At 36.8% G+C, this 72089-nt stretch overlaps 4 protein-coding genes and 3 pseudogenes across 4 annotated transcripts; 5 read left to right on the top strand and 2 right to left on the bottom strand.

The window, feature by feature from the left end:
• Nucleotides 1-15446: 15446 nt before the first annotated feature.
• On the top strand, nucleotides 15447-16344 carry LOC119538166 (annotated as a pseudogene).
• Nucleotides 16345-17432: 1088 nt separating this feature from the next.
• Nucleotides 17433-20809, top strand: LOC119537125 (annotated as a pseudogene).
• A 13937-nt stretch (nucleotides 20810-34746) lies between these two features.
• Nucleotides 34747-35700, top strand: LOC119537124 (annotated as a pseudogene).
• Nucleotides 35701-46821: 11121 nt separating this feature from the next.
• LOC119537123 (olfactory receptor 52A1-like) lies at nucleotides 46822-47772 on the top strand. The gene has a single exon (XM_037839712.1). It carries the CDS (start codon nucleotides 46822-46824, stop codon nucleotides 47770-47772), a length of 951 nt encoding a protein of 316 aa, XP_037695640.1.
• A 9237-nt stretch (nucleotides 47773-57009) lies between these two features.
• Nucleotides 57010-57954, bottom strand: LOC119535791 (olfactory receptor 52K2-like). Its single transcript, XM_037838180.1, has one exon. It carries the CDS (start codon nucleotides 57952-57954, stop codon nucleotides 57010-57012), a length of 945 nt encoding a protein of 314 aa, XP_037694108.1.
• Nucleotides 57955-63960: 6006 nt separating this feature from the next.
• On the top strand, nucleotides 63961-65581 carry LOC119537520 (ribosome maturation protein SBDS-like). The gene is given in 2 exon segments (XM_037840012.1): nucleotides 63961-64549; nucleotides 64552-65581. Coding segments are annotated over 2 exon segments (750 nt in total). The 3' UTR covers nucleotides 64713-65581.
• Nucleotides 65582-67926: 2345 nt separating this feature from the next.
• Nucleotides 67927-68871, bottom strand: LOC119538125 (olfactory receptor 52M1-like). The gene has a single exon (XM_037840864.1). The coding sequence runs from the start codon at nucleotides 68869-68871 to the stop codon at nucleotides 67927-67929; it is 945 nt and encodes a 314-aa protein (XP_037696792.1).
• Nucleotides 68872-72089: the final 3218 nt, after the last annotated feature.

The following is a 72089-nucleotide window of genomic DNA, read 5'->3' as shown; positions in this document are numbered from 1 at the left end:
GTAGGATCAGTTGTGATCTCACTCAATCCAGTTTCAGTACACTGGCTCACCTAAAGGCAAAATGGACTTTTCTAAAGTGACCCATCTTTCTGCATTAACCCACTCTTTATCACCAGAATGGTACACCCTAATGGGAAAGAATACGGCGACAGGAAAGCCTCTCAGAAAAATAAAAGTGTGTGTGTGTGTGGGGGGGGGTTAAACTGAATGGGTATAAGTTAGGCCAAATTCCAGAACTGAAAAGTGTAAGGAAAATGGGACACTGAGTGAGGGAGAGAATTTAAACAAATCATACAATCTGGGGAGAAAAGTTTACACAAAAACCACACAAAACAGAACAACATTCCAAAAGAAGGAATAGAGGAAAGGAAGCTTTCTCCTTGAGGAGAAAAAATTGCAAAAACGGGGAATCTCAAAAATCGCACTACATATTCAGGAATAGAATCAGATTAAGAAGAACTGAGAAAATCTGAACAGATATACATGGCCTATTCTAAAAGTCTAGAATAAATTAGACCAAGCATCAAAGAAAAGTCTTAACACAAAACCAATCAACATTAAAATGCTAGACAAGAGGCATAAATGGACCTTCAGACCTACCTCATCAAGATAATCAGATGATTAGACATGAGCAAAAAATTGCAAGCCATACTAAGAAACAGTCAAGGGAACAAATTCAAACTTCAGAGGAGACTCAGAAGTTAGAATAACTAATAAACAATATCCAAACAAATCTCCTGAACCAATTCAAAGAGATGAAGGAAAATATAGCTAAAGAGATAAAGGATATTTAGAAGAAAATGTGTGAGCATAAAGAAGAATTTTAAAGTACAAAAAGTAAAAAAACAGAAATTTGGGGGATGCAAAGCACAATAATAGACATTGAAAATACTCTACAGATGAACAACAGCAGCTGTGAACAGGCAAAAGAAAGAATTGGAGAACTAGAAGATAGGAAAATTGAAATTATAGTCAGAAGAACACAGAGAAAAGAACAGAAAAAACTGAGGAGTGTCTCAGGGATTTGAGTGACAGCATGATGTATACAAACATATGTGTCATGGGCATTCTAGAAGGAAAAGAGAAGAGAAAATGGGCAGGAAGTTTACTTGAGGAAACAATGGCCCCAAATTCCCAACTTGTATGAAAAACAAATATACATTCTAGGAAGTGCAATATAATCCAAACAGAATAAATGCCAAAGATATACAACAAGATACAGAGTAATCAGAATGTGAAATGGCAAAGATAAAGAATTCTTAAAGAAGCAAGAAAAACAATTCATCACATACAAGTGGTCCTCAAAAAGATTAAGTGTCAACTTCTCATCAAAAACCATGTAAGTAAGAAGGTAATGATATGATATATTTAGGATAATGAAAGAAAAAAAAAAACTGTGAGCCACAAATTCTTTATCCAGTGACACTTGATGATAGAAATGAGGAGAACTCCGTAACTGAGTTCAAACTCCAGAACTGAGTCCATAACTTCAAAACTGAGGGGAGAAAAAAGGATTCATAGAAACTCGGAGATTTCATCAATAATGAACCTTCCCTATAAGAATTACTGAAGGTATCTCTGTAGGTGGAAAGGAAATGACAGGAGAGAGTGGCTTGTAGTAGTGTGAAGAAATAAAGATCATCATCAGTCTTGGTAATAAAAAGAGTAATGTAAAACCCAAAAGTACTATATCCTCAACAAACAACTCTACTATTTAATTCATATTGGAATATAATTGAACAATAAAAAGGAATATTTCCAGATAATGGATATACAAAATATACAGTGGTAAAGTGGGACAAAAACTACACAAAGCAGGGAAACAGAGGGATATGGATGCAGAGAACATATATGCTATTGAAACTAAGTTGGTATCTTTCCAAATTGCTAGGTTATGGATGTAGGTTTTAATAAACACCCCAGGGTAATCACAAAGAAAGTATTTTTAAAATATATAGAAACAGGAAAAGGAGGTTGCAATCAAGGAAAAGGCCAAAAAAAAAGATATGACGTTTAGAAACCAAAGGACAAAATGGCTGAAGTAAGTATGGTCTTTCAATAATAACACTGAAGGTAATGAATTAAACTCCCCAATCAAAAGCACAGGTTGAGAAAATGGATAAAAAAGCAGGATCCAAATACATGTTCTTTACAAGAGACTCACCATAGGCATAAAGACACTAGAGTGTGAAAGTGAAAGGATGGAAAAAGATATTCCAAGAAAACTGCAACCAAAAAAGAGTTGAGGAACCTATATAATACTGGACAAAGTAAACTTTAAGTCAGAAGTTCTTATAATAGATAAAGAAGGACACTACATATTAATAACAGGGACAATACACTAAGAAGAAATAACAATCATAAATATTTATGCACATAACCATGTGTTCCAGTTTGCTAATGCTGACTTTTCTCAAAACACCAGAAATGGATCAGCTTTTATAAAGGGGGTTTATCTTTGGGACTTGAGAGAATGGGAGTCTAACCTTTCCTAAGGGCCTTTGCAGTGGCCCTTTTCTCTCCAGACACTGGGGTGAGTGCTCCAACATATCCACACATTGGGGAGACCACCTTCTTGGCCACACCCTCCTCAAACATTGGGGCAGCACCCAGATTCTCTTCCAACTCTGGGGCACATGCTCAACCCCTTTGGAACAGTGGGGTGGCAGCCAGGCTTTCCCGAATCCCCTGGGAATGTCCTCCAACCTCTTTGGGGCCTGGGGTGCCAGAACTCTTCCTGAGCATGGAGGCAAAAGGCCCACCCTCAACCTCCGGGGCAAACTCATCCTTTCCGTGCATGTGGGTCACTCCACTCTCCCAGTCTGAGACCTCTTGACTCTAGACCTCAACCTCCATGGCTGTGTCTTTGAAGAAATTTTTCCTTCAATTTGTTTCTTGTCTGTCTTCTCCAGTCCAGACTGGCAGCAACTCCATCTATAAAGATCTCGCAAAAATTCTGTTGGCTTTGCATGAAGCACACAGGAGTCAAAGCCGTCAGACAATAGGACTTTCCACAAATCCTTTCTGGATAACTCCATCTCCAATCCTGGCTTGTACTGAAATGGTGGCTGGGTTCCATCTTTGGTTAAATCCTCACATTGGGCTGTAGCTTCTGGGGTTCCACCCCCTGGAAGCCCGTAATTTTCCAAACCATCAGTTTCTGGTTTCCTTGAACACAAGAGTTCTGTTCTAAGTTTATCTCTCTCTACTCGTATTTTACTATAAGTTGCAATGAGAAGCCATGCTATATCCACAACTTCTAGTTTTGAAATCTCATCAGCCAATTATCCCAGCTTGTCGCTCTCAAATTCTTTCTTCTATCCAACAGCAGGACTCAATTTTGCCAAATTCTCCACCACTTTAAAACAAGGATTGCCTTTCTTCCAGTTTGCAACAACACATTCATATTTCTGCTCAAGGCCTCATCAAAAATATCTTTAGAGTCCATATTTCCACAAATACTCTCTTCAAAGCAGTTTAAGCCTTTTCTATGAAGGTCCTCACTATTCTTCCAGAATCTTTCCCCATCCATTTAAAAAGTCGTTCCAACATGTTTGGTATTTGCAAGCTCAGCAGCACCAGCACCCCACTTCTCTGGTACCAAACTCTGTTCCAGTTTGCTAATGTGCCTTTTTGCAAAACACCAGAAATGGATCAGCTTTTATAAAGGGGGTTTATTTAGTTACAAAGTTACAGTCTGAAGGCCATAAAGTGTCCAAGGTAACTCATCAACAATCGGGGACCTTCACTGGAGGACAGCCAATGGTGTCCGGAAAACCTCTGTTAGCTGGGAAGGCATGTGGCTGGCATCTGCTCCAGAGTTCTGGTTTTGAAATGGCTTTCTCCCAGGACGTTCCTCTCTAGGCTGCAGTTCCCCAAAAATCTCACTCTTAGTTGCTCTTGGGGTGTTTTTACTCTCTTAGCTTCTCTGGAGCAAAAGTCTGCTTTCAACAGCCGCCTTCAAACTCTCTCATCTGCAGTTCCTGTGCATTCTTCAAAGTGTCCCTCTTGGCTGTAGCAAGCTCGGTCCTTCTGTCTGAGCTTAAACAGTGCTCTAGTGAACTAATCAAGGTCCACGCTGAATGGGTGGGGCCACTCCTCCATGGAAATTATCCAGAGTTATCACCTACAGTTGGGGGGGTTGCATCTCCATAGAAACACTCACTCAAAGAATTACAATCTAATCAACATTAAATATGTGTGCCCACTCAAGATTGCATCAAAGATAATGGTGTTCTGGGGGATATAACACAACCAAATTGGCACACCATGGTTCCCCAAAATACAAGAGGCAAACACTGGCAAAACTAAAGGAAGAAATAGACAACTTTACAATATTAATTGTAGACTTCAATACACTGTCATCAATAGATAGAATGTCTAGACAGAAGATCAACAAGGAAACAGAGAACTTGCATAACATAAGTGACCTAGAAGTAACAGACTTATACAGAATACTGCACCACAGAACAGCAGGATATACATTCTTCTCACATGCACATGGGTCACTCTCAAGGATTGACCTCATGCTGGGTCACACAAGTCTCAATAAATTTAAAAAGACTGAAATTATACAAAACATTTTCTCTGACCATAATCGAATGAAGCTGGAAATAAATAACAGGAGGAGAACTGGAAAACCCACAAATAGGTGGAGGCTAAATAACACACTGTTAAACAGTCAGTGGGTCAAAGAAGGTATTGCAAGAGAAATCAGTATACATCTTGGAGCAAATGAAAATGAGAACACAAAATATCGAAATTTATTGAATGCAGCAAAGGTAGTGTTGAGAATCCAATTTATAGCCCTAAATGCTCACATTAAAAAAAGAAGAAATTACTAAAATCAAAGATGTAGCTGAACACCTGGAGGAACTTAAAAAAACAACAGCAAACTAATCCCAAAGCAAGCAGAAGGAACCACACAGCTAACATCATACTGAACGGTGAAAAACAAATCTTTTCCTCTAAGATATGGAACAAGACAAGGATACCCATTGTCACCACTGTTAGTCAACATATTACTGGAATTTCTAGCCAGAGCCATTAGGCAATAAAAGGAAATACAAGACATGCAAATTGGAAAGGAATTATTAAAATTTTCACTATTTGCAGATGACCTAATCCTCTATATAAAATGTCCTGAAAAATCAACTGAAAAGCTACTACAGCTAGTAAACAAACTCAGCAGTTTCATGGTACATAATCAACATGCAAAAATCACTAGTGTTCCTATACAGTAACAATGAGCAAGCTGAGGAGGAAGGAAATCAAGAAAAATAATTCCATTTACAAGAGAAATTAAAAGAATCAAATATCTAGTACTAAATTTAACCAAGGATGTAAAGGACTTATATACATAAAACTACAAAACATTGCTAAAAGAAATCAAAGAAGACCTAAATAAATGGAAGGACATTCTATGTCCATGGGTTGGAAGACTAAATAATATTAAGATATCAATTCAACCAAAAAATGATTTACAGATTCAATGAAAAGCCAATGGTACTTCCTTAAAATTAAAAACTTTGGACATCAAGCAAATTTGTCATGGAAGTGATAAGACAACATACTCTATGGGTGAAAATATTTGGAAACTACATATCTGATAAGAGTTTCATATTCACAATAATGAAATCCTGCAACTCAATGACAAACAACCCAATTAAAAATGGGCAAAAAAGTGGAATAGATATTTCTCAAAAGAGTACATACAAATGGCTAATAAACATATGAAAAGATGCTCAACATCATTAGCCATCAGGGAAATGCAAATCAAAACCATGAGATACCATTTTACACCTAATAGAGTAGATATTAAAAACAACAACAGCAACAACAGAAAATTACGAGTGTTGTAGAGTATGCTGGTTTAAAGCTACAGATGACATAATTCTATTAGTAGAAAAGAAAGAAAAATCTACAGCAAAGCTACTAGAGCTAATAAATGAATACAGAAAACTGGCAGGCTACAAGATCAACAGGCAAAACTCAGCTGTGTTTCTATATACAAGTAATGAGCAACAAGAGCAGGAAATCCAGAAAATATTCCATTTACACTAGCAGCCAAAAGAATCAAGTATTTAAGAATAAACTTAACCAAGGCCACAGAAGCCTATACAGAGAAAACTATAAGAAACTGTTAAAAGAAATCAAACAGGACATACAAAATGGAAGAATATACTGTGTTCATGGATTAGAAGACAAAATATGGCTAAGATGTCAAATCTACCTAACTGATTTATAAATTCAATGCAATACCAATTAAAATCTCAACAACATACTTTGCAGAAATAGAAAAACCAAAAATTAAATTTATTTGGAAGGGCAGGGAGCCCCGAATAGCCAAAAATAGCTTGAGAAAGAGGAACAAAGTGGGAGGTTGCACACTACCTGACTTTGAAGCATACTACAAAGCTACAGTGGTACTGACATAAAGATAGATATTCCAACAAATGGAATCGAACTGAGTGTTCAGAAACAGACCCTCTTAACTATGGACAAAGCAACCAGGACAGAGAGCAGCCTCCTCAATAAATGGTGTTTGTAGAACTGGATATCCATATCCAAAAGAATGAAAGAGAACTCCTCTCTCACACTTCATACAAAAATTAACTCAAAATGAATTGAAGACCTAAACATTAGTGCTAAGACCATAAGACTTTTAGAAAATAATGTAGGTAAGTATCTTAAAGATCTAGTGATAGGAGGTAGTTTCCTAGACCTTACACCCAAAGCTCCAGCAAAGAAAGAAAAAATAGATAAATGGGATCACCTCAAAATTAAATCCATTTGTGTATCAAAGGACCCTGTCAGAAAAGTAAAATGATAGCCTATGCAATGGGAGAAATATGTCAAAACCACATAACAGATAAAGGTTTAGTATCCAGAATGTATGAAGTGATCTTACAGTTCAACAACAGAAAGACAAACAACCCATTTAAGAAATGGGCAAAAGACATGGACAGACACTTTTCTGACAAGGAAATACAAATGACTCCAAAACATATGAAAAGATGCTCAACTTCTTTGGCTATTAGGGAAAAGCAAATCAAAACCACAATGAGATATCATCTCACACCTACTAGAACAGCCATTATCAATAAAACAGAAAATTACAAGTGCTGGAGAGGATGTGAAGAAAGAGGCACATTATTCACTGTTGGTGGGAATGTAGAATGCTGCAGTCACTCTGGAAGGCAGTGTGGCAGTTCCTCAGGAAGCTATCTATCGAATTCCCATATGATACAGCAATTCCATTACTAGCAACTGAAAACTACAACATGAAAGGACATCTGTGAACTGATGTTTATAACAGCATTATTCACGATTGCTAAGAGATGGAAACAGTCCAAATGTCCATCAACGGACAAGTGTATAAACACACTGTGGTACATACACACAATGGATTATGCAGCTGTAAGACAGAACGAAGTCACAGAACATAAAATAACATGGATGAACCTTGAGGACATTATGTTGAGTGTAGTTAGCCAGAAAGAAAAGGACAAATACTGCATGGTGTCACTAATATGAACATTTATGAGCAAACTTTGAGAGTCAAAAGCTGAGAACACAGGTTATCAGCAGATAGAAAGAGGGTAGAGATTGGGCATTTGATGCTGAAGTAGCATAGAATGCTCAAACAGGATTGATTGTATAGATCCAGAAATGGATATCATAATACTGGGTGATGGTAGTACAATACTGTAAGTACACGCTGAACAAAGATGTCTGTGAGTAAAGCTGAAAGAGGAGTACCAGGGGCAAGTATTACATGAGAAGGGAAGATAGACAATACAGATAGGGAATGTACAACTTAGTGAAAGCTAGAGTGGACAATCATGGTGACTAAATATACAAATATAAAAGTGTTGTTATATGTGGGAGAACAAATGAATGTCAGCCTCTCAAGGTGTTGAAAAAGGGTTGGTATTGGGAAAAAAATATAATGAAAGCAAACTGGAATTTATGGTTAACAGTAACACTGTAACAGGCTTCCATTAAATTTAACAAAGGCAATATATCAAAGCTACATGTCTATGATTGGGGGATATAAGAGGGGTATGGAATTCTCAGTAGTGGTAGCACTGTCTGAACATATTATTATGTTGTATTGTATGGTATTTTAATTTTTTTATCTTTTCATTATTCTTAAAAAATTTTTTTGGGGGGAGGTGGGGCAAGATGGTGGAGTGGTAAGGTCTAGGTTGTAGTTACTCCTCTGCGGCAGTTGGTAGAAAGCCAGGAACTGCATAGACTGTACACCATAGAAGAATCTGAGATTGGACAAACTCCATACAACACTCACTAGCATGTGGCTGGTGTCTGCTCCAAAGTTCTGGTTGCAAAATGGCTTTCTCCCAGGACGTTCCTCTCTAGGCTGAAGTTCCTCAAAAATGTCACTCTTAGTTGCACTTGGGGTATTTGTCCTCTCTTCGCTTCTCCGGAGCAAGAGTCTGTTTTCAACGGCCATCTTCAAACTGTCCCTCATCTGCAGCTCCTGTGCTTTCTTCAAAGTGTCCCTCTTGGCTGTAGCTCCTCTTCAAAATTTCACTCACAGCTGCACTTGCACTGAGTTCCTTCTGTTTGTCAGCTCATTTATATGGCTCCACTGATCAAGGCCCACCCTCAATGGGTGGGGCCACACCTCCATGGAAATTATCTCATCAGAGTTATCACCCACAGTTGGGTGGGGCACATTCCATGGAAACACTCAAAGAATTACAATCTAATTAACACTGAGAGGTCTGCCCACACAAGATTACATCAAAGATAATGGCATTCGGGGAACATAATACATTCAAAGGGGCACAAGACCCCAGACTTCAATTAGAGATATGAATAAAGCAGATCTGGTTTAAGACTAGAGCAAATCGGGCCAAAGGGTAAAGGTTGAAACTGACTGTGTTCAAAATCCAACTTCCATGTGAGAGCAAGGGAACACATGTTTATTTGGTGTAGGATCTATATTTTCTAAACAATATAACTTCAACAGTCAGTTTGTTCAAACACTACAATTACATGAAAATTTGAATAGGAAGTGAGCTATGGTAGGTCTGTATAGATTAGAATGAAATAGCAACACATCCTAAAGTAATTTGGGTGGAGAATAAAAATATATATTTGTGGCCCCCCGAAAAGCTGGGGGAGAATGCAGAGGTGTTGTACTTCCTCACCTGGATAGTTGCTGATGTTCTCATAAACATTGGGGACTGACAGCTTGATGTGCTGAGCCCTCTGTTTTGGGGCTTGCCCCTATGAAGCTTGTTGCTGCAAGGAGAGGCTAAACCTGCTTATAATTGTGCCTGAGAGTCTCCCCACTGAGTGCCTCTTTGTAGCTCAGATGTGGCCATCTCTCTCTAACTAAATCTTCTTGGTGGGTGATCTCGCTACCCTCCCCCACTATGTGGGAGCTGACTCCCAGAGGTGTAAATCTCCCTGGCAATTCAGAATATGACTCCCAGGGATGAATCTGGACCCAGCACCATGGGATTGAGAACATCTTCTTGACCAAAAGGAGGATGCGAAATGAAACAAAATAAATCTTCAGTGGTTGAGAGATTTCCAATGGAGTCAACAGGCCACTCGGGTGGACATTCTTATGCACTATATAGATAACACTTTTTAGGTTGCAATATACTGGAATAGCTAGAAGTAAATACCTGGAACTACCAAACTCCAAACCAGTAGCACTGACTCTTGAAGACGACTGTATAACAATGTAGCTTACAAGGGGTGACAGTGTGACTATGAAAACACTGTGGAACACAATCCCTTTATCCAGTGTATGGATGGATGAGTAGAAAAATGGGTACAAAACCTAAATGAAAAATAGGGTGGTATGGGAGGTGATTTGGGTGTTCTATTTTTATATTTATTTTTTATTCTGATTCTGATTCTTTCTGGAGTAAGAAAAATGTTCAAAAATAGATTGGGGTGATGAATACACAACTATAAGATGGTACTGTGAACAGTTGATTGTACACCATGGATGACTGTACGGTATGTGAATATATCTCAATAAAACTGAATTAAAAAATTTTGTTTGAAATAATGAATATGTTTAAGTGCTGACTGTGGTTATGAGTGCACAATTATATGATGATACTGTGAACAACTTTACACTGTGGATCATTGTATGGTATATGAATATATCTTTAAAAAATTGCAGGGAAAATATAAACAGAGGGATACAAGTGCTGGAGAAAACATGGAGAGAGGGATATACCTATTTACTGTTGGTGGGGAAGTAGAATGGAGTAGCCTATCTAGAGGACAGTGTTGTGGTTCTACAAGAAGCTATGCATGTGGGTGCCATAAGGTCCTGCAACCTCATTATGGGGTATATACTTGGAAGATCTGAAAGCAGGGATGTGCATGGACATTTGCACACTGGTGTTTATGGAACCAGTATTTACGATTTGCAATGGATAGACGTGGTCTAAGGGTACATTGACTGATAAACAGAATGGTAAACTGTGGTGTATACATACAATAGAATATTGAGCAGCTGCAAGAAGGAATGAAGCTGTGAGACACACAACTAGGTGAATGGATGTTGAGGACAGCATTTTGAGTGAAGTACACCAGAAAAGAAAAGACAAACATTATAATGCCTCACTGATATGGACTAATTAAACTCTGAGAACTGAATCTTAGAGCACAGCTTATCAGGGGAATGCTTATTGTAATGGTCCATAAATTGTAAGCTCTTATAGCAGTCACACCTATTCCTGAGTTGTAATGGTTATCTCCAAATTCTGAGGTGCTGAGCTCTTTGTGTACAACCTGGTTGGTCTCTGGAACTTTGGGTTATCTGTGTGATACCTGAAACTTACAGCTAGAGATTGGCAGCTGTGAATGTCAGGACTACCTCACACAGCAACTGTTAAAAAAAGCTGAAAAAGAGTTCAGACCTCAATTAGAGATATGAATGAAGTGGATCTGGTTAGGACTAAGGCAAATCGGGCAAAAGGGTAAAGAACGATATTGACTGTTTTAAAACTTCAACTTCTGTGTGAGACCAAGGGAAGAGATATTTATTTGGTGAAGGATTTATATTTTCTGCAAAATACTAAATAATTTAACTTGTACACTCAGTTTATTAAAACAACATAATTACATGGAACTTTGAATAAGGGCATGACTTCTGGTACGTTTGTACAGGTTAGTATGAAATCCCAATACATCCAAAAGTAATTTGAGCACAGAATGAGGATATATTTGTAGGGCCCCCTGGAGAACTAAAGAAGAATGTATAAATGTTGGACTTCCCAACCTGGGTTTTTACCTGTGTTCTTACAAACATTGAGGACTGACAGTTTGGTAGGATGAGCCCTCGATCTTGGGGTATACACTTGTGAAGGCTGTTGCTGCAAAGGAGAAGCTGAGACTATTTATGATTGTGCCTAAGAGTCTCCCCTAGAGAACCTCTTTGTTGCTCAGCTGTGGCCCTCTTACTCTCTCTAAGCCCACTGGCAGGTGAACTCACCACCCTCCCCTTCTGGGCTCTTAGAGAAAACTCTAATTCTGACAGAGGGAAGACAGGGAGCTTAAGTGGGGTTCCCACAAAGAATTAATTCTTAACAAAATTCATAGGGACTGGATGACTCCCCTTGGCTCCAGTCCCTTTACACTTTCACTTACAGGACATTTCCTTTTCCTCTGAGTACAGCCTGCTGAAATGGAATCCCCAGAGTTTCTTAGGCCATTGGGAAAGCTTTGAGGAGGCAAGATTAGACACTGCGGGTCAGGATAAATTGGTGGGCTCACACATCAGTGAAGCTCTGTGACTGCATGTCACCTCAATAGCTCTTCACTCTGATATATGGGATAACAACCTTCTGACTGGTTGGTAAGTCACCTGATGTTCTCAGTTTCCACTTGCCTTTCTATCCTCTCAAGCACACATTCTCATAATTTTTTTTGACAGTGATCAACTAGCACTTTGAATAGATATCAGCAGCCCCGCCGTCTAAAAAGCTCAGTACTGCCTGTGAATGCAGGGGTCCCAAGCCATGGAGAGCAATCAGATGCAAGCCCACAATCAGACCAAGCACCAAAAGAAATCCACAGCCAGAAACCTGGACCTGGATCCTGGGTGATAAGACTTGCCAAGTGCTCACTGCCATACCTGATAGTTAAAATTCTTTCTGGGTGTTCATGTGCAAACCACTGACTTTCCTGTGGGCCTTGTTGAGAAAACAATGGCAACAACTGGTAGTTTTTGTCTGTATAATCTGTCCTAATTCAGCATGCTACTGTTGAGGTTTAAATCTTTGCTTACAGTATTCCAATTTTGATAAAAAACAAAGCAAGCTTATGATTCTAACAAAATTTTATTTATGAGTTCAGCTTTTAAGATATCTTATAGGGTGGATATTGTATGAATTGTATTTAATTTAAATATAAATGTCACCTGGATTAGGTTATGCCCTTTTATTCCTTAGGTGTATGACACTGTATGTCAAAATAATAAGTGCTTGCATGGGTTACTATAAAGCTGGAATGAGGAAGCAAAGCAGCAATATTATCAATATGAGGACAATATTCACAGTTACTGTTAAACTGTGATCAGGATTTGTTTTCACTAAATATCAGGGTAAAAAATAAACAAAATATGGCTTTGAAATCAGCAGTAAATCAACAGTTGTTGCTCGAATTTGGTAATATTAGAGTCAATCTTAAAGGAAAATGGTTTACAATGATTTTCATAATGATTTATCCTTGAAAAATACAATCAAACAACAATTATAAAAAAACCTACTTATTTCTATTGAGTACCACGCCCTTCATTTCAGATTATCTTCTGAAGCAATAGCATGGAAGCAAGAAGCTTATGGAATGTGTTTAGGGGCTAATAGACCTGCCTGGTGGAAATGAAGGAATATATGGGAGAGTAAGGGTTTTCAAGGGCCTGGAAGTGTGTATGGCCTGACAGGGAAGAGGAGAGGGCTTTGTATATCCATCACAGTGCTTGACAGATGTGTCTTCTTCTGAGCTTTATTGAGAAAACACAGAATGATTAAACTAGCATTATTGGAACACAAACCCGGAAACTGTTATGGAGGGATTTTGTAATAACTTTGTAACATAGCTTCCTTTGATATTAGTGATGATTGCCTTCCAAATGTGAATATAACAGCCATTCATTCAATTGCTTGTAATGTTTTTATTTTCTTCCACTTTTTCAAATTGCATCTTGTTTGCATCTGCTAGTATTTTGATTATTTCCTGGCCCATCTAGTTCAAAACTTCATTTTGCTGTAGATAAGTTTATCACTAAACTCCATACAGGCAACCTAGAAAGGGAAATCAAGTGGAACAAAGAATTCAGTCCAGGGAGGTGGAGTTCAACTGTTCAACCCAGAGACAGCAATGCAAATGCCCAAGAGAAGTGGTTTCTGGAATAGCAGTTCAAAAACACCTTATGCATATACTGCAGTTTAGAGATAAGTGAAATGATACAGGGGAAAGAAAGCCGCACATCAAAATTAAATGTGTGGGAAAAAATAGCAGAAAGTAAAAGGGTATTTTAAGAGAATAAGAATATTTAGAAAAAAGGATCAACAGTAGAAAAGCTGTGCATTGATTATATCCAAAAGGAATCTATAAGACCTTTGCAGCATATACATGAACAAGAGATCAAGAGAAGAAAACAAGGCAGTATAGTGAAAAGAAGTGACCTGGTTGTCACACTACAGGAGAATGACAGTTCTCTGGTATTCATAGATTGATAGGAAAAGAAAACCTGAATATGAAATATATATTTATATGTAATGTTGCCTTTAACGCTTAGGAATACTAATGGTTTGTTTCAATAATGTGAACAAGTTACCTTCAATAAAATTGCTTTTATACCAGCAAAAAATAACATCCAGACCATGGTTACGTAAAATGTATCTCGCTTAATTTAAATGGTTTCTTTATCCCCTTTCCTTCCTTTGTTTATTCCACTTATAAACTATTATTGACTCTGGGATTTATGATTCTCTCACAGACACAGATCTAGTTGAACCTAGGATTTGGAATTCAAAATCTGTGACAGAATTAATTAATTAATTAAAATGTAGTGGAATAATCCAACATTTGCTGTTTTGTACCAGGCCTCTTTTATTTAGCATAATGTTATCAAGGTTCATCAATGTTGTAGCACGTACAGCAAATCATTCATTTTCTTTACCAAACAATATTTCATTCTATGAATATATCAGAGTTTATCAATTCATTAGTTGACGGGCATTTGTGCAATTTCAATTTTTTTAACCATTATCAATAACACTTATATGAACAATTGGGTATAAGTTGTTTGTGAACAAATGCATCCATATCGCTTGGTCATATGGTAACTCTATGTTTAACATTTTGATAAATGACTACCCTCTTTTCCAAAGTGGCTGCACCATTCCAAAAACCCATCAGATATAAGAATTCAATTTTCTGCACAGCATTGCTAATACGGGTTATTGTTGCATAGTTTTTAACTGTTAAAATTGTATGGGTATATTGCCCTGTGGTTTGATTTGCATTATCCTAAAAATTAATGAGTTAAGGATATTTTCATACTTATTTTTAGGTTTTAAGCGATCTTTAAATATTCTGGAGACAAGTCTATATATATAACTTGCAAATATTTTCTCTCATTTACTTGGTTGCCTTTTAACTCCTTTCATGATGGTATCATTAGAGCACAAAAGATTTTTTTTTTAATTTTTTAATGTTTATTTTTTAAAAACTCCTTATTTTCTTTTTTTTTTTTCCTTTCCCTGTTTGTACTTTTGGGATTTTATCTAAAATCCATTCTCTAATCCAGGTGGCAAAGATTTACAGCTATGTTTCCTTTAAAGGGTTTTACTGTTTTAGTTCTTAAATTTAGATCTTATATTTTCTTATAATATTCATTTATGATGTGTGATATGGGTCCAAATTCAATCTTTTGCATATGGAAATCCAGTTGTCCAAGCAACATCTTTTAAAAGTTTGGAGTTTTGTGAAGGCTAATTTTCTCCAATAATTGCAATTTAAATTGTATTAAGTGATGATCCTAATTTGGTCCTACACTTTGCTAATCCATGGAATTTCAAAGTTTATAGAGCATTGCTATCCTCAGACAATATCCTTTACAAAATAGAGGTGGGGAAATTTGTTGCTTGCTTTCTGTATGCAGACGCCAGGGAAAATATTTGGAATATTTGTACTTGCTGATGACGACACAGGGAGATTAAAACATTTCCATTTTTTATTTGTTATCCTATTAATATGGATCATGAGATTACTTCTAGATATCTTGTATTAGTCCTAAGAATTATTATGGGAAAATGGCTGCACTCTCAAGCTTTCTATTTACCAAATGACAAAAATACACTAATTTAACACAATTTTTTTTTTATGGCACCGAAGGAAGGTTCTGTTGATTCTCACATCCTGATTCCCTCATATTTGCTATGTCAGACTTCAACACCTCAGAAGTGGAAATTTCTACCTTCTTCCTGATTGGGATTCCAGAGATGAAGACAGCTCACAGTTGGTTGTCTCTCCCCATTTGCCTCATGTACCTCCTTGCCATCCTGGGGAACTGCACCATCTTCTTTTTCATAAAAACAGAGAGCTCTCTGCATGAGCCTATGTATTATTTCCTCTCCATGCTGGCAGTTTCTGACCTGGGACTGTCCATCTCCTCCCTACCAACCATGCTGAGAATCTTCTTATTTCAATGACGCAGGAATTTCCCCCAATGCCTGCTTTGCACAAACATTTTTCATTCATGGATTCTCAGCTATGGAGTCATCACTACTTCTCATCATGTCCATTGATCGCTTTATAGCCATCTATACCCCTTTGCGATATACATCTATTCTTACCAGTGCCAGTGTCATTAAAGTCGTCCTTGTATTTGCTGGGTTAAGTTTTTTCTTCATCCTTCCTTTCCCCTTTATTCTAAGGAGGCTGAAATTTTGTAAGAAAAGCCTTTTATCCCACTCCTACTGCCTCCACCAGGATGTCATGAAGCTGGTCTGTTCTGACAACAGGGTCAATATCATCTATGGATTTTTTTGTGGCTCTTACACCTATGACAGAATTGGTGTGCATTTCTGTATCTTACATGGTGATATTGAAAATTGTTCTGGGCATTGCCTCAAACAAAAGCTGCCTCAAGGTCCTCAACACTTGCACCTCCCACTTCTGTGCTGTACTCATCTTCTATATACCTATTGTTACCTTGTCTGTCCTCCATCGGTTTGCCAAAACTGCCTCTCCTGTTATTAGAATCGTTATTGCTGTTATCTTCTTTTTGTTTCCACCCCAATGAATCCCATTGTGTACTCAGTGAAGAGCCAGTAGATTAGGAAGCTGCTCTGGGTGAAGTTATGTGAGAAACAGCATTGATGGGAAATTTCAGCTGCAAAGAAAAACCAGCTCAGCTGGCACTTTCTGAACAAACATAGGGTTCCAAGAATGAGAATGGAAGAATAGAGATTGAACACAATGATACACTGCTTTTTGCCAGCAGGCCAGTATAATTTCAAGATACTGACATAATTAATCAGTACTAACATTCTAGATTAGATGCCTTGAGAATTAGTGTGGTATCATAATTGCTTTTAACTATTTTTGCCACCTTTTCCATTTTTACTTGTCTCCACAACCAAGTATATAACTATCAAAAACAACCACAGCAACACAATGCAAATAACTTGAGAAATTTTTAAATTTATTACTCTAAAAGATAAAAAAAAGTGTTCAATTAGGAAAAAGCAACCAAAAGAGTAGTTAACTCTGGCAGATCAGCAGTGACTGAAGTGTGCAGAAAGAATAAACACACACACACACACACACACACAGGGTCAGCATCTCCTAAACAAGTGTGTGTATATGTGCATGTTTAAGTGTGTATGCGATCAGCAATTCAAATAAACAATTAAAAATGCCTCTGTCCTCAAGTCCTCTGAAACATCTGGTGATTTGAGGTTCCCAGACATAAAGATAGCTCGTTAATTGTATTTTCAATTGTTTGCAATACATTCAGAATGTAAAGATATATGGGAGGGTATGGGAAGATGGAAGTGTAGGGGCTGCAGGACTCAGTCCTTCCATCAAAATGACTATTACATTGGCAGCAACAGTGTGATGCAACTATTTTGAAACTCTAGAAGCCAGAAGAAGACTGTACAGCATCCAAGGAAGAGCACAAGGAAGAGGTTAATAAACTATGGTACAGAACAGTAAATTACTCTCTCTTCTCAGTGGCCACTGACACCTATCCCCCACTCTCACAGCAGGCCACTGTGGGGTCCAGCCCCTAGCTAGCTTGCTGATGTCAGAAAGGCACTTAAAAACATCTTCTTCTTCCACAACACTGGTGTGGGCAGGGCAGACCATCGATCTTGGTGTTTGATCAGTGGATTCAGTTCCCCCAAGACCTGGTTCTGATGGTGGCCACTGTTTCAGCCCACCCTGTCAAAGGCCTCCATGGAGGAGACTTAAAGACTCTACCGTTCCTCAGGGCTGTGGGACAGTTAACTGAAGGTACATGAGAGACAGTTAGTTGAAGGGCTGCATTTGCTACACAGGCCAACAATGCTCAGGTTTGGAGAGCAGTGGAGGAGGATCTTGGCACCTCCCGAAGGCACTCTGGGGCCTGTCAGTTCCCCCTTCTTGGGTCCCTGGCCCTGTCACCACTGTGGGACAGAAACCTTAGAAATTCCTCTCTGGTATGACCCTCCTCCCAGAATTTGTCCTTCAGGCAAAAGCAGTTTGAGATGAGCAAAGGAAGGTAAGAAACTGTAGAGGCAGACAGCCTGCAGCAAATGCTTGTCTTCTTAAATATGTTATTTGTATCTCTCAGAAGGGAAAAAAAGACAATGCAAAACAGAGAATAGAACTACAGACATGGGCATTATAAGTCAGGCATTATTTATAAAGCAGCTTCATGATTCAAACCAGAGTTAACCAGTCATAGTACAGTGTGGTGTATAGCGTCATGGCATGGTATCAAGTTATTAAAAGAGAAAGTGGATCCCCATTATGCAAATCGGAAGACGTGTATCCTTAAGCAGAGTCCAAGGAGTCTAGAGAGCTTTAAACACTGGAAAAAAAATTAACAAAATCTTGCTAATCCAGATGCAGGTTATGTGCAACATAACCAGATTCTTCTGCTTTACATTATAACCTATCATATTTTAACTTCCCATTTTTTCTTAAATTCTCTTCTGTAGCTTCCCTCTCCCTCTCCCTCTCTCTTTAAATCACCTAATCCTCTGTGAAATCAATGTCTATATTCCACCTTCCTATTCTACAAAATTAATCCACCCTAAACATCAATGGGCCTTAATTCATTTATTGAACCATCAGCCTCTGGCTGTCTCTGAAAGCAACCCATACTCTTCAGATCTCCTCCGAGGGCCACAGTCACAGGGCACAACAGTGACTTGCTGAATATTTTAGTGAAGGAATGAGTGAATGTAAGAGAGCTAAACTCTAGCCTACCAATTAAGAACCAATGCCAAAGACTCAGAGATAACTGCATAACCCACTATCTGGGACCAAGAGCAGTGTAACTCAGAATGAGGACTCTCATACAGCTATGCACTAACACTAACACACAGGACTAGAGAAACAGAATGTGTGGGAATTTTAAATTGCAGTGAAATCAGGCTGGCATCTAGAAGCTGGCAAAGAAATAAAGCCCAATGTGGTTTTTCAGGCAGCTCATGGAAGTCACAAAAGATTAGTACTCTGAGGGTCATGGTTTCTATTTCCAAAAGAGCTAAGTGAGAAATGCTGAAATTTTCCCGTCTCTCACCATCATATATGATTCTACTGAAGCTTTGCAGGGTTGCTTGCTTCTGCTATCCTAACCTATGGTGTAGAAACTCAGGATCATCTGGCTAAATTTCCATCTGAAGCACTTGTTCAATGCTCAGTTTGTCTGAATGGTAGTGGGCTGCAGCCTTTTCATTTCCCATTCATGTTCTCTTTCTGCATGTACCAGAATCAGTGGTGAGAAGAGACATCACTAACTTCTATGGCATCCATCAACAAGTCAAATCTGGACCCCGGAACAGTAATTGAACACTAATTGAGATTCTTGGACTAGGGAATATTCAGTTTTTGGATTTTCTCTTCTTTGCAGTGTGCCTGGTGGCTCTACTGGGAAAGATCATTTTATAATCATCATCTCTGCAGAAAGCAATTTGTATTTCTTCATGGCAGTTCCAGCAGACACTGATATAGGGATCTGCATATCCACTGCTCCCAAGATGCTGGTCATCTTCTGGTTCAGCTCTTGTTCCATGGCCTTTAATTGATCCTAAACCTAAATGGGCCTTAACTCATTTAGTGAACAGTTATCCCTGGCTGTCTCTGAAAGCAACCCATACTCTTCAAAACTCCTCAGAGGACCACAATCACAGGGGACAACAGTGACTTGCTGAATATTTTAATGAAGGAATGAGTGAATATAAGAGAGCTAAACTCTACCCTATCAATTAAAAAACCAACACCAAAGACTCAGAGATAATTGCATAACCCAGACTTTGGGACCGAGAACAGGATGCATAGGCACTTTAAATTGCAGTGAAATTGGGCTGGTATCTAGAAACTGGCAAAGAAAAAATGCCCAGTGTGGTATTTCAGGCAGCCCAGCCTGGAACTCATGAAATTCACGGAAACTAGTGTTCTGAAGATCATGGTTTTCATTTCCACAAGAGCTAAGTGAGAAATGCTGAAACTTTCCCATTTCTCACCATAATATATGGTTCTACTGAAGCTTTGCATGGTTGCTTCTGTTTTTCTAATATGTGCATGAAACTCAGGATAATCTGGCTTAATTTTCATCTAAAACACTGAACTTATTTGTTCAATGCTCAATGTGTCTGAATGGTAATTTCTCATTCATGTTCTCCTTCTGCAGGTAAAAGAATCAGTAGTAAGAAGAGAGATCACTAACTTCTGTGGCATCCATCAACAAGTCAAATCTGGACCCCAGAACAGTAACCCTAATTGGAATTCTTGGACTAGAGAATATTCAGTTTTGGATTGGTTTTCCCTTCTTTGCAGTATACCTAGTGGCTCTACTTGGAAAGATCAAATCATCATCTCTGAAGAACACCATTTGCACCAGCTCAAGCAGCCACTGATGTAGGAATCTGCACAGCCACTGCTTCCAAGGTGTTGGCCATCTTCTAGTTCAGCTCCTGTTCCATGGCCTTTGATAAAGCCTGCCTAGCCCAGCTCTTTTATGTCCATGCTTTGCGGTGCATGAAATCTGGCATCCTGTTGGCCATGGTCTTTGTCCAATATGTTATTCTTTGAGGTACATCTCCTTCCTCACACCTTTCATCTTGTGTTGCCTGATGGTGGTGGTAGCAATCATAGCCACCATGCTGGTAAGCCAGCTACCCATTTTAGTCAAAAGACTGCACATTTTCCACTCCACTGATACTGCCCATTCTTACTGTGAACACATGGCTGCAGTAAAGCTGGCTGCCAAAGGCAAATGAGTCAATAAAATATGTTGTCTCTTTGTGGGTTTTACAATTCTGGGAATTGACATGATTTTTATCCTTGTCTCCTACATCCTGACTTTCCAGGTTGTTTTCATCTACAACAAAACGAGGCATGATTCAAAGCATTTAACATGTGCACAGCTCAAATTTTCATGTTCCTTGAGTTTTACATTCTAGTCTTCTCCTTTTTCAGCCACAATTTGGACATCTGCCAACATTCTTTGGTCTACTATGTAATTCCTTGTGCCACCTGTACTCAACCGTATTGCCTATGCTGTAATAAACAAGGTAATCCATAAGCAGGTGGCACAGATTTTTTTTTTTTCTGAATTATGGATCCCAACAGTAATCTTTCCAAGGTATAATCAAGGAAAGAAAACATTTTCTTCCTAGAGATGGAAACAGGTTGAACTCTTGTGTGCTCCATGTTTGGGGATTCACATCATCATGCTCAATCTTAAAGACATTTATTTCACAGACCACAGCTATAGGATGGCGTGAAGTGTATTTGGGTTAAGACTGATATCTCTCATGTTATTTTATTTCTAAGTTTTTCTTTATCATTTCTTTCCTTTTATTATTTCTTCATATTTAGTCTGTAGCTCTTTTGTTTCATGATAAGGAAGCTTATGCTACTGATTATAAAACTTTCTTCTTTTGGAATACACGTATTTATACTAAGAATTCCCTTTAACCATTGTTTCTGTTGCATCCCACAGTTTTTGATATCCTCTATTTTCATTCTCATTTGGTCTACAATATGTTAAGTTTCATTATGTCTTCTTCCCTAACTAAAGAAATCTTGACACGTGTATTGCTTAATTTCCAAATATTTGAGAATTTTCTGATAACTTTTTTGTTATTGAATTCTGGTTTAATTCCACCGTTGTATATTCTGTGTTACCTCAAAACAAATAAATACACACATGTAAAAACATATGTCCTAAAATGTGAAGAATGAGAAAGAGAAGAGAAAAATTTACTAAATGTAAGTAAAAATATGGAAATAATAAAGTAGCAACAGGGATTAATGAAAATAAAATAAAGGATGCATTTAAAGAGGCAAAAAGCCAAAAACAAGGCAAAAACAACAAAAAAAGGAAAAACGGACTATAAATTGCTCTTATGAGAAAAGAAAAAATGGATAGATCCACATGCTAAAGACATAACAATAATGGTATATCATGAATTAATTACTGACATTGCATTCAACAACATAAATAATATACACAAATTCCTTGAGAGACACAGATTAAAAACACTGACAAGAAATACATATAAGATGTGAATAACCCTAAACCTATAAAAGGAAATAATTCCTCATCAAAACCTTTCATTTAAAAATCCATAAATTTATCAAACATACATAGCTGTTATGAAAAAAGAAAAATGGATATTTCCACATACTAAAGACATTAAAACAATAATTGCATATCATGAATAAATTATTGACATTGCATTCAACAACTTAAATAATATACAAACATTTCTTGAGAGATACAGATTAAAAACACTGGCAAAAAATACATAAAAGATGTGAATAACCTTAAACCTATATGAGGAAATCATTCTTCATCAAAACCTTTTATATAAAAACTTTTTTAAAAGCCACCATTGAGAGGAAGCTTCACTCATGAGTTTTATTAAACATTTTTAATCAATAAATTCTACCAATATCAAAACAAACATTTCAGTAAATACAGGAGAAAAGAGTAGTCTCCAGTCTAATTTACTAGGCCTGCAGAACCCTGATTCCAAAAGCTGGTACCAATGATATTATAAGAACAATATCCATCATGAAAACAGACCTAAAAATACTTATCACAAAATTAGCAAAACAAATTCATAAATAAATAAAATTATAAATCATAATCAAGTATACCAAGGCAAAATTGCTTCGACATTGTACAATTGACAATGTAATAAACTATAAGCATGTATTTAAAAATGAAACAGAAAACTATATAACGAATCTCAGAATATTCAGGAAAAAAAAGTGATGACATTCCTGACAGTTTCAATGAAATTTGAGAGGTAGTCTACTACAACTCTATGGCTGACTTCAAGATCAGAAAGAAAATTCAAGGATGTCTGCTTCCTTATTTATTCCATGTGGCACTGAAGGTCTTAGTGAAATAAGTCAAGTGAAATAAATAAAATATGTAAATATGCTCAGAAGTTTGCCTGAAATGTGTATTCATCTTCATATTTGAAAGATATTTTCATTACTATACAACCTTAGATTATTTCCCCATTGGCATTTTTAAAATATCATTCCACTGTCCCTCTATTTTTGTTGAAGAGCTACCTACCAGTCTTCCAATGTTTCCTTGAAGAGAATTAATCTTTAACTTTGCCTGCTCTCAAGGTTTTACACATTCAGTCTTATCGAAAAGTCTCTGCAGTTTCATAATTTTTCTTGTATATTTAAATTTTGCTTTTTTTAGCTCATTCTAGGTAATCTAAAATAATAATTCACCTGTGATTATATTTTACTATTCTATTAGCTTTCTTTACTTTTTGGTCAGTTATCTTTAATAAGCCTTAAAACTATTGGTTAGATGGTGATAATTTATTAATACAACATTATGAATATTCTGGATGATATCATCTTTCTCCTAAAGGTGTTGAATTTTCTGTAATAGGAAGAAAGACATTTAGCTCCTCAAGTTGATATTATTGAGAACTGTTTTCAGGCTTACTTAAATCTTGTATTTAAATTTTGCCCTTAATCTTGGGAATTAGCCCTTATTCCTAGCATGTGATCCTCACTGACAGAGTGAGCATTTCCCAGACTTTTAATTGTGAGCATGATCCCAGGTCTTAACAGAGAGCTCACGGTGTTTACCAAGGCTCCTCAGGGTTTAAAATCCATATACTAGTTTCTAGCAAGCATTGTTTGTTGAAATATTGGCTCAGTTCCTTAGCCTTTCCACTTCTGTTTTCTGCTAGATTTCATGTGTGTCACCCTGTGCTTGCACCACTTAGGAATTAATCAACAACTTCAAGGGGAGGTGATTAGAGATGTTGGTGCTCACTTTTCTCTGGTTTTCTTTTCTCTGGAGCTTTCACCTCAATATTTTCACTACTTTTTCAACCCTTGATTCTGATCTCTCCCTCTCAGTCCAGGAAGAATACCATTATCTGTTGAGTTTCATTTCCACTTACTTATAATTGGAATCATGTGGTGGGAAGAGTTCAGGGACACTCAGGGCTCCTTTACGTTCCTCCCTTCTCAATAATCAGAACCCCTCAATTATTATTGCCTGTCTTGATTCCTTTCTAATACCTTCAAACATTTTTTCTGTAGATTTTGTCAATTTTATAATAAATTTCAATGTCTAAGTACTAGAGCTTTAGGGTCAAGGGAAGTTTGGGAAAAAAAGAATGCTGGAAGACATGCACTACTAGATAACAAGATTTGTTATAAACATGACACAGACACTGCCCTAGTTCCAAAGAGCTCTCTGAACTATAGTGCTTTTTAATTGTTTGTTAGAAAGGCAAAGGATTGAGTGGATCAGAGTTCTGATGATGCGAGTGTTTCTCCTCAGACATTTCACTTTTCTTCCCAACTTTAAATTCTGCTTTCCCTGAGCTTATGAAGCAGAATTTGCTTGGGGATAAAGAACACCCTGAATTCCCCAGTTTAGTTTTATCAACTCTCTATTGTATATAAATTGTTATAAATTATATGCTGCTATGAGATTTTTTTGTAAACATGATTCACTTTGAGCAAGCACTCTGCATTCTTCTTATTAATATTTTTTTATCCTTGCTCAGCTGTACACATGAGCAGTTGATTAGCTCTTTGTCTACAGATCAAAGAGCTGTCTTCAGTATGATCAAATCAGACTCCTCTTCTCCTAGTAGACCTCACTATGCTTTACCATTTCACCCCATGGTTCTGATCTGTGTACTGTTATTTTATGTATTTGTAGCTCAGGATATTTATCAAGGATTATCTAATGCCATAACAAATAATAACCAAATGGTATATACCGCTAGTGATTTATTTGTAATAAACTTCCTCAATATAACCATCTCTCCCAAACAAGTTTGTGGAAGTTATACTGAGTTTCATAAATCATTCCACCCTGCAACACTTTGTACTATATGATTAAAATCAATGACTTTCTAAGCACAGAATGTACAGAAATGTTCAGTTTCTCAATTCTTATAAGTGACCCACAGTTGTTGATTTTTAACTACTCAATTCATAACACCTTTCAATTTTTTATTCAACAATGCAATAACATGAGAATATCGGTTAATGATAAAGATAGTAAGTGCAAAGTATACCAAACATTTCATTATGAAAACCTGAACATCCCTGAAGTATATAGTAAAATGTCATAAAATAGCATCATACTCTGCTAGTTATATTTGGTATTACATACAGAGTGGGATGATATTTCAAACAAGAGGAATTTAGAAGTTGACAGATTTTCTTTATTAGCAAATAAAGTAGCAATAACTTGAAACTGACTTCATCTATTGATGAGGTTTAAAATATTATGTAAAGATCCAACATAGCCATTACAGATCTATTACATTATCCACTGCCCTCTCTTTCAACACTGCAATTTGTCTCTGTAGCAGTCTGAATGCAAACATGAGAGAGAAACCACTCAATACTTTGAATAGGGAAAATTTAATATAAACAATTACTAACTAAAACAGGGGATTGGAGTAATGAAGGACAGGCTAGTAGGAAGTAAAGAGACTCTAATGAATATAGGAATAATCACTACCCTTAGGTTTGAGATAGAATGCCCAAGAAAAAATGACCCTCTCCCTGGTCCTTAAACCCAGACCTCATTAGCAAAGGTACAATCTTGGATCACTGAATGACAGACAAGTCACTGTGTTGCTGCTCCAGTCACACTACCTGGAAAGACCCTGCCTGGAGAAAGGAACCCGAGCTGATGGAGTCTGCTGAGTGAGCACATTGGAATTCAGCAAGCAAAACTCTCGTCCTGCAAGGTCTCTCCAGTGCCCTCTCTTACAAAATATAGCATGTACCACCTGACAAAGAAGAAACACTTTAAGGGCCAAGACCCATTTTTATAGCATAGGCAAAAAGGTGAATTTGAAGCTGAGAGGCAACCAATTGGGAACGAATGCAGTTTATATGTAAATTTGAATATGTGACTAATCTGACAAATAAAGTATTATGGTATTGCCTTTTCCCCACTCTTTATTTCTCTCATGGATCCTTTAAATAGATATATACTATGTATTTCTTTGAATATATATCATATATCTACTAGATATAAAGATATATACATAGGTGTATCAGTAAGGATATAGACACGGATATATCATTAAGGTGTCAAGACCTCCCCCACCACCACACTTCACTTTAACCCCATCCATTGCCTTTTCAAGTCAATATTTTACCACTTAGGTCATTCCTCTGTATAGATGGACCTAGTGTCCTCCATTTATTCATCAAGTATCCCACTTTATGATACATTCAGAGGAGTGCATTTGCTGGGTTGGTAAACTGACCTGATGATGTCCTAGATACTGATTATTCACTAAATTTAACCCCATCCATTGCCTTCTCAAGTCAATATTTTGCCACTTAGGTCATTTCTCTGTATAGATGGATCTATTGTTCTGCATTTATTCATTGAGTACCCCATTTTACGATACATTCAGAGGAGTACATTTACTGGATTTGTAAATTGACCTAATGATGTCCTAGATACTGATTATTCACTAGCGCAGATTCCCTTATACTTCAACCCATAATTTCAAAAGCAAGTAAAGGCTTCATGGAAGAGAATCCCAAGGGTAAAGTGGATGAGTGCAGAGACAGAGGATTAGAGGGTTAAGGAAGAGAAGACTCTTAAGTCACTGCAAATTCTTTGGAAGTAAAGAAGGACTTGATTACCAGTTTTCTGTTTTCTCCCATCTTCTGTCAAGATTGTGATCTTGGGTAATGCTGCCATCAGTTTTGAGGAGAAACGGTTTTTCTTTTGTCTAAAACAAATCCTTATAATTATAATATGCACTCATAAGAATTCTCACAGTTTCATGCCTTCATGTGCTTTCCAGAACCCTTTAAACATAGGTATACTCTCCAAATATCATTAAACATGGAAATTATTGTCTAGGCTTCTACATTTATTATACCCTGGGCTTTGCCATACTGAAAAACCTTTGAACAGTGAAGATCCGGCTTTTATCATGACATTATTTCTAAAACACATGCTAAACTAAATAATTTGTTTATAAGAGAAGAAATTATCATAGTGACAGGGCATAAATTCCAGAGAAATAATAGCAGGTGACCAAATTGAGTTTAATGAGGGAAAGTTTTTGAGTATTTGGCTCTTAGACTAGGATCTGAATAATATACAACTTTAGGTCATATACTCAGAGGAAAAGAGCACAAAGTTCAATCAGGATGAGCAATCATGACACAATGAATTAAATCTAGTGTAACTAGGACTCAAAGAATGAAAAAGAGATGGGATTCTATGCATAAACAAGAGTCCACACACATACACAACCAATTACATAACTCATAGTCATTTTTACAACCCAGAATTTAGACCAGTAACTGTCATGCATTAGGGGCTCAATAAGTATATGCTGAGTGCATAAATACAACACAGACTATTTCAAGAGCACATTGGAAATATGCATACATACTGGTTTCCAAAACGTGTTTCTATGAGCACACATGACATACTCTTGGTGATGTCATATCCTGGAAATACCAACTTACAAACAAATCCAGAGATTATAAGGTATCCACAGTTTGTTCTTCTAATAAATTCATATAATATAAAATATCATCCGAAAGAAAGACAGCCCTCACTTCTATGATATCTTTAAAAAAGGCCTTTGGCTCCTAAAATCTATTTGTTTCATAATTTCATCCATGAAGAATGAGATACTTTGATCCTCTTGGCTCAAAAGTTTTTATCTCCTCCCTTGAATTTAAGAGATTGGGAAAATAGGAAGGTGTCTTTTGAAGGAGCCAACACTCTCATGTCCTTTTAAGTATATTCAGATCACTCAGGCTCACCTCTATATTTCCATACCTCTCTATTTTCATAACAGTCCTAATAACCTCATACAAGAAAATAATTCTGAGCCAAGAAGCAACCCACACATGTAGCTTTTATATGTAGGAGCTTCATCATGGTAATCTCAGAGGATAAACAGAAGTGACACCTGATACATATAGGTCCCTAAAGGATCATTGAGAGAAGGGGGAGTATTTTATATACTTGGTGATGATTGATAATCCACATAATTTCAGCACTAGTAATTTTTCTGATCATTTCCTCAGAGGTATACCTGCAAGGGTAGACATCCCTGAGTAGTCTGATATAATTTAATTTCCAACTACTTAAAGAAGTCAGTTATGAAAGGGACCAGAAACACACATAACTTAGTGTTTTTTATTCAATAATCAAGTTAATTCCAACCTGACACAAATAGTAAGTTCATTTACCATTATCAAGATTAAGTGCAGACACAGGGAAAGAGGAGTGCAGGGAAAGAGCTAGGACAAGAGGATGCTGGATATATGAAGATGGTTTCACTTGCTCATTTAATAAATGTTTACTGAGTATCTGATCTGTTGTTAGATGAGGGGTGCATATGGCATACATGGTTCCTAAAATATTATTTTAAAAACCTTAATTGAGATATAATTGTATACCATAAATTGAAATACAGTTGTATACCATAAATTCACCAGTTTTAAGTTTTTACTATATTTAAGAGTTTAGCAACCATCACCAAAATTTAATTTCAGAATATTTTCATCTCCACAAAAAGAAGCCTTATACTTTAGCACTCATTTCCCATTTTCTATGATTATCACCATTCTAAACATACCAGCTAATGCCTCATCCCAGCATATCCCAGCAGACTGGAACTTTGTTTGGTCAACAAATTCACATATGGGTTTTATCTTCAACTATTATTTCTTTATTTTCTCTTTACTTCTTTTTATAGTTTACCCAATGTTAACCGAATAAATACTTTGACAACATATAATGTCCTTTATTTTTTTTTTTTTGCTGTTATCACATGGTAATTTATTCGCTATACTCAAGATTTGCAGATGTTGTGTTCTTTTTTCTTTCAGATTTACATTTAGAATTTATTGCTACCCAGCAAGTATCTAAAGAATTTTCATTCTTGCCCTAACCTGAAGTTTTAAAAATAATAATTTATTGAAACTTTCTCTAGTATTTGGCCTTCACTAGTTTTGTTTGTTTGTTTGTTTGTTTTCAAACAAGTTTTATTCACACATCATACAATTCACCCTAAGTGTACAATCACAGGCTCCTGGTATAATCACATAGTTACGCATTCACCACCACAATCTATCTGAGAACATTCCCATTTCTTCTATAATGTTTTTTTAAACAATTTTATTTATAACAACTGGTTTCCATGTCAGACTGCTCTAGATTTTCATTCCTTCTCTCTTTTGTTCTTTTTGGGCTTACCCTTAAAATACAATTTCCACAGTATTGCATCTAACATTCTTTAAATGCTCTCTGGGAGATCATACTTATTCTTACTCTCTAAATATAAACTGTATCTTAATGGCACTTATGATTTCTTCAACTCCAGTCCTATCACAACACTTGACTTTATAATTCTCTTTATTAATTCCCATCATTACAGAATATGGTCCAAGCACCTTCATAACATGTACAGACCCTGTATAATCAGGCCTCTCCTTACTACTCCAGATGCATCTCTCACCATTAACATTCAAACTTTTTGCCTCAGTCATATTGAGTTTTTTAGTTCATTCCCAGCCAATCTTACATAGGCTGTTCCTATATCTGAAATATGCCATCTTCTTTTACTCTTCACCCAACTGCCACATATTCACTTTTACAGTTTTACCATAGATCTCCTCTCTCCAAAAGTCAATGATTAACATCTCTCCCCAAACATATAACTGCCTATATCACCTTTTAATTTACCATCATAGATCTCATTAAACATTTGTATTTGCATATTTTCAAGGGTAATCATCAAGAATCATCCACACTATCTCATTGACTGTCCAATCATGAATTTCTAATATATTGCCTGGCATACGGCAGGTACTCAACAAATATTTGATAAATGAATGAAATACATTAGTTAATGGATATAAATACATTGGAGTTCAAATAATCTCATTTCTCACAGTTTTTGTAAGTTTTCTTTCAATGCAATTTTATTGAGATATATTCACATACCATACAATAATCCAAAGTGTACAATCAGTTGTTCACAGTATCATCATATAGTTGTGCATTCAACCCCACAATCAATTTTTGAACATTTTCATTACTCCGAAAAAGAAAAAAGAAAAAAGAAAAATAATAGTAAAAAAGAACACCCAATCTCATACTCCTTCCCTCCCCCCTTATTGATTTACTTTTTGCCCCCCTTTTTTCTACTCATCTGTCCATACTCTGGATAGAGGAAGTGTGAGCCATGAGGTTTTCACAATCACAGTCATACCGTATAAACTATACAGTTATACGATCATCCTCAAGCACCAAGGCTACTGGATTGCAGTTCAACAGTTTCAGGTATTTCCTTTGAGCTACTATATTCGGATACACTAAAAGCTAAAGAGGGATATCTATATAATACATAAGGATAACCTCCAGAATGACCTCTCAACTCCATTTGAAATCTCTCAGCCACTGAAACTTTATTTCATTTCATTTCTCTTCACCCATTTGTCTAAGAAGGCTTTCTTAATCCCATGATGCCAGAGCCAAGCTCATCCCCATGAGTCATGTCCCAAAATGCCAGGGAAATTTATACCCCTGGGAGTCATGTCCCATGTAGGGGGGAGGGCAGTAAGTTTATCTGCAGTTGGCTTAGGGAGAGGCAACATCTGAGCAACAAAAGAGGTATTCTGGGGGTGAGACTTAGGCACAGTTTTAAGTAGGCTTAGCCTCTCCTCTGCAGTAACAAATGTCACAAGGGCAAGCCCCAAGATTGAGGGCTCGGTCTTCTAAATTGGTAGCCCCCAATGCTTGTGAGAATATCATTAATTCCCCAGGTGGGAAAATTTAATATTTTCACATTTTCCCCTAGTCCTTCAAGAGGGCTTTGCAAATACATTTTTATTCTCTGCTGAAATTACTCTGGGACGTATTGGGGCTTCACACTAACCTATACAATACTCCCTATTCAACATTCCATGTAATTTTATTGTTTGAATAAACTGACCATATAAGTTAAGTTATATAGTGTGTTACAAAAAATATAGATTTTGCACTCAATAAACTTCTCTTCCTTTAGTAGCACACAGAAGTTGAAATTTTAAAAACACCATCAATATCGTCCTTTACTCTTTAGTCTGATTTACCTTAGTCCTAACCAAGTCCATTTCATTCATATCTCTAACTGAAGTCTGATCTCTTTTTTCAGACTCCTTAGCATTTGCTGTATGAGGTAATGCTGACATTCATAGCTGCTGGACTCTAGCTCTGAGTCTCCATTGTCACACAGATACCCAAAATTCTAGGGATTGACCAGGTTATACACCAAGAGCTCAGCATCTCAGAATTTAGAAATAACCATTACAACTCAGGAATAGATGTAACTGCTGTAAGAGCTTACAATCTAGGAACCTTTACAATAAGCCTTTCTCTGATAACCTATGCTTTCAGATTCAATTCTCAGAGTTTGCACATTATAGTTAGTCCATATTAGTGAGACATTATGTTTGCCTTTTAATTTCTGGTTTATTTTACTCAACATACTGTCCTCGATGTCCATTCACTTTGTTGCATACTGCACAACTTCATTCCTTCTTGTAGCAGCTCAATATTCCATTGTAAGTATATGCCACAGTTCACCATTCCATTCATTAGTCAATGTACCCTTAGGCTACCTCCATTCACTGTGAATCATAAATACTGCTACCATAAACCCCACTGTTCAAATATCCATTGTGTCCCTCTTTACAATTCTTCCAAGTATATACCCAATAACAGGGTTGCAGGACAATATGGCAACCCCATGCTTAGCTTCCTGTGGAACCACCACACTACCCTGCAGATAGGCTGCACCATTCTACTTCCCCACAAACGGTGATTAGTTACATCCTATCTCCACATTTTCTCCAGCATTTGCATCCCTCTCTTTACTTTCTAGTTTTATTCACACACCATAGATTCTCTCCTAAGCAAATGATCAATAGTTCCCTGAATAACCACAAAGTTATGCATTCACTACCCCTATCTATATATGAGAACACACCCATTTCTTCCACAAAGAAAAGGAAGAGGCTAAAAAAAAGAAAGAAAAGAAAACAGGAAAAGAGAAAAAAAATGAGGACTAAAATTAAAAAAATAAAATTAAAAAAAAATAAACTATAATTAAAAGGTCAGACAACACCAACACCAAGAATCCCATACCCCTCCCTTATATCCCCCTTCTATAGACATTTAACTTTGGTATATTGCCTTTGTTACAATTAATGGAAGCGTAATTACATCTTACTGTTAACTATAGACTCCAGTTTGCATTGACTGCATTTTTCCCCAATACCATCCAATTTTCAACACCTTGCAAAGTTGACATTCAAGACTTTTCAGTCATGTTAACAGATCATTATTGACTGTATCAGTGCAAAGGGCACCCAAACTACATTTTACTCCCTTTGACTCTTTTGGAGATTCACCTTTACTTCCTCTTCCACTCAGTATCAAGGAATGAGACAATCTCTCTGATAGCAGATGGATTATTTTTAAATGCTAAGGGTTATCAAACTCATACTCTTTTTGCCTCATGCAGAAACTGGATTTGATGTAATTTAGATGCATTGCATTCTCCCTGTTCTATTCTTGCTTAATCACAAAACCTATCTTTTTTAACTGCAGTAAACTCTGCAAACTAGTCAGGATATCACCTTCTTATACCCAATGTGAACTTTTGATCCTTGCTTGGGGAAATGGGCAATCTTATATACAAGAAGATGGAGGAAAACACTTTGTCTCTGAAATTTTAATCTTCTTATGGAGTTTCCTTCATTTCTGTCATCAAAAAGTTTTCACTACTCTGTGTTTTTGTTTTCTCTCTGTTCAACATCCCATAACCTGTTTCTGTCAAGTCAAAATAACAAAGTTTTTCATAAGCTACCGTGTCATGAGTATTTGAACTGTTCCAGCCACCAATCTGTTTTACATATGATTTCTTTTAATATTAATGTTTGTGAGGTTAATGACCTTTATTTACATGTGAGTAGGCTGCAGGTAATAGGTATAGAACTTTGGCAAGACCCCATAAATGGTACATGGGGGATCTAGGATTAGTAGCCAGATCATATTTCTGATTTTCAATTCCTTTATTTTATCCATTTTCCGATTATGAAAGTAGTAACATGATAAAAAGCATTGTTATCAGGTGAACAAGGCAAAGTAAAATATTGATTTTTTTCATTAGGCTACCAGACAATTATAGATTGATTATTCATGACATACTGATATATTTAGCTTATGAAATCTCTTTCTCCTTCAGCTTCTATCATTACCACTACTGACAACTTACATTCATAACTGTACACTTTCCCAATTCCCCTAACACATATCAGCAAATACTACATATAGACATCAAAGGAAACTTTTTTTCACAAGGATGCTGATTGTTTTAATCCGTATCTATTGATTCTTCTGACCACAGTTCAAACATTGTTATTGTAACAGTATCACAAGCACAGAGATTTCAGTGTCTTTTCATTAATTTTTTTTCACTTAAGAAATATTGCACTGAAATTTCCTTTTATAGCTCCACACAAGTAGTTCATAGGATGATGATATAATCACTTATCTTACAATTTTTAATCTTACCCTTTTATAAATCACTCCTCAGACAAAACTAGAAAAAGAGACTTCTACTACTATTCACACAGTTTCCTAACAGGGTGTTTGGATGTGACCAGAAAAAGAAAATCTCTTTTGGGGACTGATTGTGCTCACAGTTTAGACAGAAGCAGGTTGGCCAAAAGATGTGAAATGCTTCAAATATTGCAGAGTGATTAATGAAACAGAGATTAAGGGAGATAAATCTGAGCTTCGGGTTTCTCAAAAGGAAACATGAGTTGCTTTTCCTAAGGATGAATAATTAGGGAATTATTAGGAAGTGGGCCTTAAATTCAAAGGAGATTGATGATTCATATCAAAGCTAATTAGTCAGAGTATAGAGCTATAATAGAGTCAATAAAAGAGAAAGTAGATCCCCATTTTGTATAAAAGAGGATATGCAGCCTTAACCAGACTTCAAGGAGTCTAGAGACCTTTAAACTCTGGAATAAAATAACAAAAACTTGCTAATCCAGCTGCAGGGTTGTCTAAATTAGCCAGGTTCTGCTTTGGACTACAATATATCCAATTTTTAATTGTACCTTATTCTGGAAATCTGTACTTCAGTATTATCATTTTTGCATATCTAATCACCTGTAAAAACAGAGCCTCCATCCCATTAATCTACCATTAATTGACCATAAACGTAAACATAAATTCAGTGAATCAACCTCCCTGCCTGTCTCTGAAAGCAGACTACCTGCTTCAAATACACTCTAAAGGCCATACTTAGTCCCTGTATAAGAGTGAGGATGTTCAATATTTTGAGGAAGAAATGAGTGAATGTAAGAAAGGTAAATTTGCTCCTACAAAACCTCATTTGATAACCAATGCCAAAGACCCAGGAATGAATAACCCACAACTTAGGATAATCAACAATGGACCTTGAGTAAAGGCTTTCATAAGAGTATGTTCTAATGAACACAGAACAGCAGAAATGGGATCTTCTGGGAGACCACAAGAGTCCTAGGTGATTTTCTAATTGCAGAGAAATCAGGCTGGTATCTAGATGTTGGTAAAGAAATAAAATCCAATGGTGACTTTTCAGAAAGCATACCCTAGATGTACACCAAGGAAGACACAAAATATGGTTTCCATTTCTGCAAGAGATGTGAGAAATTCTGAAACTTCTCATTTCTCACCCTCCAATAAAACTGTAATGAAATTTTTGCAGGTTTCTTTGCTTCTGTGGCCCAATATAGAGCATAGAACCTCAGGATAATCAAGCCAAATTTCCAACTAAAGCATGCAACTTATTTTGTTCAATGCTCAATATGTCTGAATGATAGTGATAGCTGTGGCCTTTTCATTTCTTATTGATGTTCTCCTTCGGCAGGTTTCAGAATCAGTGCTGAGATGAGAGATCACTAAATTCCATGGCAACTATCAACATGTCATATCTGGACCCCAGAACAGTAATACTGATTGTGATTCTGGGACTAGAGCAGATGCAGTTGTGGATTGGCTTTCCCTTCTTTGCAGTGTGCCTGGTGGCATTACTAGGAAACCGCATTTTACTGATCATAAGCCCTGCAGAATGCAGTTTGCACCAACCCATGTACATCTTCCTAGCAGTACTTGCAGCCACTGATGTAGGTCTCAGTGCAGCCATTGCTCCCAAGATGTTGGCCATCTTCTGGTTCAGCTCTCGTTCCATGGCCTTTGATGCCTGCCTAGCCCAGCTCTTCTGCATCCATGCCTTGCAGGGCATGGAATCTGGTATTCTGTTGGCTATGGCCTTTGACCGATACGTTGCCATCGGTGATCCTTTGAGGCACACATCCATCCTTACACCTTATGTCTTGGTTTGGATGGTCCTAGTGGTGGCAATCCGGGCAACAGTGCTGGTTGGGCTATTACCCATTCTAATCAAAAGACTGCACCTTTTCCACTCTATTGTTATTGCTCATTCTTATTGTGAGCACATGGCTGTGGTCAAGCTGGCTGCAGAAGATACCCACATCAATAAAATATGTGGTCTCTTTCTGGGTTTTACAATTCTGGGATTTGATATGATTTTTATCCTTGTCTCTTATATCCTGATTTCCCAGGCTCTTTTTCATCTACAACAAAAGGAGACATGACTCAAAGCATTTAACACATGCACGGCTCACATTTTTGTGTTCCTTGAGTTTTATATTCTTGCCTTTTTCTCCTTCTTCAGCCACTGTTTTGGACATGTTACCCCCTCTACACACATTCTTCTACCTACCATCTACCTCCTTGTTCCACCTGCACTCAACCCTATCGTCTATGGTGTAAAAAATAAGGTAATCTGTAAGAGGGTGGCACAGATTTTTCTTCTGAATCATGAATCCAGTCAATAATATAACAAATAGTTATAGTCATGGAGAGAATACATTTACTTTCTAGAGATTAAGATGGGTTGGAGACTTACGTACTCATTGCTGAGGTCATCATCATGCTCATCATTAAAGGCATTTTTTCACAATCTACAGCTAGGATGGCCTAAAATATATTCTGGTTCACAAATTGATCTTATCTCTCTATCTCTTCATTCATTTGATTTCTAATTTTATCTTTATCATTTCCTTAACTTTAATTTCTTTGTTTTTGCTTTGCAGTTCTTTAACTTCTAAATAAAAACACTTAGGTTATCCATTTGCAAACCTTCTTCTTATGGAATAAGATGTCTTTAAGCACTGATTTTCTGCATGAAACAGATTTTGAAATTCTGTATGTTTTTTATTATTCAGTTCAAATATGTTTAATTTTCACTGTGATTCCTTACCTAAATCATAGGATATTGAAATGTGGGTTGCTTAATATCCAAATATTTGAGGATTTTTAGATAGTTATTTTGATATTTACTTCTAGCTTAATTCTGTTTCTCTCAGAAAACATACTCTTTTAAATTTCAAATCCCTTAAATGTGGTAAGACTTGGTTTGGGCTCAGTGTAAGGACTAATTTTTATGTCATTGAAATTACAATGCTTTATGATATGGTTGGTTGTACATCATTTTACATGTAATAAATAAAGCAATGGGCTATGTTTCTACCTTGAAAATGAGGAAAAGAAGAGCAAATTAAACAAAATAAGTAGAACAGTGGAAATAATTAAAGTAGTTAGAATAACTTATGGAACAGAAAACAAATGATAGCTAAAGAAAATTATAAGACAAAAAATAAAGCAAGACAGGAAGGAAGGGAGGGAAGGTGGGAGGGTCAGAGAAAGGAGAGGAGAGGAGAAGAAAACACCAAATCACAAATAACTGATACAAAGGAAGAAAGAGAAAATATTGCTACAGAATAAAAACATTAAAACAATGATAATGGGATATCATGAATAAACTCTTGCCAATAATGTCAACAATGAAAATTACTTAAAGTAAACAAATTCTTGCAACACACAAATTATGAAACTTGAAGAAAGGAAATGTAAATTTGAAAACCCTACATATTCTAATGGAAATGAATCCTTCAAAAGACTGACATTAAAAAAATAAGAAGTAAAAACAAAACAACCAGCCAAAAAAAAAAAAAAACACTCCATTTCAATGAGGTTTCACCCATGAATTGCATCACATATTTAAGCAATAAATAATACCAATCTCAAAACAAACATTTTTAGAAAACCTGAGGGGAAGAACAGTTTCCAGTCTACTTTATTTGGCCAGTATAACCTTGATCCCCAAAGTGGAGTATGTCCTTATAAGAACAATCATGAAAACAGACACAAAAAAATATTTAACACAAAGTTGACAAATCAAATTCAGAAATAAATAAAATGATAATAAATCATAAGGGAGTGCAGTTTATACCTGAATGTAAAATCACTTTAACATTTTACAATTAACAATATAAAAACTATATTAAATAAATAAAGCAGATAATCACATAACCAGCCTCAGATATATGGGAAAAGATGTGATAAACTCCTCACAGTTTCAAAGAAATTTGAGAGGTATTCTACTAAAAACCTATGGCTGACTTCATGCTTAATAGTGAAACAATGAACACTATTCCCTAACATCAGAAACAACTGAAGAAATCTCTGCCTCCACACTTTCTATACGACAGTGTACTGAAGGTTTTACTTAGTGAAATAAGGCAGGAGAAGTAATTAAAATAGGTAAATATGCCCAGATGAAAATGTCCTAATTTTATCTTCATTTTTGAAAGACATTTTCATGAGTATAAAATTTTAGGTTGACAGCTTTTCCCCCTTTTGGCATTTTCAAAATTTTGTTCCATTATTGTTACTTCCATTTATTTTCATTAAAAAGCTACCTAATAGTCTTGCCATTGTTCCCATGAAGATAATCTCTTTCTTTGCCTCCTTCCACGGTTTGTGTATTTAAGATCTGGGCTGAAATTCCCCATGTTTTCCTCTATTTCCTTGAATATTTTAATCTTGGTTATTTTTGCCTCTCATTTTATGTAATCTAATAATACAGTTCACCTGCAAGTATATTTCCTTATTCCTATGATGCATCCTCTTAACCCTGGGCGTGTCCCTGCTTAGGTCTCAACATAAAGTTCAGTGTGTTTAACTATGTTGTCAGGGTTTGAAATCCATACATTATCACCTAGCAACAATTGGTTGCTGAAATTATTTCTCAAGTCTTTAACCTAACACCAACCTATGCTTTCTGCTGGATTTTTTGGGTATAATCCTGCACTTCCACAGCTTAGCCAACGACTTGAGGGGTGGCTAAAGAGATGCTGAGTTCACTGCTCTGCTGTTTTCTTCTCTCTAGGGCTTTGTACCTCAATATTTTCACTAGTTTTTAACCCTTCATATAAGTGATATAGGATGGTATCATAATTCCAAAGATCTATCTGAATTACAATGCTTTCTGTTTGTTTGGAAGGCAAAGAATTGAGTAGATCAGATCCCTGGTGATGCAAGAGGTTCTCTTCAACAGATTTCACTTTTCTTCCCAGCTTTAAATACCACTTTCCCTGAGCTTTTGAAGAAACAGTTGCTCTGGAGTAGAGAACACCCTGAATATGCCAGCTGAAATTTTTCTCAATTCTCAAGTGCAGGGCAAACTATTATAAATCATGGCATATTCCTGTGATGATTTTTATCTAACCATGATTCCCTCTGAGCAAGCACTCTGCATTCTCATTACATAATATTTTTATCATTGCCCAGGTGCACACAAAAGTTGTAGCATAGCTCTTTGTCTTCAGACGACTTGTAAAGGCAGACTTTTCTACTTCTCGTAGGGTTCATTATTTTTCCCATTATTTCATGAATTTTTCATTTGCAGTATTTATCAAGAAGTTTCTAATGGCATAATGAATAATAATCTGCATAAATAAAGACCAGAAAGTGCATGCTTATAGCAATTCTAATGGTAATCAAATTCCCCAGTATAACCTTCTCTTCCCAAGCAATCTTGTGGAAGCTATTAGTTTTCATGAATCATTCAATTCTATTTCACTATTTGCTATGTGACTAAAATTTTTAGATCGTTTCTAAGCAAAATATGTGCTGACGTTGAAAATTAACTCAATTCTAATAATTGGTCCACAGTTGTTTATTATTAATTACACTATTTATAACATCTTCAAATGTTTTATTCAGCAATGAAATTGCATGAGAAATATGGGCTAATGATACAGATAATCAGCACAATATATACTGAGCATTTCATTGCAAAAACTGAAATATCCCAGAATTCAAATTAGTAAGATAATATTAGGTGGGACGCTGGTATAGGAAACTCTAAGAATCAGTCCCTACATGAAAAAGCAACTGATGAATTGGCAGAAACTGTCTGAATCAACTATCTTGAAGTTCTGGAGTCTAGTGGAACACTGTGCATGTCCAGGGAGGAGCAGGAGGAAGAAGCAGGTAAATGGCCACAAATACTGGTCAGTTTCACCCTCCCTGCAGTAGCTACCATCCCCCTTCTCTGAGCCTCCTGACAGGGAGCAGCGGGGACTAGAGATCCTGCTGCTCACACAGCTTATTGCCATTATGGTGGGACATAAAGTCCTAGTCCTCCAAACACTAAGTGTGTAGGGTCTGATCACAGATCTCTACTTTTGATCAGCTAATGCAGAGTGCTGGGGGCCAAAGCCTGTCAGTCAAAGATGGCAAAGGAATTTTAAAGACAGTACTCTTACTCAAAACTATGGAAAATAAAGGGCTGCATTAAATGGGCAAGAGCTGAAATCAAGAAAACACAGCTTCAAAAGCCACAGAAGAAGTTCCTGGCACCATTGTTATCCCCACTTCATCCCCTGAATCCACTCCCAAGCCCTCTACAATGTGGAATTGAGCCAGCTTGTGCTACTGAGGTACATGTATGACAGTGCCAATCTATCAGGTGGAAGCCTAAGAGATTGAGCTGGGGAACCTGTCTCAGACTCACCCTCCCAAAGTTTGTTATAAGGGCAAAGAAGCAGCTTTCAGACAGCTGGGACTGTATAAGAAACAATTAAATTGAGAGGGGCTGGGGCAAAGGACTACCTGCATTAAGTCACTTGAGAGAGCACCAAGGAGGCGGTAAAGAAAGTGATGACTAGAATTCCTATACTCTATAAATGGGGAATTCCTGAGGCATCTACTAAGCTCAAACCCAGTAACAGAAGCAGGCTCCAAGGCTTGGGCTTCACCTAAGCTCAGATAAGACAGACAAGATACTGTACTTCCCATTTGTCTTTGACTGATATTCTTGTTAGGAAGGTAAAGCTCTGAAGGAAACCACCAGCTGAAGCAATGAAAGACAATGAAATGTGTTTTTTGCTTTGGTTTGCTTGTTTTGATTAAATCTTGGCATTCAAGAAAATTTCAGTCGTATCACTAGCTGGATACAAACTTAAGGAACAGTAAGCTTAGGGACTATATCCCAGAGTTAATACTTTAAAACATTAAAGTGTACAGTGTGCAACAAAAGATTATGAGGCAAACAAAGAAACAGGAAATGCATGTTCCATACAAAGGGTAAAGATGAAAATCTGAAGCTATTAACAAAGAAGACCAGGCTTTGTACACATGAGACAATGAATATAAAAAAACAACTGCAACATACTTAAGGACATAAAAGAAAACACAGAAACAGTACTAAAGGACATGAGAAAAACAATGAAAGAACAAATGTGAGAATCTCCATAAAGAGATGGAACTTTGAAAAGGAACCAAACAGAAACATTGGGGTTGAAGAAAAGAATAATTGAAATGAAAAATTCCCTAGAAGTTTTCAACAGAAGATTTGATCTGGCAGAAGAAACATTGACGTCAAGAATGAGACAACTGAAAGGATGAAGAACAGACCAAAAAAAATTTTTTTTTAAGTGAACAGAGCCTAAAAGACTTGTGGCCCACCATCAAGCATACCAATATACACCTATGTGGTGTCAAGAGAAGGAGAGAGAGAGAAAGGGACATAAGGAATATTCAAAAAATTAATAGTAGAAACTTCCAAAATTTAATGAAAAAAAATGAATATACAAAATCAAGAAGCCAATGAATCAAAGAGAAACACACCCAGACACACAGTAATTAAGCTGTCCAATGCCAAGGGCAAGAGAAGGGTTCTGAAAGCTGCAAGAGAAAAGTGACAGCTGTGTACCTGGGAATCCCAGTAAGATTAACTACTGATTCCTCATCAGAAATCATGGATGAAAATAAAAAGTGATACAAAATCTTTAAAGTGCTGAAAGAAAACATTTGCCAACCAATAATTTTATATGTGCAAAGACTTTCTTTCAAAAATGAAGGAGAGATTAAGATAGTCCCAGGTAAGCAAAAGTAGAGGGAGTTCATTTCCACAACACCTGCCCTACAAGCAATGCTAAAGGGAGTTCTTGATACTGAAAGGAAACAAAACAAGACTTTGGATCAAAGTTGCATAAAGAAATAACTCTGGTAAAGGTAATTATACAGGTAAGTATAAAGGCCAGTATTATTGCATTACATATATATTTTTTGGTATATAACTCTGTTTCTTACTTCCTACAGGTGCTAAAATGCAAATGCATAAAAAGTAATGATAAATACATGGGTGTGTAAATACAGTACCCAAAGTTATAATTTGTAACAACCACAAAAAAAAAAAAAAAAAGGTAAGGGATGAAGGGGTATAGGAACAGCGTATGGGTATGCTATTGAAGATAAATTGGTATTAAATCAAATATGATTGAAATGGGAGGGGTATATTTTAACCCCATGATTATCACAAAGAAAATACATGAAAAATATACTCAGAAAGAAATGAGAAGGAACTAAAAATGGTACAATAAAACAAAAAAATAAACATACAAGTGGGCATTAATGGAATAACTGAATGTCAAAAAGTATATTTACACAAGGTAGCAAAATAGTAGAAGACATTTCAGAATTTTCAGTAATTACTTTAAATGTAAATGGATTAAACTCTCCAATCAAAAGGCTGAAATTGGCAGAAGTGATTTCAAAAAAGCATTCCTAACAGCTCTTTACAAGAAGGTGGAGTAAGGAGTCCTAGGATTCAATCTGTCCTCCAGGGAAACTAGTAAATATCCAGAAACTGTCTGAAACAACTGTTTGAGGGGTTCCAGAGACCAGAAGCACATTTTATACCAGCCAGGGATGACTGGAGGAAAGAGTCTGATAAATTGCAGTGAAATGCTATGAGTAGATCACTCTACACTGAGAAGACTGGTGTCCACCCCACCCAACCCCCAGCATGGCAGGCTGCCTCAGGAGCCAATCCTTGGCTGGAAATAGAAGCCCTCTCTCCTAGGATCAGGGAGAGGGGGACTCAGCCAGACACTGATTGTGGCTTTTGATTAGTGAATCTGGATTGCTGGATACCACCTCTGAGCACAACTAAATTTACCACTCATCCAGGAGAGAAAGAACCCAGCAGGTTCTGTTTCAACCCAAGTCCCAGCAGGGGAGGAAGCAGGGTGGACAGAGAAGACATAGTGGGTTCTCAGGGTGGCAGAGATCAGTCTGTGGAAGGATGGTTCTTACCCCAAGTAAAGGGAGAGAGAGGGATGATGGTGATGGTAACACAGCATTGTGAATGTAATTAACACCACTGAACTGTGCATACATACACACATCCTATTGGTTTAGTTTCTCTGGTAAACTCTAACTGACACAAAAGGAAACATTAGTGATACATTTTACAGCCCCTTCATGGAGAAATTTACTTGATTATAGCTATAGTAGGAAAAAAAAAAAAGAAGAGAAAACACATGTAAACATTGTAATCATACATTTTCAATCTATTAAGTATTGAGTGTGGAATATACAACTTCTTCTGGGATGGATAGTGATGGACTGCTTTCAATCCCCAAAGTCATACCATCAAACATACAAATCAGAGTTGACTCAAACCTAGTTAAAGTATCTTAACTGTAACATACCCTAGACTACTGAACATCAGATTTTGAATAGAATCACAAGGCCTGCATCTAGAAATAAAGGAAAAAGAGAAAGAAAAAAAAAAAGAAGAAGAGTTATCCAGCTTAAAATTGCATGTAATTAGTGGTGTCCTATGTTAAAGAAACGTATTATGATAAATTTGTGGCCAGAATACTAAGCTCATATTTGAAATATTCTCCAAAATTCTATGAAAGTAATAACCTGGACTAACTACTCTGATATTAGAGTCATATAAGTAGTCATTGAACATTGGCAATGAAGGCAGTGCAAATTGGTGTCATGGAACAAAGAAGAAAATGATGAATTCTCAAATCAATTCAGTTAATATCTTGCCATTATGGAGATAAAAATGTTAAGTTTTGGAGGAAACTTCAAAGTGCTACAAGGGTTTCAAAGAATGTAGTAGTGGTTGTAATACTAGTTGAAGCTATAGGGATTGTAACTGTAGTAATATTTTATTTATAAAGAAAAACAATGCCAACTTTTAAAAAATTTTTAGCTACAAACCTGGCCATATGCCAGAAAGTTGACTAAATGACTATCTTCCATTTTTCTAGTTTAAGAATTCTCCATTTCTCAGATTTTCCTTCCCCACACCTCATCCATCATTTTCTGAAAGTGGCCCGTGACTTGATATTTGCTGGTTCTAATCCTCAGAGACAACTTCTCATTAGGTGAAGGTGGTAAGACTCCTGGGTAATGGCTACCTCTCTTTTGCAAAAGAGAACTGGATCTAAAAATGGTAATGACATCTCTCGAGACCAGATCTGTAGCATCACCCTTTGATCAGCTTAGACATTAAGAAATGTCAGGAAAAACAAAAGCTAAAGGCAGACTATGAAAGAAGTTTAGCTATTAATACTTTCACAAAATCCAAAGTCTGACCTAAAATAATCAATCCATCCATTGCCCTTACATTCCAGCCTGCTATCTATCTGGGTAAGTTTATTCCCCATGAATTGCAACCTGTATATGGTTGAGACACTGTAATTGAATTAAAGCTTAAGCAGAAGTGGAAAGGACGGAGAATCAAAGATCTCAGTGACAAACTGTCCTTTGGTGTGTCATCTACTTTCTCTTGAACAAAGATTCTTTATGGGCCAAATGTGAGATGGATTTGATACATATCATTTAGAATTAGAAGAGATGAACAGGTAATCTGATAATTGCCTATGAAGGAAATCTGAATGGATTCATTCCAAAATGAGTAGCAAGGGTAAGGTAAGAATAAAGTTTTCAGGCCCCTCTTCCCATTTTTACCAAACAACGTAGTTCTAATGTTGCCAGTTTGTCAAACATGAGAAGTAATGCTCTGCAGTTTGGGAAGTTCTTTGTGTGTGGGTGTTTGTATGTGTGTGCTGTCTGAGCAGGAGGCCTTGGAAGGTAAAGAGAGCAGGTCAAGAAGGAGTGAGTGCCCCACTGCTTTGAATAGTTCTGGTATCTGGACTCATTGTAGTGGATACCACAGCTCCTATGCCATCCTCTGAAATCCAGTCTTCTCTGTGCCAGGGGCATTAAAATCATGTATTTCTTTCTGTATTTACCCTGTCTCCACTCAAGAGCTCCTCCTATTCCTTTCTCCTTCTATTCAACTTAGACCAGGAATGATAGTTTTCTGATCCAAGTACCACAGAAAGCTCTAGGTTGCATAAAATATATGCTTTTGCTATCACAGAAGAATTTTTTTATAACAAACTCTATTAGAAAAAGTTTTCCCATTTATGCTTTTCCATCTACCCAAATAAGCCTTTAAAGCTGGGCATAATTATTTCTCAGTTGAAGAGACAAAATTGATTTAAAGAAGTAAAATTTGTTGACTCCAACAGGGTCTGCACATGATTGTGGAGTTACTTTTCTATTATGAATAGGAATTATTTGTTCCTTCTCACACAGGTACACAATCTTATGGATCAGATGGAGGAAAGACACGCAGCTCCAGAAAATTCATCTTTTCATGGAGTTTTTAATCATTTCTTACTTTATGAATTTTCATCATTTCTATCTTTTAAATTTCTGCTTGCTTAAGAAGGCAGTAGCATTCTCCATGGCCCTGGTATGCATTAGCTACTATAACAGGTACATACTCTCTTCCATACCTTGTGCCAAGTTCTCCATACATAACCTTATTTAGTACTACCAATAATCCAATGAGGTAAGTGATATGCTTGTCTCTGATTTTTAGCTTAGTCAGTTTAAGGAACTTGGACAACGTTCCACATGAAGTAAATAGTAGTGCCAGCATTAGATTATATGTATATTATATTTCAAAATCTATATCCCATGATTTTGCCTACTATAGTATATAGAAGAAAAGTAGTCTGATTAATGCATTATTTGCCTAATGTAATGGGAATGGAGATATCATTTAATTTTATCCTTAGATTTTTCAGAAAACATACATAATTATCTAGGATATATTGACATTTGCAGTTCCTTTAGATTCTGGCTTTGACAGTTTATGCCATTTTTGATAAGATATATTCACATTTGTTAGCAACCACTTTCATTGATTTTAGCACTTCCCTAACCTAACTTTATTATCAAAGGGAATTTTTTTTTACAAATTTTCTAATTGCTGTAAAATACATCTTTGTATTTTCTTGGTCACAGACTACTCATGTTTGTGGCTACAGAAGATCATATAGCAAGATCTCCCACTGTCCAATAATTGAAACCTTCTAAATTTTACTACACTGGGGACTTTCTAGCTACATCCATTTAAATATTCTTGAAGACTTTGGGCCTGTTTATTTTTCAATACTTTTATAGAAGTAGACCCCTGTTGCTTCATTCAAAGGGGAAAATACACATATACGTATAAAGTCTCATGCAGAGTGATGCTCCCCATTCAATGTGTCAGGCTGTGATAAAATAATAATGAACTAATATATAAGAGAAGAAATCAAAGTATTGGATTATTTTACATGTATAGAATAGTTAATGAAAGAAAAAAAATAGAGTATATAAGATTGTCTTGTCTTACAACTGGTTTGCCAAAAGGAATAGAACAAGAAGTTTTTAAAAGATCAGAAATTTGCAGTTAGTGTGAAGAAGTGGGACAATATGAGAAGTATGTCCAAGGTATGAGAAGTTATTTTTACTGCCAAGGAACCTAAGGAATGTTGACCTCCATTATGAACAGCAGAATGGCCTGCAGACAAACCAGACCTCTTGCATTTGAAACAATGTCATTAACTATTTAAGCAAGCTACTGGGAATATACAGGCCAAGTTTTGCATCTTACTCCCTACTGTTCTAATTTATAATCCCTTTTTATTCAATTGACCATTTATCTCTCTTCTCAACTTTTCTGTCACCTGTAAGATTTATAAATACTTACATCATCAACCATTCCATTCTGTCCTGACATCTTCTTCAAAAGCTCATGAAACAGAATTAACTCCATCAGTCAAACATTCTCAGCCATTACTGATGAAAGAGTGACTCCTCCCCTCACCTTCAAGAATCTGGATAATTGGCCTGCACATGGGTAACTCAACCAGTATTTATTGAAGGAGCAGATCCCCTCACTCTATCATCTGAGAGCCAATTCCTATGACATGAGGGGAGGTATGTACTCTTTTATTCATGAATCCAGAGAAAATGGGACTGGGAGAGTCTGTCACTGTCTGAAGATTCTGAACTTTGAGATAATTCAGAAGTATCATGTGACTGAGGATCTCTACCATGGCCCCAAGTGTCACAAGAAAACATCACCTACTCTAAAATGGGTCAGAAATTTGAAGGTGGATGTGGAGAGAAGTGAACGTTGCCACCTGAGAACACTGAGAAGACTAGCAGGATCACTGCTGGAATCACAGTTTCAGTTTCTATAATGTCTAATGATAACCACTGAACCATCTTCCTCTTCCATAAAGGCATAAGTTGACTTGGCAAAAATACATTACAACAGCTCTATTCTGATATTATTCTAAAATGATGCCCGAAGATTCATGTTCATGTGATCGCATTTCCATTCATGTTGTGCATGCTCTGATATGAATGATGAGAGGAGTGCCCTTCTCCGTTCCATCCATGTTCTCTTTCTGAAAAGGTACTGGAATCTGTAGTGAGGAAAGAATTAACCAATTTCCATGGAATTCACCAACATTTCATATATGAATCCCAAGACAGTTATCCTGATTGGAATCCCTGGACTAGAACATGTGCAGTTTTGGATTGGGTTTCCTTTCTTTTGTGTGTGCCTAGTGGCTCTGCTGGGGAACATCTTCTTGCTAATCATCATCCCTGCAGAACGTAGTCTGCACCAACCTATGTATATCTTACTGGCAGTACTTGCAGCCACTGACCTAGGTCTCTGTGTAGCCATTGCTCCCAAGATGTTGGCCATCTTCTGGTTTGAATCTTGCTCCATGGCCTTTGATGCATGCCTTGTCCAACTCTTCTTCATTCATGCCTTGCAGGGAATGGAATCTGGCATTCTGTTGGCCATGGCCTTTGACCGCTATGTTGCTATCTGTGATCCTCTGAGATACAGATCTATCCTTACACCTTTCATTCTGGTATGGATGGTGCTAGTGGTGGCAATACGGACAACAGTGCTCATTGGCATTCTACCCATTCTACTCAAACAACTGCAACTTTTCCACTCTGTGGTTATTGTTCATGCTTACTGTGAGCATATGGCTGTAGTCAAGCTGGCTGCACGAGATGTCCATATTAACAAATCATATGGTCTCTTCGTGGCTTTTGCAATTCTAGGTTTTGACATGATACTTGTCTTCACCTCCTACATTCTGATTTTCCAGGCTGTCTTTAATCTTCCCCAGAAGGAGGCACGGCTGAAAGCATTCAACACGTGTAGTGCTCATATTTTTGTCTTCTTGGAGTTTTATATCCTTGCCTTTTTTTCCTTCTTCAGCCACCGTTTTGGTCATGTGTTACCCTATGCCCACATCCTCTTGTCTACCATCTATCTGCTTCTGCCTCCTGCCCTTAACCCCATTGTCTATGGTCTAAATACCAAGGAGATCCGCAGGCAGGTAACTCAGATTTTTATTCTGAAGTTTCACACCCAGAAGTGATCCAACACTTAATATATCATGGGAAAAATTATACTTACCTGTTTAAGATCCTTGAATCATGTGTGGCCATTTTGTTGAGATTTTCACTTGATCTCCCTATAGGGTTTATATTCCCAAAGCTAGAGCAGTGAAAGCATGAGATATACTTGGGTAAAAAGTACCTCATAAATTCCTATTCTCCCTACAACCATCCCTTCCATTCTTCCTTCCTTCATTTTTTCTTCTTTCCTTCTTTCCATCTGTCCTATTTTTTGTTCCATCTTTATTCACATCTCTATTGCATCTTTCCACAATATCAAGAGGTAGTTTATGATTTGAATGAACCACAATGAAAAAGACACATTCCATGACGTCAAAAGGCTCACATTGTAGCAATGTTACAAAAATACTGGCAAATCTAATTTAATGTTATTTAAGCCAAGATAATATAGAAACAAAGGATATAATTTCACAGATGAGGAGCAACTAATATAGATATTATAAGAATCATGGAAGACCTCTTAGAGGAAGTTATGGCAAATATGAGATTAGAATATTGTATTTGATGTCAGAGGATGAAATTTTTTCACCATAATTTCAATTCAAGTTTTTAAAACACTCTGAGCAGACTTGTGTCAATGTGTAGACGTGTGTGATATTAAACATCAGAATATCATTTTTTAAGTGAGATAAGTGTTTTCATCCAAATTCTCTATAACAAGCCAATAAAGCAATACAAGGTTAACATATATTCATGAAAGGAAAAAAGTCCCCAAATCCCAAAGCCAAAGACTATTTAATACGGGGAGAGACCTGTGGCCAAAGACAAACATTTTTTTGTGAAATTGGTTGGTCACAGTCCTCTGATGCAATAGGAATGTTCCACTTTGTACTCATGGTCTCATGGAAGTTTGATTTAGGCAGTTGTGTGAGAATCTGACTTCTGTGACCAGTTTACAAAAAGCAGGCTCATTCTGTCTTCATCAGTGATGAAAATATACAATTCATTCTGCAGTAGGGGAGGTATATTAATACTCCAATCATCTGCCATTTGGCTTCATTAAAACTGCACAGATATAGTTCTTTTATTGTATACATAGACATTTCAAATTTACAGAGCTTCGCTGACTGCTTATGTGCTCCTTATGATGGCCTTGAAAGGAGTCCATTCTCTGTATACAAAGTATTACAATTCACTATGCACCTATTTTTCCCTAAAATGTCATTGAGAGATACCATGGAATGTTTTGAGATCTAATCCATTTAACAGAGATAAGTACTCTAATGAGGGCCATGTAGAACCTCTTTCCTTCTCCCTTCTTGTTCTCACAACTCAATGAGACTTTCAAGGTAGTGAAGAAAAGCCATGGCATTGAATTGCAGCCACATTCCCTGGGTCTTTTTTCCATGGCATATCACCCCTTCCACGGCCTCTGTGACTCAAGAGCCTGTACACCACCACCACCAAATGAACATCATAATCTCAAATCAGCTAGTCTCCCCACTTCCTACGGTGGTTTCATTCCCTCCCCTTGATGGTCAAGCTAATGCCTTAACAGTAAAGGAAGAGCAAAGTTTACCTTTTGGTGGTCTCAATCTGTAAACAGGTGATAACGATATCTTACACAGATCTTTATCAAAAGCAAAGCAAGACAATTATTTTACTGTATGTGGATTATCTGAGAGTTGATCCCAGAAGAAACTCGTGAGGGAATTGGAGCAATAATATGGTGAAGGGAAGAAAGCTAATACAGTATGCATGAATGAGAAAGTTACGATTGGGGGTTACTAGAGCTATCTCCTGCTGGGAAGCCTGGAAAATCTGTGAGAAATACACCTCCAAATTGACCCAATAATGGGCTAGAAATCTGAAGTGTCCCTTATTGTCCTTTCATATCCCCTGGAATATCAGCTACCAAACACTTCTTACCATGTTCCACCAACAGACAGAGCCTGCTCCCCAAACCAGAAGAGCCCTCTGACAAAGATACATGGGAAGACATAGGCATGAACAGTAACTGAGGCAGGCTTTAGAATTGCAGCTAAAAAGAAAAAATTATATTGGGGAAACATGCAAAAATTGAATAGTTAAGAAGGGGCATATTTTTTCCAAATCCCTTCATAATCTCATAGTTAGATAGGGTCTAGAGCATTGCTGAACACATCATGGGCTATATTCCAGGGAAATAATATTCATTCCCTGTAAAAGTAGCTTTGTGAAAGAATAAAATATTAGCACCAGATACCAAGCAGTCTATAAGTTTTGTGGCAAGCATTCTAAACGTAAGCTCCAGGAGTGTAGAAGAGCAGTGGGAAACAACAGTTTTCCATATATGGGGGGCTTGGAGGTCACTGGGCCCCATGGAAAGTTGAGTTTCATAATAGCTCTTTCTACTGAGAGGTAGGGTGAGTCCTGTGAGTCCTTGTTTTCCAGGTACACAAGGTAAGGAGCAGGATCATTTTTCTTTGTACAATGCTACCTTTCTTCACCAAAAATACTGAGACAAATCGGATCAAATTCTAATCCCAGCCTAAAAGAACTTTTTGAAATAATATTCTATGTATGTTGGTGAGATTTTAATTCCATTCAGAGCCTTCTAAGAGAAAGATACACAAAGAATATACCAAATGAGACACATTTTCAAATAAATTCAAATAACTGTCCTCAAACAAAAGAATGGAATATCCTAGTGGAGACATCAAAACAATAGGGGCACTTTAAATTCTCCTGTAACTACCTGATTACTTAGATCAATAGAAATTAATGATATCCATTCATGCATTTATCTTATTATCTATTTATTTGCTTCCTTTTAAATTACTAGGGAAATAATATTGTGAAAAGATTAAGATGATAGATATTGTGTTCAGAGAGATCTAGGCTTGAATTTCAATAATACTATCTATTACATGCATCCTATAAGTAGATAACTTAAAATATTTGAATTCCCTGACTCTAGTTTTCCTCATATTTAAAATGGGGATAATAGCAAATATCCAAAATGACTTCCATGTGTTACTGGAGCCTGGTTGGCACCCGAGGTGAGCTCCAGTGCAGGCTCGTTTTTCTTGTCTCAAGAAAGAATTCGGGGACAAGAGGAATAGTAGCAAGCAGTAAAGTTTATTTGAAAAAGCCAGCACACATGTAGAAACAGCAAAGGTTGGTAAGAAGGAATACACACTGGAGAGGTCAGTGTGGGTGGGCCCCAAGAGGGCGGCAACCTCAGGTTGAGTTATGTCCAGGTTTTATATGTTAGCCTGTTGCTAGGTTTCAAGCTAGGGTTGGGGGTAGAAATTCCCATTCTCCCCCCACCCTGGCTTAAACTCTCCTTTCCTTCATCTGGCTATCTCAGCTGATTCTGAGAATTATGGATTCTCCTTTCACCCAGCCCCTCCTTTTTCTCTCCACCTGTCTCTTCACCTGTCAGCTGGATCTGGTAGGGTTTGGTCCCCCTTTGGCTTGGCCCTTCCTTCTTGCTCTCCGTCTGGCTATCTATGGCTTGATGCTGACTCTCCATCTGAACTGACCAACACCCCTGGCCTGTGCAGAGTGCCCTATTCTAGCCTGCCTCATATGGACATGACATCTAAATGCATTTTGAGCACACCTTATAATAAAAATGTTTAAAGAGTAGTTATTATCATTAGTAAAATTGTTATCAATAATAATGAGAACAGGCATAAAAATAAGTGATATAAAATTCAATGTGGTAATTGTTATGATAGCTGCTTGAAGAGGAGGAGGTGGGTAGCATTAACTGTGCATTCCTGGTTGCTTCCATTGTTAACAAATGTAGCGTGTTAAAGATTGATTCTCCCTTTTCACGTCTCTTAATACATGGCCTCTCTTTGAAATAAAATGCCTATTTAAAAGAAGTAATAAATGTAAAACAAATCATAAATTTTCAATGAACACCATTCATTGCTTCTAGTTTAATTTTAAGGAAAACACCGAAGTTAAAATTTATAGACAATTCAAATGAATGCCTATGCCTTTAGAATGTTAGAGTTTCACATACCAATGCCAGAGTAAAACCAATCAAAGAGAAAATCCATTTACTCTGTATTTAATCTGGCTCAAACAAGGGCTTCAACACCAAAAAAAAAAAAAAAAAAAGGTCATTTAGTCCTGTATTATCAATTCAAGTGTACACTTACAAGTTTTAAATTACAATACAAAAGTTTTACAATTTTCCCAAGGATTGATACATTTTAAAAATTTTAGCACATAATCTCATGTTAGTGGTGTCACGTTATACATATTTTGATAGTTTCTCTTCTATTTCTTTTTAAACTGTTTAATAGTAAAATTTTAAGTTTATCAGATGCTTAAATATTAAAACAGCATTGTGCTTGATTGATGGCATTATTCTGATCAAGGGAATTTACAAATCAGTGGTACTAAGTCCCAGGCACACCACAGCTAAATGATAATGTGGGTAGGATTCTCACGTGCTAAAGCCAAAGGGTCAAGGCCTCCAGAACATATCCTGGGTACAATCAGATCTCTACCACGTATTATATGCAAACTTGGGAAGTTGTTTTAAGCTTTATGCTAAATTTCCTCTTCTCACAAAAAGGGAACAATACAAATGTTTCAAGTTTTATGTGAGAATTAAATGGCATAATTTAGTCTTGTGCAAAAAAGGCGCTAAAAATGTGCCAATATTCTTCATTCCCTATGGGGTGGAAAACTTTGTGAATTATCTACAAATCAAATATATTTTTGTTTCCTAAACTGAAAGTGACTAAGATACTAAAGAGCTTAGAATTCACATCATTTGGGAAAAAATGTTTGAAGGCCCTTGTAAATTTTCTTCAAATATAAGAAGACTTACAAGGCATGTGTGTGTCTGTCTGTGTGTGTGTGTGTGTGTGTGTGTGTGTGTGTGTGTGTGTATCTCCACCAGAATTCAGAATTGTGTGCCAGAGAATAAGGGGCTCTATGCTTTGTGTTAGAACAACTGGCAACATCATCATCTTTGTTAAGGTAGAAACTAGAGACTATGTCTAATGAACTGATGGATTTCACATAGGAGATTTCTAGGGAGCATACTGAAAGTGACACGTGATGTTTTGCATATAGAGAGATGAGGTGAAAAAGGCATTTAATTCTCAAGCTGAATCCATAGAAACTATAAAGTATTCAGATATTTCTGAGTTTGAACACAAAACTGCTTGCCATTCACTTTTTCTCTAGACAGTAAAAATTCTTATAGTAAGAGATGTGCTCTGGATAAAAGCAACTGTGCAATTTTAAGAGCCCTTGGTTAATCAGATACCACCATGTTGGACAGAAAAGGACAGAGCAGCTCAAAAAGAAAAGAATACTAGGGGTCCCTGAACTTCTTTAGGCTCAGAAATGAGATTTGAAAACTTGAGCTACATCTTACAGTAAATGAAGGATGACCCAGAGTACAAAGAACCAAGCAGATAAAGCCAAGAACCATAGAGAAATAGAGAATCATCTCAACAGAGCAAGAGGGGGCTCAAATTGAAAAGCTGGAAGCATGTGCCTGCCTAGATTTAGAATGCTATGAACCAGCAACTGCCATATCCCACTCATTTGCAACAGGGGTGGTTTTTTTGCAGTTATATTATCTCAGTATTTCCATTTCCACCATACATTTACAATGAGGAGGCCAAACAAACTTGCTTTTTTAGTTAACAGATGTTCAGAGAAAGAGGAACTATACTTAAAGAATCGTACCGTAGAAACCACACCCAAGAAGGGTCATCTACATCTGGATCTGATTTAGATCATGAAATTCTGGACCAATAACACAAAGGGTTGAGACAATGGAAGTTTGAGGAAGCCATGGGTGTTATGTTACATATGAAAGGGATGTGAATTGTTATAGCCAGAGGAGGAACTATACGAACTGAATTTTTCAAAGAAGCCCGTAACAGTAGATACCAAACTATGTGTTATTTTGTAATTTGATCTTCAAAGGTGGGGTCCATTTCCCAATTCCTTGAATTTGGACAGATTCTTGCCTCATTTGAGCAATAGAATACTTTGACGGTGAAGCTGTACCAGTATTGGATATGAACTATATCTGGCCTAGCAACTTCTGCTTCCTTCTACTTGAAGACCTAAAACATTAAGTAACAAATGCAGGCTAATCTGATGGAGAGACTGCCTACCTGCAGGAGCCCTGAGGCACCAGGCTTGTCAGTGAAGCCTCCTTGGATGTCCATCCTTGTTCAAACTTCAGATGACTCCAGCTCCAGCCAAGTTTTCTCATGCAATCATACGACAGACCTCAACTGAGTACCATTAAGCTGAGCCCAGTTAACCCACAAAACTGTGGGAGATAGTAACAAATTCTTTTCTCAATCTCTAAATTTTGGGGTTGTTTGTTATTCAGCAAAAGATAACCAGAATAATTGAGAAGAGGGCATATATATAAGGAAGCCATTTGCCCAATGAAGATTAAAGAATAAGGCCTAAATAATATTAAGAAATGGAGTTAAAGAGATATCAGTATGATAGGATCCTAGATGGGGAGGAATATTTGCTGGGGAAACTGATTTCTTTTCTTCCCCTTCTTTCCTTCCACTTCTTTTATCTTTCTTCCATTTTCTTCCTTCCTTCCTTCCATTTCTTTCACATACCTGCCTGCCATTTTTCCTTCCTTCCTTCCTTCCTCCCTCCTTCCTTCCTCCCTTCTCTCTCTACCCCTCTTCCTCTCTCTCTCCCTCTCTCCCTCCCTTCCTCCCTCTCTTCCTCTCTCCCTCTCTCCCTTCCTCTTCTTCTCTTGCCTTCCTGCCTTCATTCTTTATTTTTAGTTGAATGGTTTGAATGTGTAAGACTATGCATTGTTAAATAACATAGTGCCTTCACCCTAGGACCTATTTGAAAAAAGACTTATTAATTCTACATATATTTCTTAAACTCATATTATATCCCATGGAAATACTAGATACTATGAAAATGAAGTGGCAAAATAATCATTTTAGTTTAGAGAAAGATCATATAAGGACACAGTTATAATATTGTGTGATATGTGTTATGGTTGAGGAAGGAATGGCTAACATGGGAGATCAATGAAAAGGAACCTAATATAGAGTAGAGGAATGGAAGTGTGCTGAGTTCAGGGAAGGCTTACAGAAGGAAGTACCACACAAAACGAGTCCTAAATGTTGAATAAGAGCATGTGAGGGAAGCATTCTATGATAAGTCATTAATTTATTTCAGCAAATTTGTGACACTGAAAACTGGAGCAGGCAAATTGTGAAGAGGTTAATAATGGTTTGCACATTTACTGTGTATCAGGTACATGTGCACATACATTTTCTTGTGAATGTATGCATATTTCTTCTGAGATGTATGAATCTGCATTAATGTTAGTAAGGTATCAGGATAAAGAAGGAGGGAGAGAAAGAGAGAGGAAGGGAGGGAGGAAGGGGGAAACAGACAGGTTTATAGTTAAATAAGATTATTGGAAATGTGCATAAGAAAGAAAATTTGCATTATATATCTGTGGATATATATGATCTGTGTATATTTGTATCTGAGGTAAATGTGCGGCTATCTAAAGTATAAACTTCAAGGGATGGGAGGAAGGATATGATTTAAAAATATCTAGATCCTTTGTGTTATTCATTAGTGTATCAAAACTTTTTTTAAGACATGGGTTTTTAGCCTGCTCATGTACAGTACAAAATCTGATTTCTGTGCAGGGACATGGCCCTTAAAGAAATGACAGTGTGAGAGCAATGACAAGGCATGTAGACAAATAATGGATGTATAGAACAAACCACAGGCAAACGAATCTTAGAGAAAATGGAAATGTTCTGAGGGTACAGAAATGGAGTGAATGATATTGAGAGCAGACATTAAGAGAAACAAACGGAGGGGATATCTCATGAAGTGGGAAGGAACTTGACTGAAAGAGATAATGCCTTCAAAGTAGCAGGAAGAATATGTCAAAGGAGCAAGGAATGTATAGTTTCTTTACCAAAAATATGGTCAGTTTGCCTGGATTGATGTCTAACTCTGTGGTTTAATGAGATGTTTTACTCTGTGGTTCAGTGAGAATAAAGCATCCGGCAAGGCAGTTGGAGTGAGGTCATGCAATAACTTGAATGTCATATTATGGAGTTAAAACTTCATCTTGAGGAACAAGCTGTTCAAGATTTTAAGTGGACGAAATGATATCTTTGGTTGGGAAGGGCCACTTGGAAAGTTATAGAAGTCTGAGGTAAGAAAAATACAGGACAAATGGAGAGAAGGGTGTTCAGTAGGCTGATATTGCAGATAAAACATAGTGATAATTTGGATGACAGAAAGGAAATAACAATAATTAAGGCACGTGAAGATATTTAACTGAATTTGTTAGCATAAGTCAAATGAAAACATTGGGGAATGCACAGGGATGATCCTTTTGGCAAATTGATTAAGAGTTTAGTTTGGAGCACCATGAGTTTTAGGTGTATATGAGAAGTGGTCATAAAATAAGTATAATTTTTGGAATTCACATATAATTCATGGTCTAAGACACAGATTTGGGTGTTTCAGGTGAGGTCGGTGTGGCGAAGCAGAAACAGTAAAGCTAAAGAAAAGAAAGTCAGCCTCTTTAGTTTCTTTTGTGTTCATTTATAAAATGCTTACCAGTCAGGTCCAATCTACTATATAGCAGGTGCCATATTCTGACACTAATAGTAATTCCCCTAAGATAATCTTTCCCTAGTAAAATCCTTCAGACATAGAGAGATATTACTCATTGATATGCTTATGGATATTTACATATGTTTATTTCTATTAAGATTACTCATTGCTCTGCTTGTGAATATTTATGTTTATTCCTATTAAGAATTTTCCATGATACATAATTCTGTCTTGTTGAAATGTCCAAAACAATATTTAATAAGAGAGATAAAATATTAAATCACTAAGATTCTTGGAAAAATTATTTTTGCCCATGAGTCTTGAATATGTATACCTAAATTGCATTTTTGCCTCATTTGAAATGTGTGTTTACAAGTTCAGTGATGTGGTACAATCAGATAAACAATAAATGTAATAACAATGTAGTCTACTATCTTATACTTGCATAAGCATTTGACAAGGGTTCTGAGTATAAGGGCTTCATAACAATTGCAACCTGATGGAAAGAACATGCCCCTGTTACATTCCAATACTAAGAAATTTCTTCTCTTGCCTTGGTTATTCTTTTTCCCATAAATCCCCAAGCCTTCACATGATTTCCAGCTCCACCTTCCTAGCAATCCTGTCCATTTAAGGTATCAACCTCAGTCTCCAAGACAGTGAAGGATCTGCAGCACCCGCTCCCTCATTTGCTTGGTCCGGACCCCATAAATCAAAGGGTTGACCATGGGAGGCACCAGGAAGTAGAGGTTGTCAATGATGATCTGTAGATGGGGAGCCATATGGTAGCCTAAACTCTGAGCCAGGACAGAGAAAACAACAGGAGAATAAAAGAGAGCAATGACACAGAGATGAGAGTCACAGGTGCTGATAGCTTTGCCCCGTGCCTCCCAAGATGGTATCAGAAAGACAGTAAGAAGTATCAATCCATATGAGAGAACGATAAAAAACAGATCAAATCCCTCAGATGCTACAATAACCATGAGGCCATAGACAATGAGGTTAGGGATGTCTCCACAGGCTATCTGTACCACAGCCATGTAGGCACAGTAGGAATAAGCAATGGTGTGGCTTTGGAAGCTTTCCAGGCTTTTTGCCAGGATAGGTGCTGGGGTCAGCACTACCACAGCCCTTGCCAGGATAGCCAGTGCCATCTTCATAAGCATGTTGTTAGCAAGGATGGTTGTATATCTCAGAAGTTTCCAGATGGCCATGAATCTGTCAAAAGCCATAGCCAGGAGGATCCCAGACTCCATGACATAAAAGAAAGGGATGAAAAACATCTGCATGAGACAGGCATTGAAGCTGATTTCCTTGGCATTCATCCAGAACATGCCCAGCATGTGGGGCACAATGGCACTGACCAGAGACAGATCAACAACTGACAGCATTGCCAGGAAGAGAAACATGGGCCCATGAAGACTCTTCTCTACCTGGATGATATATAAGATGGTGAGGTTTCCAGTGACTGTAATCACAAATACCAAGAAAAAAGGCACAGAGAACCAGCCATTGGAAGATTCCAGGCTGGGAATTCCAGCCAAGACAAATATCAAGGGCTGAGGAACTGAGTTGTTGCAAAAGGACATACCCCACCTGAGTCTCTCAAGGTCTGATTCCTAGGGAGAAACAAACAAGGTATATTTTGAAACCATTGCATCATTTGTACATACAAAATGCTGGACAGTATAGTAGTTTATGGTGATAATTATGATTATATTTCACAAACCAATGATCAAGAGAATTAGTGTGTAAAATAATGATCAAAAACCATTTCAGCTACTTCGGGTGGGGAGAAGCTGTTCCTAGAAGGCTTCCTCTGCCAGAAGGTGAAGTAGTCTCAATGATGAAATCTCAGTGAAGTCATATCAACTCCATAGCTTAGATTATCCTGCAGTGATAGTGATAATATTGTTTAATATTCAATTTGTGCATTCATATGGCTTTTATCATAGACAGTAGAATCTGGCATTAGATCCAACATTCTCAGCATCACAGGAGAAGGCATGGACAAGCCAGGAATCATGATTTTCACTCAAGAAAAGGGAACTGAACTTAATCATCCAAGGGAGCTCAAACTCTGGGATTGACTTTGGTGCTCTGGATCATTCTCTCGAGTGCTTAGCTACATACTATTAAAAGGACCCAAAAATCTGCTGTTCCTCCTCCTGGATGATATGATGGCATTCTGAAGGAATAACACATTTTGGATGCCAGAACTGGAATCCAAAAATGCCTCAACAGACAATAGTTTGGGATTAAAAGTCACAGATTATTCAATAAACCTGGCTGGGGAAATGGACAAGTAAAGGTAAGTTAATGGTCTTTAGCATATGTGTGTATTTATGTTTGTTTTTTAGTAGACAGTGTAGTTTGAGTTTAATGTTAATAAATTTTTCCATAGAAAAAAGTATTTGTTGAATATTTTAACATAACTGTTTTGAGTAGAAATACATGATAGAATTTCCAAATTATCTGATGAAGGCCATGGATTAAAGAGTATTCTTGATCAGTTCAATACAAGTAGGAAACAAACACATTTATAAGAAATGAAAAGTAAGATTACAGAAATTGTACCAATTTTACAAGTAATATTATTGCAACATAATATGTCTGTTATGATTTAGATTCCAGACTTTGTAAGAAAGAGACAAATATATAATGTTTAAGAAGGCCATCACACAAACAACAAAGAATTTTCCATACAAGGATGAAATAAAAGGATGGAAAAATATAGCACAAAGATGTTTTAAAAATAAAAATATAGTAATATTAACCTTGTGTCATTTTCTATTGCATCAGTTGTTGATGAATTTGTATTCAGTTTTTATATGTATATGTGTAGTAATTTAATTCCATGCTCCTTCTAGTATGTTCACAATTTATTTTTAGTGCAAATACATTATTTTTAAGTTTCTTCTAAGAAATCATGTGTTTATTTCAGCCCTTACATCTAGCCTTAGAAAAAATCAAGATTATATTTCACAAAATTTGAAAAGGAGCTTTGCTCATTAACATTCTATAATTATTATGTGCCCCCCAAAAGGGGGCTTATCTGCTAAAATATTACTTTAGCATTCATACATCACGAATTGAGCTATTCTGTTCTAGGCATTTCATTTATCAACTACATTTGATGAATGACAGTGGGTGTCTCTTGGAAGGTAACTTGATATAGATACAGTATCAAGAGTTTGGCAGTAACACTGCCACTTATTATATATGACTTGACAAAGTCATTCGAGACTTCAAGTTTTCTCATTGTACAAAAATGGGATAAGGCACACCATGCAAGGTTTGTAGTAAAGAATGAATCTTCCATTAAATTCCAGCCTTTTCTAATGCATACCATGTTCCTAGAATAATTCTTTTAAAATAAGCTCATGCTCTAAAATGCAAATTTTCACATTTTCTGTGAATATCAAAGTTGAAACACAATATTCTCTTGTTTTTCTTTCTTTCTTTCTTGAAAAGAATTGTGACTAGGATACTGAATATTATCAAATTTATCCAGAAGAAGGGATGCATTTTTTATCTTCAAATATTTTTAAGATTCATAATGTGCCAAATAAAAATAAATTATTTATTTAGTGTCACCAGAAATAGAAATCTGGACAAATAGGAGATGCCAAAAAAATGTAAGAAGTACATTTTATTTCAATATAGGAAAAGATTCTATTACAAAGTACTGCTCCCCAAATGTAAAAGACAGTTTATGAAACCCAAAGCTCAGGATCAGTGGGTTTTGCAGATGGAAACTGAATGATTGTCTATCAAGAATACTGTAGATGGAAGTCTCCCATGTGCATGGTGGCACTAGAAAGATACTAGTGAAGATTTAAGCAACATGGTAGGGTTTTGTCTGAGCTATCAGGAACAATTGCCAGCAAAAAAATTTATAAAAGTTTAACTGTAAGAAAGCCACCACGCATTCAGGCATACCTATAGAAAATTATTTATCCCTTTCTAAAGAATGTCACTGACTATTCTAAAGATTGAAGATCCCTACTGTGTCCTCAACAAGGGTCATTGACCATGGAATTTGTATGAGAAGTTTAGAGAATGTCTTTTTCCTGCAAGGCTTTTTGCATCCCCATATTTTCTAGTCCCTTGTTTTCTTCTCTTTTCCCAGGTCCTGGAGCAATACCTGCAGATGGCTGAGTCCTGTTGCAATGGGGCTGGGATCAGTAAAGCACCCAGTCACTTGAGGTATGGTGAAGATCTGCTGATGTGCAGAATAAGATGGAGTGTCTGCTGAGATCCAGCCAGATTTATTTGGTGAATCCTGGTCCCTAGTGGTTTCTCTATTAGTCAAAATGCCTTTCTAATCTTGGAGATTCTAGAGAAAATATCCCAGAGCCAATCATTGAGAATAGCACATGTGGATGATTGCAAATGTTTAGGAACACTGTAAAAATAACTCTTGTTATTTTCACCTATCGTTGAAAATTTATGACCACACAAACACTTTTATATGAATGTTCATGGCAGCTTTATTCATAATTTCCAAAAATTGGAAGTAACTAAGATGTCCTTCATAGGTAAATGGATAAACTGTAGTACTTTTTTATATTGGTACATTATTCAGTGATAAAAAGAGCTTATCTAGTCACAAAAAGACATGAAGGAACCTTACTTGGATGCATACTGCTAAACAAAGCCATTCTGAAAAGACTGTGTGTTATGTGATTCCAACTTCACTACATTCTGGAAAAGGCAAAACCATAGAGAAAGTAAAAAGGTCAGTGGTTGTCAAGGATTCTAGGGTGAAGTGGTATCAATAGGTAGAGCACTGGGCATTTTTAGGGGGTGAAACTATTCTGTATGATATTATAATGGTGGATACCTGACATTATGCATTTGTCAAAACACAGAACTGTAGAGTGAATCCTAATGTCAACTCTGGATTTTAGCTGATAATATTGTATCAATATTGGTTCCTCAGTTGTTATATATGTACCACACTAATAAATGATGCTATTGATAGAGTAAACTGTGTGTAAGGATGGGTAGCGTGGGTATATTGGAATTCTGTACATTCTGCCCAATTTTTTACTCTAAACCTGAAAGTGCTCTAAAATGTAAGTCTATTAATTTAACAATATAGGAATAAATTGATAAATTTATAATAAATATACAATAAATTAAAAAGTATTAAGTGCTAGCTTGTTGCAGAAGGCAGAAGGGCATTGTGTAGGAACTCTAGGGAGAGTAGTAGGGACTGTGAATCATGTACAACAGACATGAAAAAGGCCTGGGGCAGCAGAATGGTTATACCTGAGGGAACATGGTGAGCATTGAGGAGGGAAGGGTAAGGTCTGAGGAAACATTAATAAGAAAGGTTGGAGAAATATCAATGTGAACAGATTCCTAAGGGGGGGCCAGAGTATCAAGAAGGGTGGATAGTAGGAAGCAGAACATCATGTGAAATACAGGGTGTGATCCTGGACATACGTCTGGGGATGCATTTCTGAGTATTCTTGCTTAGAGTTGTAATTATACACAAATTGTTATAGCTTCCTGCAAAACCTAATAATTTAAATCATTTTCTTTCCAATTCCAAAGATCTTGAGCCCTCCAGAAGAAAAACATTAACTGAAATCAGGATTTTTTTTTATTCCCTAGATAGGATTAGGATCCACAAAATGTTGTTCAAACCACATGTACTGAGTAAAGTCTTAATTGATGAAATGAAGTACATTGTTTGTTAAAAAAAGATATAGAAAAAGAAATACAGTGTAGGGTTGGGGAATAAATTATGAGCAAGAGAGGAGCTCTAGAAAGAAAGAAAACTAAAGCAAACATAGTGCATAATGATAGGTTTAGATCTAGGAGAACCTGAACTTCAAAAAGACTCTTGGCAGAAGTCAGAAGCTCAGTTTGTAAGAGTACCTCAAAGAGGGGGAGGAATTTTTAAGAACTATTTTACTAGAGAAAGGGGTAGAACGTATACATCCTGCAATGGCAGGGGCTCTGTTCATTATTGTTTCCCTAGTGCCTGACAAATTGTAGGCCCTCGAATGTTCACATGAATGAATACACACACATACACACACACACACACAACCATCATTCACCAAACATTCTCTCCACACTCCAGGCCTGGAAAATTATTGCCATGGATGAACGATAGCCATGATAGCTGTAAGGGTGTTAAATTCTGCCTTTAGCCTTTGTTCCACACCCTTAAGTATATTCAGGAGACTCAAATCATTCTCCTTCTTTCCCTCATGATTGCTGTCATCCTGGACCAAGTTATCCTTTTCTCCTAGAAAGCCTGGATAGCCTCCTAAGAAGTCTACTGCATTCTTACCTTCCATTCTTCTCCTCAACCCAATTTTTCTCACTGAAGCCACAATGATCTTTTTAAAACACCAAACTGTGCTTAGAATTTTCAATGTCTTCCTCCTGTTTTAGGACAAAGCCAAGAAAATTTAAAATACCTACCTACCTCTGCATTCCTACTTCACTTCCAGCCAGTCTCCTCTTCACTTCCCGTGTTCCAGCTCATGAAGCGGATTTCCATCAGTTCTTTGAATGTATAATGCCATGTCCTGTTTTAAGGTTCACATATGTTTGCATATCCTGTTTTCTTTTCTTGTAATAGTCCCTTCCTCCATTTTTGGCCCCTTTTTTCTATCCTCTGCTAGTATACTGCCACTTGTTACTTAAATAGATATCATGTTGAAGGAAGCTTTCCTTGATTCCCCCAGACTAGATCAAACTCCATGCTAAGAGCCTGTGTTTCTCTTCCATATAGCACCTTAAGATTGAGTGTAATTATGCACTGGAACATTTCCTGACTAAGTTCTGTCACCTCCCCCAGGTTGAAAGCATGCTGAGGCCATGGACTGTTTCTCTTTTGTTTGCCTCTTCTCTGAGTCTTGCACAAGATGACACACTGTAGCCATTCAATAAATATCTAGTACGAATATACAAATGAGCTGCATGTCTTCCCTCTATTGGCTATCACTCAGTACAGGCCTCCTGAGGATTTAGGTATTGTGGAACATTTCCATTTTGAGATCCATTGGTAGATAATCTTTAAGTGCTACTTCCTTTGTTCAGATTTTCTGACTTAACATAAAAACAACTGAACTGTCAGGAAATATGCTATAATTAAACTCTATGCTTCATGACATCTCTAAATAAGGATTTAAAAACAAAACACCCTCATAAGCCAGAATCAGCAACTCACCTTCAGGAAATATCTACACATTTGCTCTAGTCTCAAAGTTCTATATTTTTCTAGAGAATTCTTTTCTCTTTTTTGAGGAGAGGACTGTCTTTTATGTCATTGTCCTTTTTCTCCTTCATCTTAACCAAAATAATTAAAAAAAACCCTTATGGTTTTAAGTCAGAAAACTTAATTATACCCATCCTTTGAATAATATTTCAAAAATATTTGGCGAGTGAATGAAACCATTTTATGGCTTCTCTGCTTCCTTCAGAAAGCATTTGTTGAACACATATATACCTGAGACAATGTGCTAGGAATAAAAGTAATTAAAGGCGCCGCAGCGCCGGTGGCCCTCGGGCCGGGTCGGCGCGGGTCTGCTCAGCTTCGCGGGACCCGAGGTCTGTGAGCCGCCGCCATGTCAATCTCCACCCCCACCAACCAGGTCCGCCTAACCAATGTGGCCGTGGTTCGGATGAAGCGTGCTGGGAAACGCTTCGAAATCGCCTGCTACAAACACAAGGTCGTCGGCTGGCGGAGTGGTGTGGAAAAAGACCTTGACGAAGTTCTGCAGACCCACTCAGTGTTTGTAAATGTTTCTAAAGGTCAAGTTGCAAAGAAGGAAGATCTCATCAGTGCGTTTGGAACAGATGACCAAACTGAAATCTGTAAGCAGATTTTGACTAAAGGAGAGGTTCAAGTATCAGATAAAGAACGGCACACGCAGCTGGAGCAGATGTTTAGGGACATTGCAACAATCGTAGCAGACAAACGTGTGAATCCTGAAACAAAGAGACCATACACTGTTATCCTTATTGAGAGAGCCATGAAGGATATCCACTATTCAGTCAGACCCAACAAAAGTACAAAACAGCAGACTTTGGAAGTGATAAAACAGTTAAAAGAGAAAATGAAGATAGAACGTGCTCACATGAGACTTCGATTCATTCTTCCAGTGAATGAAGGGAAGAAGCTGAAGGAAAAGCTCAAGCCATTGATCAAGGTTATAAAAGTGAAGACTACAGTCAACAGTTAGAAATTGTATGTCTGATTGACCCAGGCTGCTTCAGAGAAATTGATGAGCTAATTAAAAAGGAGACAAAAGGCAAAGGTTCCTTGGAAGTACTGAATTTGAAAGATGTGGAGGAAGGAGATGAGAAATTTGAATGACATTCATCAGTGTCTTCAGCTATAAAACACAAAAGTGTTTTCATTTCCCATGGTACTGTTTCCTTTCTGTGGCCCGCCAAATACTTGTTCAAACTGTTTGACATTTTCCATCTCTGGGTTAAACATCTACACAAGAAGACTTTCCTACATCAGTTTAATAATGTGGGATTAATTTAGTTTTAATTATAAATTGGGGTGTTAGGGTAAAATGAAAAATCCAAGATATGTAATCCAGACTGACATTCTGCTATCTCATAACCTTTATTTGAGGCAACTCTTGTGGATGTATAAAGTCAACAGGTTTGCACATTACAGTAAGTAATATTTGGGGGATGTGTCTGTGTGACAAGAAGGGAGCATTTGCTGGGAGAAAAAGCATAATGTATTATTTCTGCTCAATGAAATGTGTATATAGGGTTAACTGTATTGTGGCCTAATATAAAAGTTTGAATGAAGACTTCCTGATTATCTGAAAAATAGATATATGGTAACAGTACAGGACTTAAATAATTTTCATTGAACATGCCGCCATGACTTACATTATTCTTGGTAAAAATCAAGTCATTTATTCTAATTCTTAAAATTTATAATATATATTAAAATAGCTAAAACTATATGTAATAAGTAAAACCACTCTTATTTTTGTTCAACTATGGCTTGTGTGTCTAGACAGCTTCCTAATAACTCCCTTTCTTTTCTCTGTCTTTTGTCTAATAGGGTTGGGAAGTTGTTAGGAGGAATAAATAAATCAGCAATATGCAGATTGTTTAGTACAGGGCCTGTTCTGAGATAAATGCCTGATAAATCTTAGCTAATATTATTTGGGATTTAATTGAATATAACTTTTTAGCATTTGAACACTAATATGGACAAGATGCAAGTTTTCAAAAATCTTCTTATCCTCAAAAGAGATATATTCTAGAAGGTAAATTATGGTTTCAGTCAAAATAAGTGGACAGAAGTAAAAAAAAAAAAAAAGTAATTAAAGATCAGTCCTTAAGCATGCTGCTGGTTTGAATCCAGGCTCCACCACTTACCACTTCATAAATATGGGACACTGGGCAAATAATTTAACCTCTTTGAGCCCAAGTTCCTCACCTATAAAATCAGGCTAGCAACTACTCTAGGGATTATGATGCTAATTATATAATTTAAATTATGTATTTATTCAAATTATATAATTATACAATTCAATAATATATATACTATATGTCACAGTTTGGCATGTAAAAATGTGCAAAATTACACTTTTATGATAATCCATAACACTGATTAATGTTTAATGAATGCTTACTATCTGGTGGACACCATTCTAAGTGAATTATTATATGCTTTCACTCATTTAATCTGTATAATATTATGGGATATGGAATTCTTTTATTCCCATTTTACTGATGGTGACAACAAGACACTAAGTTTTAGATCGTGCTCAAGTTCACATATATAGACAATGACAGAGGAGTTCTGAATCCACACACTCTTGACTTCAGAGCTATTGTATTTAACTTCTAAATAGACTAAAAATTTAATTGGAAAAAAAAGGGACATATTAAGAGTTAACAACAATATATCACAACTTTTTAAACAACAAAGTTATGAAGTGTGTTTCATTAGTACAATTTGAGGAAATAACCAAATCTTTCTGATGAGGCAGGGAGGTTAAACATGAGCTGCATCTTGAATCATAATTACATTCTTTCTCATTAAGGAAGAGTATGGGACAAAAAGGGGCCTTCTGAGCAAAAACATGAAGAGGTGGGGAGTCTCCTTGTTCTCACGAAGGTGCGAATCTCAGTAGATAGGACAAATGGGGCAAGATATGTGGAAAAATGATAAGAAATACAGCAGAAAATTTACCTTGGCTTTGCCATTCTAGAGACTACATTGGTCTGACACAATCAATTATTATTCTTGTTTAGGAAGATTACTATGATCTCAATCATTGGGCAAAGCAATTAAAATTTATGCCTGAAATCTGCAGTGGAAACTCTTATTAGTAGGAGATGATAAAAAGCATAAGCATAGGTGCAGAGAAGAAGCCCAGATATTTAACTTTAGGAAGCTCCTAGAAATGAAAGGCAAATAGTGAGAAAAGGCATAAGGCAAAAATATTACTGCACAAATAATGACTATAAAGAGAACATCACTTCAGTGAACTTCTACATGTATTTATTGAACTCCTCCTGCAGAATTTCCATTTTGTCAAGCCAAAAAATAAATGAAGTAGTCATCTTTTTGAAGGATAGAAAGATTCAAGGTTTTGTACGTAATAAAAAAAAAAACTTTTCTTTATAATAACTTCATTCTCAATATCACCAGCAGCAGCATCAACAAATAATTTCAGTTGAATTATTTTCAGTAATAGGTATCCACCTTTAACTAGGGCATTTAATAACAACAATAAAAAAAAAAGCAAACGTGAATCAATCTTAGTTTGCCTGGCTAAGCTCTGTTCAAACTCCCAGGTATGTAGCTTCCACTGTAAAGTTACTTTTTCACTTTTTTATTTTCTAAGATAGTCTAAGGGAGGTTTTAAAAGGCCCTGTATACTTAGTTCAGGCAACAAACCAATAGCAGGCAAATGTTTTTCTTGTGGAGAGAGAATATTCTATGAATGATACAATATTTAAGGAATTGTGGACTTGCTTATTGCAATGTTGAAATGTTCAATATATTTCCTTCTCCATTTTCTTTTTGACAACTCTCTTTGTATGTTAATTCTTGTGAATATAACACACTTATTTGATGTGGTCAGACAACATCAACCTTATTTTATTGTCTCTTCTGTAGAATGTTGAAAATGATTATCAAGTTTTCATTTGTGGATTCTGCATGAGGAAATTTTTTGAGGTTCTCATGGGTTTCTGCCCTTCTGGGATCACTCCCTATTTAAAAATATACTACTACCCCCAATTATACTACAGAAAATCAGAAGTAGTAAGGAGCAGAAAAACATTCCTTTCCTAGCCATCAAGTTCTGCATAAGCCCTCTAAACTATGGGGCATGAAAAAACATTACACCTAATAGTACCATTGGAATTTGGTAACTTCTATTACATGGGGTCACTCTTCCCCATTAAAATCTGATAAAATATCTGATTTAAGATGGAGTAATCTTGATGTAGATTATGATAGAAAGAAAAACTATTTGCACTAGTCTCTTCCAAGACCATAACCTTGTCTGTTATCATCCCTGCAAACAATTTCACAAAAATCAGGCAATGTTTATCCTCAGGGAACTAAAGACATGGTCTCGAATTTTCTTGGTCCTAATCCCATAAACTATGGGGTTGAGAAAAGGTGGTACCAGAAGGTACATATTGGCAATGAAGATATGAATTTGGGGAGCCACATTGTGACCAAAGCGGTGGGTAAGGAAGGTGAAGACAGCTGTGGAGTAGAAAACGAGGATGACACAGACATGGGAACCACATGTGCCTAGGGCTTTAAGGCTGGCTTCCCGTGATGGAAGACGAAAGACTGCCCGGAGAATTAGGACATAAGAGACAGCGATGAAAAAGCCATCACAGGAACCAATGACCGATGCCACACTGAGGCTGTAACATTTGGTGGCCCCTGTGTCCACACATGCCAGCTTCACCACAGCCATGAACTCACAGTAGGTGTGGGCAATGATTCGACTCCTGCAGTAAGGCAGCTGCCTAAGTAAGATGGGGTGTGGGGAAAAGAAAGTGAGGCCCCGGAGTACCACAGCAGCTCCCATATTGGCAATGCGAGTGTGGGTGAGAATGGTGGCATGGTGCAGGGGGTCACAGATGGCCACATATCTATCAATGGCCATGGCCAGGAAGAAGCCAGATTCCATGGCAGTAAAGCTGTGGATGAAGAACATTTGGGCCAGGCAAGCATCAAAGGCAATGTCATGGGCTCCAAGCCAGAATAGACACAGCATGCGCGGCAGTGTAGACGTGGAGAGGACCAGGTCAGTGACTGACAGCATGCACAGAAAGAGGAACATGGGCTCGTGGAGGCTCCGCTCTGCCCTCACCACGGCCAGGATGGTCACGTTCCCCACCACAGCCACCACGTACATGGAGCAGAAGGGAATCCCAATCCAGACATGCAGGTGCTCTAGACCTGGGATGCCCATCAGAGAGAAGGAATTTGAAGAGATTTGAGATTTATTGGCTGGCCCCATTGTGCTGCTGCTGTCCATCTCTCAGGAATGGAATCCTTCTGTTGAGGGCAAATATTCTTTGCCAGGATCATCACCACTAAATCTAAAAACAAATAAAAAATTGTATCTGGAAAACCCCAAAACACCACATTAGAAAACATTCAACGTGGTAATTCAGAGTGAAAAAATATAGTCAAACTATGAAAAAACTACAGAATCAGTCTCAAAGTATTAAAGGTAAATCAAGTTCTGAATCTCATGGATTTGTTGAAATAAAAAAAAATTAAAATCTTTGTTAACTATTCACAATAAAAATCCAATACCACCTTTAATTCACAATTTGTTTACAATATATGACCACATTAACTTTTGATAGAAACACTGGATTTTATAAATGGAGGAGATCTTAGAATTCATCTAGCCCATCTTTCTTCTTAATGTAATCCTCAAATATAATTTTCTGGCTGATGTCTCAGCACTTTCAGGTATGGGTTCTCATTTCTTTGAGACTTCATTACATGTTTGTTCTGACTCCTTTGTAACACAGTTCTTCCTAGTACTGTCATGAGGCCTGTCCCCAGGAGCTAGGAGACAGTACTAGCCCTTTTCCCTGGAGTGCTACAAACTTTAACATCTTCTGCCAGATGATACTCACAAAATATGAGGATGGTAATCATGTTCCACTTTCCATTTCCAGATGAAGTCATCCCATTTATTTTAGGCCCAGTTTTCAGAAATCCTCATTTTCTACTTAAACTCTTCTGAACATTTCCCAGTATTCCCCAGCAGGACAGTCCCCCTTTTTTTTTTTTTAAACTCTTATTACTTGTGATGTTAACAGACCCTCACTGCAGGGATTAATGTGGCTGGTACATCTTTTGATTTATACAATGTTAAGGTGGCCTTGGTTCATATCCTTTTGTATATGAAGTAATGAAAGAAAATAACATCTAATGTGCTCCTAATATGTATAAGACACTGCCCTAGAATTTTTGTACATGTTGACTGGTAGCCGGAAAGGCAATGCAAACTAAATATTGTTTTACCAATTCGGAAATAAAAGCTCAGAGTGTTACCAACAATGCAACAGCATCGCAGAAAGAGTGGCAGAGTCACCAGAATTCTAACACAACTCTGCATGACTGCAAAGTACATGCTGTTTCCATTATGCAAATCAAAATTTCTCATCACAGTTGTTAAATACATAATCAACTATATCCTGTCAATCTTTTGTACAATTTTTAAAGTCAGATTTCTCAAGATTGATGTTAAGCAATTTTTTTTTAAAGTAGAACTTTGTACTTAACTGGATAAATTTCATTATTTTAGATAATACTTTAACATTATCAAGTGTTTCTATATTTTTATCATCATTATTAAGCACTGATCACTGCTAATTTATTACCCTGAATATAATCAGTAATATATGATTTTTTAAAGTATGTATTCTACATCTACATGTAAGCAATCAAAAATAATTTTGAAAAAAGTCTAGATCAATCACAAAGTTCTTTATATCATCCTGGAAAATGGTGTTTTCCCTTAATCAGCATACTCTGCACAGTATCTAATAATTAGTAATGGATTTGTTGATACTAAAACAAGATTACACAAAATGAACCTTGTGTACTGCATTGCAATTTGTAAAATATTCTTCTCTAGTATCTCTTTAATGGTAATAACATTCATGTTTTCCCATGTTCTGTGAGGAGTGTGAAACACACGGAAGAGATTTAGGCTTTTGACTAAAATATTCCCAGTGTTATTTCAAAATTTTCCCAGCCTGACTTGGGCTTTATAAAAGGCTTATTTACACAATATTTCAAGAATTATGACATCTGCCTAAGAAGAAATAAAGTGAGAAAAAAAATTAAAACCCTTAAATTTCTCAATTATCACCAGGAATGCTCTCATTTATGCCTTTCTTATCTTTCTGAATGTTTTCAGGCTTTTCGTGGTTATATATGTTAATTATTTCCGTATCCCTCAGTTTCTCTTCTATAAAGTGGGGATAACAAAAAATTGTTGAGAGGACTAAATTAGTTAACATATGTTAATTACTTAGCACAATATTCAACACAGAACAAGAACTCAATAAATCAAGTATCAAGCATTGGAATTTGGTCATTAATCCGTAAGCAATGTGTAAGTAACAGAGTTTTTAAGAAGCATGGCTTAATCATATAGGCGCCATTAATAACAAAACCATTTCTTCCAGCCTGTTCACCAGCAACACTTTTCTATGTTCCCTGGGCTAACACCAAAATTCTAATCATTTCCCAAATACATCATGCTTATTTGTAAAATTGTGCCTTTTTCACATACATTTTTCTCTTGACTTGCCCCCTCCCTTGCTTTGTTTTTCATTTCCCTTTGCAAACCACTGCTTATCCTTTATTATCTATGTCAAAAGTCAGGTCTTCTCTGAATTTCTACTGGATTTCCTCAGAGTTTTGCAGATTATTTTCTGTGCTCTCATTGCATCTTTACTTTATTTTTTTTTTAACATTTCCTTTTGATACACTTCTTCAAATTGTGGGAAAATTAGATTTAATATTATAATTGTTTATCATCATCACCATCATTATTATTTGATCATCTTTCTCCTTCATAAACTTACATTCTCCTCAGTGTATGAGTTATAGCATGGCTAGTTATTACCAAGACCCAGACCAAAACCTGGCATCAAATGATCCTTCTAAATAGGATAATATAAGTAGCTGCTCAGTCTGTCTGACTTCCAAGCCATGCCTTAACCACTGCTTATGCAGCTTCTCAAAAGCTGCCTAAAGCAATGCAATTTCTGATTTATATTTAGATAGTCAAGATGACTATATGTCAGAGTTAAGGATAGAGAAATGCCCCGCCAACTCTGTCCATAGTGAAATAAAAGGGCTTCTGCTCTTGGAAAGATATTTATCACTGTTTTGCTCTGCCATGATCCTAAGACAGGACTCCAGGTGCTGTGAGGCAGAGAAGCTCACTGAAGGCAGATCCCAAATTAATGACTGCTTTATCTGAGGGCTTGAATATCTTGATTATCCAGATCTCCATTTCCAGAGAAACATAAAACCATTCACATTCCTCTCTGTTGGCATCTAGAACTATTTAAATGAACATATTCATTCACAAAAGAGCTGGATATCTGCACATACATAAACATTATTACACTAGTAAGTTTGCTCACTAAGTTATGGAATAATATGTTATGGTATAATATGTATGTAGATTGTAGCATA

The sequence above is a fragment of the Choloepus didactylus genome, chromosome 6 (genome assembly GCF_015220235.1).
Source record: "Choloepus didactylus isolate mChoDid1 chromosome 6, mChoDid1.pri, whole genome shotgun sequence".
NCBI classification, from domain to species: Eukaryota; Metazoa; Chordata; class Mammalia; order Pilosa; family Megalonychidae; genus Choloepus; species Choloepus didactylus.
The sequence above is the reverse complement of the archived record's forward strand: the minus strand, read 5'-3'. Positions and strand labels throughout refer to the sequence as shown.

Excerpts from the sequence above, each read along its gene's own strand:
- LOC119538125 (XM_037840864.1), bottom strand. The coding sequence starts at position 68,871 with ATGGGGCCAGCCAATAAATCTCAAATCTCTTCAAATTCCTTCTCTCTG.
- LOC119535791 (XM_037838180.1), bottom strand. The coding sequence starts at position 57,954 with ATGTCCTTTTGCAACAACTCAGTTCCTCAGCCCTTGATATTTGTCTTG.
- LOC119537123 (XM_037839712.1), top strand. The coding sequence starts at position 46,822 with ATGGAATTCACCAACATTTCATATATGAATCCCAAGACAGTTATCCTG.